Source organism: Ziziphus jujuba, chromosome 6 (genome assembly GCF_031755915.1).
Source record: "Ziziphus jujuba cultivar Dongzao chromosome 6, ASM3175591v1".
NCBI classification, from domain to species: domain Eukaryota; kingdom Viridiplantae; phylum Streptophyta; class Magnoliopsida; order Rosales; family Rhamnaceae; genus Ziziphus; species Ziziphus jujuba.
This window is the reverse complement of record NC_083384.1, coordinates 5,742,478-5,805,000: the sequence shown is the minus strand read 5'-3', so window position 1 is coordinate 5,805,000 and position 62,523 is coordinate 5,742,478. Positions and strand designations below refer to the sequence as shown.

Genomic DNA, 62,523 nt, shown 5'->3' with positions numbered 1-62,523 from the left:
GCTTCTTCTTCTTCTTCGTCTTCGCCTTTGCTCTGACTCTGGGGTGTTTGAATTTTGAAACCATAGAAAACCACTAACAATGAGGGAATTGAGAGAGAAAGTCCATATTATGGTTTGCCTTTGGCGTGTATGATGGGAACTGAGAAAATCGGGAGAGAGAGAGAGAGATCTGATTATTTGGGGTATCTATTACAATCCAACGGTCAGCAAAAAAAGGCATATTTTGGGTCTGTTTTTAACCCATCCGGATGTCCGCATTTTAGCCCCTCTATATATAACTATTTGAAATGTCGAACAAACTAACTAATTGATTAATATTACCAAAGCTAAATAAATTATACGTAATTAGATAAAAAATAAAATAAAATACAACTATATTACTAAATAGTACTTAATTAAATATATAGATTAAGGGCATCTCTAATGATAAATTGCATTTTGATATTGACATTTTCAATGTTTGGAATTGATCTATCTTCTTCAATAGTAAATGTCAATACCAATATCCATATGGTAAAAAATAATATTGGCAAATATATATTTTCTTTAATTATATTATTTTTTAGCTCGGTTTTACTTCTTTTTAATTTGAACAAGTAAAAAAAATTAAAAATTAAAATTATATTATCTAATAGTAAAAGTGTAACAGCCCAATCCACCCGCCTGATGGACTCCGTCCATACGGTTTTAAAATGCCTCTCAGTGGTTAGGGGTCTCACCTGCCAGTCCCACTGGCTCGGGCCTCCCAGGCCCAACCGATATATTGTCTGCTTTGGCTTACCACCTCACGGCTTTGCTTCCTCATAGGAGGGCCTCTAAAGGGAAAGGTATCCATAGCGCCTAATAAGGTATGCTTCGTTCCCTTTTCCAACTGATGTGGGATCTCACAATCCACCCTTTTGGGGCAAAGTGTCCTCGTTGGCACACCAATCCAGGTACTGCACCCCTCTTGGGGCCCAGTGTCCTCGTTGGTACACCAATTTAAGTACTGGCTCTGATATCAACTGTAACAACCCAGTCCACCCGTATGAGATATTGTCCATTTTGGGACCCGCTCGCACGGTTTTAAAAGGCCTCTCAGTGGTTAGGGGTTCCATCCCTTCACCTGCCAGTCCCACTGGCCTGGGCCTCCCAGGCCCAACCGAGATATTGTCCACTTTGGCTCATCACCTCACGGCTTTGCTTCCTCACAGAAAGGCCTCTCAAGGGAAAAATATCCACAGCCCCTTATAAGACATGTTTTGTTCTCCTTTCCAACCGATATGGGATCTCACAATAAGTCCCATAAATTATATTACAATGAGGTCTACTATAACATTTTTTGCAACGTGCTGTTGAAGAGAATATACACCACAATTAGATTATTTTTGACATTTCAATGAAAAAATATAATACCATTACAGATGCTTTAAAATAAGATAATTAGAATATGATATTATTTTATTCAAACAATAATTGACAATAAATGAAAGTTAATGAAAATAACATAATATATAAGAACTACTTCACATTTTTTTTTTCACCTTATGGATATATTCCTAGATCTAGTGTTGCCGGCCTCTTTGAAAACTGGAAAATATATAACATTTACCGCTTAGCACAGTCGAAGTTTTAAATGTTTAATTATTATTCAAGAAATATAAACTTATATATATGATATGGACATTATCGATACAAGATCTTAAATATTTCATGATATATAGAAAATTTAACTTTAGAATAACAAGTTATTTTGTATGACGATGTATTCAATTAAACCAAAGTAGTTAAATGTACATATTAAGATGAAATAATCAGTCTCCCATGAATATAACATTTTATTTAAACAATAAATGAAAGACAAAATGACACAAAAAATAAAAGATTCTATTTCAGTCATGGTTTCTATAAAATCTTATTCCTTAAAATACATATATAATTTTTTTTTTAATAAAAGAAAGAAAAGGAAACACATTATTCACTCATTTTCCAGAATTCATACTTTTTAAAATACAAGTGCTACCACACATAAACTGCGATCCCATTTAAGTAGCATTATTTTCATTATTTAATGTTTCATTGCATCCAAGCATTTTTAAGAGTCATTATTCCCTCAAATATAGGACAAATCCTATTGGCCGTGTTCACATCTATAACATCAGAGTAGCCGGTAATCACACTTGAATAGCATCCGTTCCACGTTTCGTTGCTATATTGGTCAAACTTGCTTAACTTATTATCATAAATACTGCTCCAATCAATTCCCTTGCAGTGATCAGCTACACGAATCTCAGTACATACCTACAAAATTATCCAAAGGATCGATCATGGTATACGATTATATATAGTCCTGCTATGAGTATATAATTTTTCCACGGAAAATTTGATTTACATAAAATAAAAAAATTATCTTGTATAAAATAAAAATTCCTAATAATTGTCACATCTTCTCAAAAAACAAAAAAAAAGCGCTACTTACACGGTTGTGGTCGAGCGCTCTATCCCATGGATTGTACCAAGCCAACATCCAGTCAGAAGCATCTCCATTCTCATCCTGGCCACGATATATGGTGGCTCCAATGGATCCAGTAAATGATGGAATACTCTGGACATGAAGAAATGCACCCGATTGACCATTTTCGAGCACCAATGGGTATGGAGAATCCCCAATATGCCCTTGCCAATCATGGGACCCAACATATGTTAATCTGTTTCCTGTTGCGTTGTAAATCAAGCAAGCCGTGGTGACTACTACAACACTATATTTTGGCTTCAAGCTCTCAACGAATTTCCCGGCGTTCACATCTTTGTCGTCTGCATTTTTCATTAGCAGAGCTTCATAAGCTCTGTCTGTTGCCGTTATCTCCTTCCCTTGATATTTCAGCATCGCCTCTAATGTTTGGTTCGTGATGGGGATGCCAAACACGTTGGAAGCCATTTCAGCTTTTTGAGGCTTTGACACTCTCAAAACTTTGACAAAAGCTTTGAAGTTGGAATGCTTTATAAGACAATATTGGAGATCGTTTGTTTATATATGCGAAGAACCACAAAGGCAGGGTGATCTAACGTCTGTTTACACAATTACAATACAAAAAGTCAATTATTATTTAGTCTTTCTTTTATTATGAAATAATGTTCTAGTTTTTCAAATTTATATAGCGTCACTTCACAATAAGTGTTTCAAGAGAACAAACCATTCGCATCTAAATATCATACATATATACATATACACAGAAGATTGATCACTTAAAATCACTGAGACATCTCAAAATAAAATAAAATCCATAAACAGTACTCCTTAATTTCCGATACCAGCCCAAAGCCACACCTACCAAATCCAACAAAATCATTCTCATAAGCCAGACTAGTGTATTCAAATTATCACTTGTAAGATAAAACTTTAAAACATGCTTAATCAATATATATTCATGAAATTTAAAATGACAATTCCATAAAAACATGATTATATGCCCTTAATTTCAAAAGTATATAAATCTACTAAATGTATAGACGTAAAAGCATGTATATATAAATATATAAATATATAATCATTTAGAAGTCTAGGGAATAGATATATATATACATTCACGGAACGTATATACATGTATAGCAACATAAACTTCTACAAACAGTCATAAAGAATGCCAAAATACAATTAAATACTTATACATATAAACCACTCACAAAACTTGCTACTTCTACATTGAACACAGGTGCTCCTCAAGGACCCTTACGTAGCATTCCTTCATTGTATAACACCCTCAAGATGGAGAGTGGATGTTGTTATTGGCTAAATTGCTCCCATGACTCAACAATTTCATTTACCAAAATCAACCTTGACAAGCCATTTCCTTTCCCTAAATTACTTTAAATTTGGCCTAGACAACTCCATATGGCCAGCACATAACTCATTTATGAAGCTAACTTACTACCACTTTAAATTCACATACCAAAAGCATTCATAATAAATTATCAACATTACCTAAACATTAAAACTCTATGCCTCAATTAGATACTAATTCACTACCACCACAAAACTCAAATCCCATATTCATTACTCATAAACTTCAGTAACTGACCTTACAAAAAGTTCAATCTTCATGAAACCATTGCATAAAAACACAACAAAGATGCTACCCATTATTAACAAATTTTACAGTAATCTAGCTCCGACAATGGAAAAATCTTGAATATCCAACAATCATAGGCAATCTATATATCCACATAAAGCCTGAGAGTAGAATAACAAGTTTGCAAGCTTACTTGCTCAACGGTGGCTGCTAGTGACCTAAATCTCCGCCTGAAAGTTGCTATGAATGTGGATCCCTTCGTTCTTCGCAGCCTAGCAAGCTTTGAGCCAATCTAAGCTTGCACTCAAGATCAGCAGGTCCCTTAACGGTGGAAAGGGTCGGCCCCTAGGCCTAGAACCCATTGCTTTCCGACAAGGGGACCAAAACACTGCCCGCCGGAGTTCAGCTCTTTCCCGGCGCGTTAGGTGGTCTTTCGGAGTGATCTCGCCATGGGTGGGTCACCGGTCAACTGCGCTTGGTGGCTATGGTGGTAGTGGGATGAAATGACGTCGCGATTGGCGCGATTTTCCGGTGAAAGTCCGGCCCCCGTGGGTTTAGTAAAGTGAGGGCCGAAGAAGAAAGAAAAGAAAGAAGAAGAAAAAGAAAAGAAAAAGAAAAGGAAAAAGAGACGAGAGACCCGCGTCCCCTTCTCCTGTTGGGTGGCTCCTCTTTTCCGTCCTCTCCCTCCAATTAAAATAAAATACATATATATATATATATATATATATATATCGAAAGGGGCTATAATGCGTACGTTCGGATGCGATAAAAAGGGACCAAAAACATGCATTTTTTTGCTGACCGTTGGATTGTAATAGATACCCCAAATAATCAGATCTCTCTTTCTCTCTCTCTATTTTCTCAATTCCCATCATCCATGCCAAAGGCAAACCATAATATAGACTTTCTCTCTCAATTCCCTCATTGTCAGTGGTTTTCTATGGTTTCCAAATTCAAACACCCCAGAGTCGGAGCAAAGGCAAAGACGAAGAAGAAGAAGAAGACGAAGCAAATGTCGGTTTCGACCATATCAATCACAGCAAACCTGACGACTCAATGGAGACCAATCTCGGCCTTCGAGAAGAAATCAAACATTGAGTTGGTGGTTGCCGAACCACCCCAACCTAAGTCTACCGATGATAAAACCGCCACCGATAATGGTAGAGATCCGAGCAATCTCTCGCCACCGATAATAGCAGAGATCTGAGCAATCTCTCCATAAGAGGCGAATCATTCCTCGAACGCTTTTCCAGAGAAGCAGTACAACTCAAGAAATCTGCACCCAATTCAGCCGTCACGCTGCCCATGGTCCGGTGTTCTAGTAAACCCATCCCTACCCGCCCTCGTTGGCTCACCGTCCTCAGCGTCTTCACCAAGAATTTTGTTCGTCTCCTTGTACTTGTGAGAGGGGAAAAAAAAAAAATTATAATCTGGACCATCTATTACAATCCAACGGTCAACGAAAAATGGCATATTTTTTATCCGTTTTTAATCCATCCAGACGTCCGCATTATAGCCCCTCTCTCTCTCTCTATATATATATATATATATATATAGAATCCGTCTATGGTACGGACGGTCCTTATGCGGACCACAGTATTGGTGATGGTTTTTCATGGTATTGGTGACGATTTTCTAAAAAACCATCGTTTATACTATGAAAAATCGTCACTAAGACTACGGTCCTCATGCGGACCATCCTCACCATAGAATTTCCATATATATATATACATAAACTTACATAAATTTGAAGGAGAAAAAAAAAACAATATAATTAAAAAAAACAATATAATTTCTAAGTGTGTTCACTTTTGATGTTCACATTTTTTCCCCTTGTTAACTCTATGGTTTCACTAAGAAATATATAATAAACTATAGTTATCTCTAATTAACAAAAATTATGCACAATTAAAGAAAAAAAAGACTTTTATTTTTAGTATTATTATTTTTTAAAGTTAGTGGAAGTGGGAACAGAGAGTACATAGCTAGTTTTTATTTTTATTTTTTATTTATTAATATTTTTTATTAAACGCGTGCACAGGCTATTTTTATGCTATACTAGCAACCAAACAGTACCCATAACAAGAGTGAAAAAAACCCAAAAGAAGAACAGTAGAGGATGACGGCAGAGAGATCGTGGAGAGAGAGAGAGAGAGAGTGAGTGAAAGAAAGAGAGAGTAAAAGGCAAAAATGGGGGGAGGAATGGAGGTGAACAAGAACAGGTTCATATAAGAGTGGGGATCAGCAAGAGAGAACCTTGAATACAACTTTCGCTGGACTCGCTGAAACTTTTTCTACGTGGGCTTCTTCGGCATCGCTAATCCCGTCTTGGTCTAAAAGGGCATCGTCAGCGAATTCGTATCTTCTTTATTCCCCCCCTTCCTCCTTTCCATTTATCTATCTATAATCTAATTTTTTTTTTTCCTTGCTCTTTTGCTGAATGCTCGAAATTTCAGACCGATTGCAATCTTCGTTTACAATTTGGGGCTTTTTTTTTTTTTTAAATTAATTTTGTTTTTGGGCATTTAAATTTTGGAGCCTTGCTTATGGAATTGGATGATTCTCGTCTGGGATTTGTCTCTGAAACTTTTAGAGCTTGTTTATAGGAACACTTATGAAAATTTTGTGAGTTTGGGTAGGCCAAGATGGCTGAGATCTATGTCCATTGGGAAGCATTATACCCAATTTTCCTCTAAAGGATCCTATTCGTCTAAAAATCGTAACTTTTATTTATTTTTTTATTTTTTACAATTTCCTTGTGTTTTTGTAGTATTATCTCATTTTTATCCTTCAAAAATCTCCATGAGAAGATTCATTCTTTTTTTTTTTTTTTTTTTTTTTTTAAATTTTTTTATTTTTTTTATTTTTATGGCCTCCCATTAGCCAACTTGGAGAGTCTAGGAGAGTGATAAAAGAAAGAAGCATCATTTCACCATGAATCCTTCCCCAAATCGAGCCAAAAGCTAATCTAGTATGAGAAATTAGACTAAGATATATTTTAGAAATCGCTTCACGAAATGGTGGATTTTGAATTGTATGAGCTTAACCCGTATTCTTTAGTTATTTCCTTATCTAATTTTAAAGATTTTTGTTATTCCAAACTATTATTTCTCCTACCTTGCCTCTTCACCACCTACGTTGTCGAAACTCTGGCCAGCATCTGATTTCACACTAGCCTTGTGACCTTGCTCTTTTAGTATCTGAATCCATCCTGAATTTGTTGAACTTTGGTCAACATTTTTGCCATTTTTTTGGGCTAAAAAATGAAGTAAAATTGATAGGAATAATGAATATTCTATATTTGTTGGTAACATTCAATATAAGAAATGACTTCTCTCTCTCTCTCTCTCTCTGTGTGTATGCCTTAGACATATATATACTTGTTTTGCTGTTTTACGGACTTTATCTCAAACACCATATCCCCTTACATAGCCTTTGAAAGTTTAAAGTTGTTTTGTCCAACTTTCCAACAAGCATATCTCATATTCTTATTTACAACTTGCATAGTGAAAATTTAATCTTTATATCTCTGTAAATTGTTTAAGAAATCTTAACTTTCATTCTCAGCAACAACCCCAAGCCTTCAAGACACAGGATTTCCGTCCGTAAATCCCACAATAGTAGTTGATGTGGAATCCTGTCTTAGCTTGTCCTCTGTCAGTAATGAGATTGCAGAATTGCAATGTTTTTTCTGTCATTTCATTTTTTATGATGATATCCTGATGACTGCGGCTGTATTTGGTTTGCAATTAGATAGCAGTTTTCATTGAATTCTAAAAGTATGAAATTAAAGTTAGAAAAAAAAAAAAAAAACAAGACCTTTGGTATGTTTTTGGTTTTTACTATGGGGTTGGAATTTGGTTGAACTGCAGATGATGATTTAAGGGATATTGTAGACCAAGTTCCAGAAGGTTGCCGTGTCACAATTGTATTGGATTCATGTCACAGCCATTGTCTGATTGATGGAGCTAAAGAGCAGATAGGCGAGACAAATCATCAACATGGTTATGGCTATGGTGGACTGAAAAATTGATCCTGTATAAAATTGAAGTATTGTGGAATTCATTTTCCCTCCAAGATGTGTCACTGTAACAGTTGGGGAGAACAGGAGGAAGAGAAATTAGATGATAAAGAGATTAATGGGTACCGAAGGCATGGCCATGCTAAGAATCTGAATAGTAGATCCTTAAGACTCTCAAGTCTCAAAGAGTTGCTGAATGAAAAAACTGAAAAACCTGACATATGTTGGAAATCTGAGGCCGACACTGTTCGAAATCTTTAGAGACGAAGGCAGTCCTAAGGTCAAGAAGTTCATGAAGGAGTACAAAGACAAATCCAGCAACAGTGGAGGCGGCAGCAGCAGCTAATTTGCAGGAGCGTACATGGGGATGGTGGGGAGTAAAGCTCAAGAGTTTCTGAAACTGAGATGGAGCTTGAGAAAGCTGATCTGTATAATCCAAAACATGCATTAACAGCGCAAATAGTGGAAAAGTGTTCACTACTTGCTAAAGGTGGGATTCTGATCAGTTGCTGCCAGACACACACAATTTCTGGAGATGTGGTTCTTTCGGGAAAAGATGATGTTCCTTGTGGAGCTTTTTAGCAATGCAATCCAGAACATAATTGCTGAATCAGACGGTCATCTTATCAACAGGAAACTTGTTTTCAAGGCTAGGAAATTTCTCAAGACTAAAGGATTAGATCAGCAACCTGGTATCTACTGCAATGACGATCTTGTCAATGCCCTTTTGCTGTGCTGATGATCCCATCATCATCTCCAATTATGTACCATGCTTGTTGATTAATTTTCATGTTTTATTTTGTGTGATATTTATCTTCCTTTCTTTTGTTTCACATCTCATAATTATATGTAAACTGCATCTTTCCTAAAATTATATGCCTTCAATATGTTAACTAATAATTAATTAAGGCCTAGATATGTCTTTGTTTTTGTTGCAAAATCTTGTTTTGGAGAGCACTTAATTGGAAATCGGGATGTACAATTTTAATTATACGCTACTCGTTATTGTGGCATGCTTTTCTATGCCTTTTTTTTTTTTTTTTTTTTTTTTTTTTTTGAGGCTGAAATTATATTTCAAAACATGTCTAATTGAATTTATTGGTTTCTTTTTTTTTTCTTTTTTTTTTTTTTTTTTGGGATGTTGTTGTTGATAAATGGTTTGATATGATCCATTAGATTGACAGTCAATTATTAGAATTAAAAGTCAAGCATGCATTAGAATTAAAAGTATCAATGATTAAAATTAAAAGTCATGCATGCATTAGCAAACCCAGCATCCTAATTCTATCAGCAGAGTGGGCTGAGAAATTAAAATATAGTTTTTTTTTTTTTTCTTTTATTAGTTACAATAATTTTTTTATCTTTGATATTTTAAATCCACAATTTTTTTAGGTGTATAATTCATATCAACTAAGTCAAACTGAAGTGATGTTAACAAATATAATTGAATCTTCCAATGTTCAATTCATAATATGCGGCTGTAGTCTAGCGCGTTACCCACTGTATTGCCGATGGGTTGTTTTACCCACTATAGTGCCGGTGGTTTGTCAGATAGGGATCGACGGTTACCACGAGCAGTGGATTTATTGCTGATATGAAATAATTAATTGGCTCCATTTAATTTAATTTAATTATTATTATTTTTTTTGAATTTTGACCATTATGAATGTGAGTCTCTCTAAACCCACGTTTGGTATAGTTTTGTTTTTTTGGTCAAAAGGTTCCACTCAAGATTCAAAAGTTTTCTTTTTTTTTCAAAGCAAAATATTCGATTACACTAAATAAGTACTTATTGCTAAAAGAAAATAATTTTTTTAAATTTTTTTAAAGAATTCAGATTTTAAGCTTTTTCTAAAAAGCTCTAAGTGAGTTATCATTTTAATGAAACTTTTATTACCTACCATGGTTGCTAAAAAAATTTTATTACTTACCATTTTTTCCTGTTATTTAATTTTTAAATAACAACTTTAAGTCGTTATCTCCTTCATTATCCTCGGAAAACTTTCCAAGGTAACATTTTTCATGTAGCCTTGGAACTTTTCGAAACTCTCCGTTTTGGTGCTTTTTTTTTTTTTTTAATAACACAAAAGCTTAAAAATAAAGGAGAAGAGAGAGATAAGAAATACTTTTATTGGAAAAGCAAGCAGAAGAAGGAACTACAACAAACAGCCATGGCTGTAAAAAGAGGAACACATGAGCACCAGAACAGACAAATATCACAACAATGTTGCAGGACTTGAAAGTAAACTTGAAAAGACACAAATAAAACAAAAACCACACTTGTAAGCTTGTCCTGTGGCATCATACGCATAGCCACAGTAATGGAGATTACCACCTTTATTGTAGACTTGTAGAATGTCTACTGCTTTTGATCACGAAAAGCAGGAATTATTCAGTGGGCCACAATACTGACGAGCAGCACATGTAGATAGGCACATGTAGATTCTACATGTATTTGTCATATGAGAGTACAGTAGACAGTGCCTACCTCTTAATAATGACTGTTTGTCTAGATATTGGCCTATGGAATATACCATGAGTAGTAGTAATTTTAATACGTCGCCGAGATTGACCATGATTATTAACAACCGTTCCAATATTACAATGGTTGAAAGTATGCCTCGGCTGGATGACAGTGTCGCTAGATGCGGCAGCGGCCGAGCTGTTGTTGCAACGGTAGCTGATGTCTTCAAAACTTGGCCACACTTGAAGCATTTCATGGTGTTTGGGATATTTGCAACTGTGGCTGGGATATTAATGTGGCAAGAGTGCCCAAATTCCTTAACCACCTCCTTGTAGCACTCTGTGAATGCAACTTCGAATTTCTTCTCATGAAATTTATTTTCCTCCTGGCTTTGCAATTTCGTATCCAGCTTCTTTAAGGCCTTGGAGATTTTGGAACCCTGATCAGCCAGTATCATAGTTGAACCTTTTACAAGAACAGCCCACTCACTCTCTGCTTGAATGGAAATCAGCTCTAGGAGTACTCCTAGTGTCTCATCATCTTTTCTTGACCTCCTCCTGAGCCTTGATGGAGTACAACTTTTCTATAATGGTCCAGAAGCCCATCTCACTCTCTACAACTTTCACCGACTCTATGGCTTTGTTTCCCTCTCCTCCATCATCGTTGGAAAATTTTCCAAGGTCGACTTTTTTTATGTAGGCTGGGAACTTTTTGATTCAATGCTGGTTAGTACCCCCGTAAAAGAAAATGTACTTTTCCTCTTTTATCTGCGCTTGACCAAAACATGTATTCAATATATATATATATAAAGTGATAATGATTATCATATATTAAGCGTGTATGACTTCATATACGTGTATATTAAATTACCATCGTAAAAGGAAATGTATTTATTATTATTTTTTTTATTTATGCAGTGATAAATTTTTAAAATTCAATACGAAATTAAATTATTAAGACGTAAATTTATTATGTATATCAAATTTGTAAACGATTTTACTATGTTATTAAATTTATATTTGAGTATTTTTTAAATTTTATATCCTAGGTTTTCATATGATTTAATTATCATCAAAAGTTGTTTTAAGTTTAATAAAATAAAATGTATATATATATATATATATGTATAATTTTCATCTAACTAGTGAGAAAATTTCTGATTTTATTAAACGAGAGATACTCATGTACCCAAATGGATGCTAATCGATTGAGATTGGAATGCTGCACGCATGGATGTACATACCCAGGATTGCATGCTTGGATGATTTTTTTTCTCCGCTACAGGATGAATCCAACTGTACAAATTTGGTGTGGGATGATTTTCAGGCATGACCCGAGTGAAGGGAAAGGCTTTCATTCCCGGTAGGCGAATCGAGGGGAGTGCATTGGGTTTTCGACCTTTCCTTGCTGGTTCAGCAACAAGACCATGGGTATGCCACTCCTCCTTGATGAATTTGATGCCTGCAACGGGTGATGAAAACATTTGGACAACATACCATGGCATTTGATTCCGCAGTTCGATAAACAAATCGAGTAGTTCGGACGTCCACTGCTCCACAATTGGGATCCATACTATATATCTTATAGTCATTCTTGTCTTTTACTCCTTCAGAAATCATTTTAAGACTCTGAATATCCTCCTTTGAAATGTGTAAGGTCGAAATTAACAAGAGCACATTTTTCCTTGAGAGGACATCGATATTTGCGTCCTTATTCAATGATTAGAAAATCAATTCATCGATATTGATCGTAAAACTAATTAATTTATAGGTAAAAAATCCTACAATAATTTTTTAACAACATATATTATTTATATATAACATACTACTGCTAGGGTGGAACCGTCGTTGATATGGAGTAGTTGTTCATCATTCTCGGTAGAAATCAGCAGCTTCAAAATGTTCACTACACTATAGTGAGATTGATCATATGGATCTTTCAATTTGCTAAGGAGACTCCAGCAGACCTCCACCTTCACTGTGCATACAAATAGACAAAGATGAGCAGATTTCTTTAATTCCCTCAGCTCATCATGCTACCTAATAGTCAATAGTTGGATTATATACATTAATTAATTGAATGCCTTTGAAAACAATTAATAATTAATTACTTTGATGCTCGAAACTTTCTCTATCCTTTTCAAGATCTTCATAGACGGACGTGATGTATTTAGTCCATTGCGGTAGATCCTGTCTCTGGCCGCTGAAAATCAAAACCATATTGCATAATTGTATATATGTTAATGTTTTACACTTTAATATTAATGAGATAATTCTTGTTTTTCTCCAAATTTCAATTTCTAGATTATAAAAAAAAAAAAAAATTAAAAAAAAAAAAAAATCTTACTCATAGCTTTTGAGAAATGTAATCTGAGCTGCACAAGCCACGATCGTTTTTATGGTTCCATCAACATACTTTTCGATATTTGTTGACGATCCTTGTACACCTGCACGTATACACTGCCTGAGCAGCTTGTCCAACTCAAAGATGGATTTGGTAACTTCCAATATCAGCATGATGAGATTGTTAAGCTCATCAACGTCTGCAGCCGTTTTCTGCTGCTGCTTTTTGGGGTCGATGTTGCCACATTCGAACTTCAAGATTTCCAGTGAAGGACAGAAGTAAGTTATGTCCCTCCTGAGTCGCCAGTATTCCCCAAACTCCATAGCTAAAGCCGCAAGGCTCAATGCTACTTTTTCATCCGGTGAATGGCCTGATAACAGGTTGAGTATTGCCTCCGTGGTCGTCGATTTCTCAACATTGTTTACTTGATCACCTTGGTCCATCTGCTGCCATTGTAATTAATTAATTATACCTTAATTTATATATGATATTTATTTACTTTGTCATTTATATATCAATTTACTAGCATAAACCTTCTATTTTATTATTTTCTGGATACTGATAAGAGGATTTATATACATATAAATGAGTTGCTATTTGTCACGAATGCTGATGATCAGTAATGAGATTCATGCTGAGATGGCAAGGATTGACGTTTATCGCACTAATTCTCATTACCAAATAGATTGTCTCCTTAATTAGGAAAAGTCAACCTATTTAGGCTAGTACTGGCATATGGTATGAGTCCCAATGTCAACGAATTGCCAATATTAACAAATAATATTTCCTACATAAATACATGGTGATCATTTTAATGCAAAATTAAAATTAAAAACTGAAGTGGCAATCCATTATATGTACCACTTTACCATGTTTTCATATGACTTAGAAGTTAGAACATAATTCCCTGAAAAATAAAACTATATATGCATATATATATATATATATATATATATATATTTATATTGATTTTTATAAATGTAGGTACCTTTGTATGTATTTAAAGGTTTAATTTGTCACAATCAGTTCGGAGGAAATCTTCTTGAGTGTACTTGACGGCCACGAAAAAGCGGAATCGGGATGCGTGAATTTCATTTTTCGCTCAGGTACGTCGCGCTGCAGTAACTCGTCATATAAATAATTAATTAATAATTAGTAACGAGTAAAGTAATTAGATATTCAACTTAATCATTCAATAAACCAAAATATATGCTTAGGCTATATATCTAATTATATATATACAGTCCGTCTATAGTGCGGTCGGTCCTCATGCGGACTACAGTATTGGTGACGGTTTTTTATAGTATTGGTGACGATTTTCTAAGAAACCGTCATTAATACTATGAAAAACCGTCACTAATACTGCGGTCCTCATGCATACCGTCCTCACCATAGAATTTCCGTATATATATATATATACCTGGATATCAATGGCAGTAAGTAGGATGTCTTCCATTAGATCCAGAAGATACTCGACATCCAACTTTTTCTCACTGTTGGTAGGCCTTGATGAACGTGGCACATTCATGATTGTGCAACAAAGAAAACTAATTAAAATGTGTTTCGAACAAAATATAAAACAATAATACTAACTGATTAGATCGATGAGGGGTTTCATTTTGAGGCTCAAATATTTATAGCCAGCTAAACATTAATTGTCAACTATAAGTTTTGCAAGTCCTTTTTTTTCCCCTCTCTCTCTTTTTTTTTTTTTTTTATCACTATGCGAAAATTAAAATCTTGCGACACCCACTTAGAGCGATGCTACGAAATAAATACGTTTAAAAAAATAAAACCACGATTCTGAGATTAATGCATTAGTAAAAATGCAATAAATAGACGACGTATCCCAAAAATTGTTGACGTCAAGAAGTCGCTAGAAACAACAACACACGACGCATTCGTTAAGAGTCGCTGAATATTCAGCCAAACAGAATTGCCTTTAATAGAGTACGTATATTTTATATGAATTGTATTGTTTAAATGCTATACTAATGAAAAATGTTAATCAATCTGATTTCTTTCAATTTTTAAAACCAGTGAAATTATTTAAGAAAAATAACAGAGCTGAATTTTTATTTTTTTTTTCATTCCCACATTATTGATATCTGGCGACGCATAACAAACTCTATGTGTCGCCTGTTAACTTATTAATTTTTGTTTTGGTTTTTTGTAAATATTAATCAGTTGATTTTCTTTCAACTTTAAATAACAAGTAAAAATATTTAAGTAGCATAACAGAGCTTTTTTTTTTTTTTTTTTAAATATATTCATCAGGCAACATATAGGCATATTATGCATCGCCTGATGCCCTTATATTTCTTTATTTTCATTTTTCATAAAATATTAATCAATCTGATTTTCTTTCAACTTTAAAAACCAATGAAAATATTTAAGAAAAATAACAGAGCTGGATTTTTATTTTTTTGGAACCACATTATTGATATCAGGTGACACATAACAAACTCTATGCGTCACCTGTTAACTTATTAATTTTTTATTTTTTGGTTTTTTGTAAATATTAATTAGTTGATTTTCTTTTAACTTTAAATAACAAGTGAAAATATTTAAACAGTATCATAGAGCTTTTTTTTTTTTTTTCAAAAATATTAGTATCAGGCGACACATAGGCATATTGTAGGTCACCTGATGCCCTTATATTTATTTATTTTATTTTTCATAAAATATTAATCAATCTGATTTTCTTTCAACTTTAAAAAACCAGTAAAAATATTTAAAAAAAACAACAGAGCTGGATTTTTATTTTTTTGGTGCCCATATTATTGATATCCGGCGATACATAATCAACACTATGCGTTGCCTGTTAACTTATTAATTTTTTACTTTTTGGTTTTTTGTAAATATTAATCAATTGATTTTCTTTCAACTTTAAATAACAAGTGAAAATATTTAATCAGCATCATAGAGCTTGTTTAAGTTTTTTATTTCAAAAATATTAGTATCAGGCAACGCATAGGCATATTGTGCGTTGCCTGATGCCCTTATATTTATTTATTTTCTTTTTCATAAAATATTAATTAATCTGATTTTCTTTCAACTTTGAAAACCGGTGAAAATATTTAAGAAAAACAACAGAGCTAGATTTTTTTTTTTGGTCCCCATATTATTGATATCCAGCGACGCATAATCAACACTATGCGTCACCTGTAACTTATTAATTTTTTATTTTTTGGTTTTTTGTAAATATTAATCAGTTGATTTTTTTTCAACTTTAAATAACAAGTGAAAATATTTAATCAGCATCACAGAGCTTGTTTTGGTTTTTTATTTCAAAAATATTAGTATCAGGTGACGCATAGGCATATTGTGCATCGCCTGATGCCCTCATATTTATTTATTTCTTTTTTCATAAAATATTAATCAATGTGATTTTCTTTCAACTTTAAAAATCAGTAAAAATATTTAAAATAACAGAGCTGGATTTTTATTTTTTTGGAACACACATTATTGATATCAGGGGACGCATAATCAACATTATGTATCGCCTTAACTTATTAATTTTTTTTTTGGTTTTTTGTAAATATTAATCAGTTGATTTTCTTTCAACTTTAAATAACAAGTAAAAATATTTAAGTAGCATCACAGAGCTTTTTTTTTTTTCCAAAAAATATTTGTATTAGGCGACGCATAGGTATATTGTGAGTCGCCTGATGCCATTATATTTATTTATTTTCCTTTTTCATAAAATATTAATCAATCTGATTTTTTTTCAACTTTAAAAACCAGTGAAAATATTTAAGAAAAATAACAGAGCTGGATTGTTATTTTTTTTGTCCCATATTATTGATATCAGTCGACGCATAAACAACTCTATGCGTTGCTTGTTAACATATATATATATATATTTTGGTAAATATTAATCAATTGATTTTCTTTCAACTTTAAATAAAAAAAGAAAATATTTATGCAGCTTCACAAAGCTTGTTTTTGTTTTTTTTTTTCAAAAATATTTGTATCAGGCGACGCATATGCATATTGTGCGTCGCCTGTTCACTTTAAATTTATTTATTTTTATTTTTCATAAAATATTAATCAATCTGATTTTCTTTCAAGTTTAAAAACCAATGAAAATATTTAAGAAAAATAACAAAGCTGGATTGTTAATTTTTTTGTCCACATATTATTGATATCAGGGGATGAATAACCAATTATATGCGTCGCCTGTTAACATATATATATATATATATATATATTTATTTATTTTTGTAAATATTAATCAATTGATTTTCTTTCAGCTTTAAATAAAAAGAGAAAATATTTAAGTAGCTTCACAAAGCTTGTTTTTGTTTTTTTTTTTTTCAAAAATATTTTTATCAGGCGACGCATATGCATATTGTGCATCGCCTGTTCACTATAAATTTATTTATTTTTCTTTTTCATAAAATATTAATCAATCTGATTTTCTTTCAACTTTAAATAACAAATGAAAATATTTAAGCAGCATCAGAGAGCTTGATTTTTTTTTTTTTGGGTACAAAATATTTGTATCAGGCGACGCACAATCACGTTACCTTTTTACTTTACTGTATTTTTTTTTTTTTGGTTTTCTTAAAATATTAATCAATCTGTTTTACTTTCAACTTCAAATAACTAGTAAAAATATTTAAGAAGCATAACTGTGTTGGTTTTTTTTTTTTTTGTTTTATTTGTATTATTTGTATAAGGTGATGCACAATAATATTGTGCGTTGCCTGTTACAATTTTATTTTATTTTATTTTATTTTTTTGGTTTTCTAAAAATATTAATCAATCTGTTTTACTTTCAACTTCACATAATGAGTTAAAATATTTAAGAAGCATAGCTGTTCTAGTTTTTGTTTTCTTTGCATTATTTGTATCAAGCGACGTATAAGTGTGCGTTGCCTGTTAACCTTTTATTTTTATTTTTTTTTTGGTTTTCTAAAAGTATTAATCAATCTGTTTTACTTTCAACTTCAAATAACCAGTTAAAATATTTAAGCACATAACTGTGATGTTTTTTTTTTTTTTTTTTTTTTTTTTTGCATTATTTGTATCAAGTGACACTCAAGCATATTGTGCCTGACCTGTTCACCTTTTATTTTATTCTTATTTTATTTTTTGTTTTCTAAAAATATTAATCAATCAGTTTCACTTTCTACTTCAAATAACCATTTAAAATTTTTAAGCAGCATAATTATGCTCCTTTTTTTTTTTTTAATTTGTTTTGCAATATCAGGCGATGCACAAGAATCTTGTCCATTTTATGTTTCAACTCTTTTAATTATTTTTAATATTGTTTGAATTTTTGTACAATTGGTATGTTTAAAAACAAAGTTCATGCAAAACAAATATTACCTTATGAGTGATTTTTACAAATTGGTCTACGATATTTTATATGTACAAACAAAAGCTATTAACAAAAGCTAGCTATTTCACTACCATGCATAGATATTCATTGGTTTTAGATACTTGTGATCATCACTGTTGCCCATTCATCTCTAAATTCGTTGACATTTTCAGCTTATAACCAAGTGACACCTTCATACTGAACATGAGAAACTTATGTTAATACATATACAAATAATCATAAATATTAATTATTACATAATAGAAATATGATGAAATCATTAAATTAATAATAATTTACCATTCCTCTTAAGTCCTGAGGAGGAACTTTGCGCCTAATGATATCTCGCATTATCATCATAATATAGTAACAGCATTCCGTACTCCTGGGCTGCATTGGTGTCTAAATTTGCAAACAATAAATTATGTGTAATATTAGATACAAATATATACAAGTATTTAAATTAACTAACAACTAATAATGCTAAGTTTATATATAATAATTACCTTAGTATTTTGCCACCAAAGTTTCTTTTCAAATGTCTTTCCTTGGTTCCATGCAACGAAGGAACTATATAGAAATATAAATATTGTATAAGATTATATTGTAGCTTCAAAAGTACAAATCCAATATAAGAACAATTAATTAAAAAAATTAGAGTTATTAACTTACTCGTCGATCAAAGTTTTTAGATCCTTATCAATTATATTCTTATGAGTCTTCAAAGAATCAAAAAACCATGCTACTGCTTTGTATAAATCAATAACAAATAGTATCCAATGATTCCTAAAAACACCAATAAATATTTTAGTTAATATGATGTTTTTTGAAATTAATATTTTCACAACATAATTCAATTAAAACTAACACAATATTACCTTGCACAGTAGGGAAAGAGCCATAGTTGATTATTTCTTGCATCTTGCCATCTACTCAATATATTTATCATCTGTTCACGAGGGTTTGGATGAACAACCGAAGCAATAATATCCGGATGAACAAAGTAATAATTCCCTTCAAAGGAGCCCGTCAATCCCTTACATAAATGCCTACATAATCCGATTACAAGTAATTATAGTGTTTATAATTAATTAAATTAAAGAATTAGTTATAAACACATCCAAATTTTGTTTACCTTATGTAAAACAAGATGCATTCGGAAGATAATTCCTGCACGTAACAAAAATCGTTTATATCGCTCCTCGCTATGCCCAACTGTTGTTCTTTCCCAAAGATCTCTTTTTTCATACTAAAAAACCATAAATGATCGCTATTGACATCCTTGATCCTATGTAGCAACTCTCGCATCGTTGGGATAACAACTAAGGGATCAACATTATCATCTTGATCATTCTCAACATTTGACCTGTTCGAGCTTCCCTACAAATATCAACAAACAACATTTAAAGTAGAACAAAAACGAAATTATTTTAAACTTCATTATTATATACAAAAACGAAATTATTTTAAACTTCATTATTATATACAAAAATGAAATTGTTTTGAACTTCATTATTATATATAGCTACATCGAACAATACCTCTTCAAATGGCAAGATAACAAGATCTCTTGGCTATGCAACAAATGCACCTTTAGCATCACCAACACGTATGATGTCAAATGACGGAATAGGCAAAGGTGCAAATCCATCAATAACGTCATCAACAGTGACCTTATAATTTACTATACCTAGCTTCACATCATGGCACATATCCGTTGGCAGTGAAGGTACCAAAGTGCCACGTGCTACTATATGGCCAACATTGCTTTGTGCAAGATTGCATTTTACACCCTGCAAAGTTAAAAAAAATAAAATAAATGAATATACGTTCACATGACAATATTCCTTCAACTTAAAGACTCGATCCCATGACCTTATGGCGGTAGGTAGGGCTCTTCAACCATGGGAGCTATATAGATAATAATAACCCACTTAAACATATATATATATATATATATAATGAAATAATTACCTTAGGATAGATCAGAGGAGCATTAACCCTAGATATAGATTGGGTCCCATGAGCAGCAACATCATTGACTTGGATCCCAGGAGCATCAACATCATGGGCTGGGGGGGGGGGGGGGTCCCTTGAGCAGCAACATCATCGACTTGGATTCCAGGAGCAGCAACATCATCGGCTGGATGAGTGAGTGACGGAATGTCAATAGCACATGCCGATATGAGCGCGTCAACTTGGGTAGCACTGCTGCTGCTTGAATTTCTAACGATCGCCACCAGACCTCTGAGCAGCATCTCATAGACTGCATTGTTGCCACTTCCCTCCGACTTAGTCTTTTTTTATGAACTCGGCTTAGGAGTATGGAAAAAGTTGTTGAAGTGTGGCAATTTTGCCACTTGATGGTGCATGTCACCGGCTAGCATGCACACCTTGGTATCAAATCCTTTCCTTTTATGAGTTTATATTTCTTTGTATGTTTTTAATTGATGCAAGGTATATTTTGATAATGTTTTGTGCCTAAGTTATGTATGCAAAATTATAGGCAAAATTATGCACAAAAGAGTAGGAATGTTATGCTTGAAATGCCTATGGTGCTGGATTCATAATTTCCAGCAATGACATGGTTCAACTTTCAGGTCAAAATGACATGGGAAAGTCCATTTTCTATTCCAAACAGATTGCTGTATCTGATGGGCCCAGTATGCAGAGTATGGGCCATTTTTGGAGCTGTTTGGCCCATGATCCGGTTCCAGAACTTTCCTAGCTCTTGGAACAATATTTATTGATGACCAAGGATGCTTCAAACCAAGTTTCATAAGCAGATACAAAGGGAAACTAAGTAGGTGAAGCTAGTTTGGTTGTTTACCCAAACTAGTTAAACAATAGGAACTTAGTTCAAACCATGTGCCACTTTTTACTATATTTGGAATAGACATATTGCAGCTGGTTTTTGACTCTTTTGTGTATGAAAAGTTAGGTGTTGACCATTTTACTTTTTAAATTTTAAATACTTTACTCATTTTGTAAGCTCACATGCTTGGCATGTGTGAACTAGTTGTAATTTCAAGCTTATATTGAAAAATGAATGAAATGGCTAGACATCCAAGCCTCATTTTCAAAACCCAACGTGGTCCCCTTCTTCTCATCTCTTCTTCAACACCTTAGAACACTTTAGGAACCCTAAAAACCAGAAAACACCATAACCAAAACCTAAAAACACAACTCACACACAACCATTCCCAAGAGCATCACCGAAAGCTTGCTTGTTGCTAACACTTCAAGCTAGCTTGCTCTTGGTCATAACCTTCTCACCCCAACAAAGTGGTATCAGAGCAAGGCATATTTTTTGTGAGATTTGTGAGGTTTTTGGGCTGGTTCGTTCCTTGAGAGTGAAGAGATACTTGAAATCACGAATATATTTTCATATTCCTTCATACTAGAAAGCAACATTCACATGGCTTCTTCAAGTTTTTCAACTCCTTCTCCTCCTATCTTCAATGGGGAGAACTACAACATTTGGAGTATCAAGATGCAAGCCTACTTGAAGGCTTATGGTCTTTGGGAGGTCACCATAAATCCCCAAGAACCCGAGCCTTTGAGACAAGGGGCAACGGTCAACCAAATCAAGCACCATGAGGAGGAATCGGCTAAAGGTTTCAAGGCTCTCACCGCCATTCATTCTTGTATTAGTGATACCATTTTCACAAGGATAATGGCATGTGAGAGTGCCAAAGAAGCTTGGGATAAACTTCAAGATGAGTTCCAAGGGAGTGCAAGGACAAGGCAAATGCAAATCCTTAACCTAAGAAAAGAGTGGAGACAAGCCATGCAAGATGAAATCGATGTGATAAACAAGAATGACACTTGGAGCTTGGTAACAAAACCGAAGGGAAAGAATGCTATTGGGGTGAAGTGGATCTTTAGGACCAAGTACAATCCGAATGGGTCCATAAATAAGCACAAGGCAAGGCTTGTTGTCAAAGGATATGCACAACAAGCCGGTGTGGATTATGGAGAGACTTTTGCACCGGTTGCAAGGATGGAAACCATAAGACTTCTCCTTGCAATTTCGGCACAAAAGTCTTGGAAAGTATATCACCTTGATGTGAAGTCAGCCTTCTTGAATGGAATATTGAAGGAGGAGGTCTATGTTATGCAACCCGAAGGTTTTGTGAAGAAAGGAAGTGAAGAGAAGGTATACAAGCTACACAAGGCCTTGTATGGCCTTAAACAAGCTCCTAGGGCATGGTATGCCAAGATAGATGGTTTTTTGACAAAGCATGGATTTAGGAGGAGTCCTAATGAGCCTACATGGTATATTAGGACTCATGGTTGCATGGTGTTGGTTTCTCTTTATGTTGATGACCTCCTAGTGACCGGTGGTAATGAGAAAGAAGTGAGTAATTTCAAAAGTGAGCTAGAATTGAACTTTGAGATGTCTAGCCTTGGAGAGATGAAATACTTTCTTGGAATTGAAGTTGTCCAATCATCCAAGGGCATCTTCATATCTCAAGAAAGCTATGTGAAGGAGCTGCTCAAGAAGTTTGACATGGAAGATTGTAATAGCGTTGCCACACCTATGAATGAAGGCACCAAGTTGGTGAAGGATGATGATTCTCCAAAGGTAAATCCTTCCATCTATAGAAGTTTAATTGGTAGCCTTTTATATGTATGCTCTACTAGACCGGATATCATGTTTAGTGTGGCTGTTTTGTCAAGATTTATGCATAGTCCATCACAAAATCATCTTAGTTGTGCAAAAAGAATCCTAAGGTATTTGAAAGGTACTAGTGATTTTGGTATATGGTACAAGGATGGCATGAATGAAGCTTTGCTTGGTTATAGTGATAGTGATTGGGCCGGTTCTTTGGATGATAGCAAGAGCACATCGGGCTACATTTACACTCTTGGAAATGGTCCTTTCTCATGGAATTCCAAGAAGCAACAAACCGTTGCACAAAGCACTGCGGAAGCCGAGTATATTGCTTGCTCAAATTGTGCTAATCAAGGTGTTTGGCTTAGGAAATTATTGGAGGACTTGAGCTTGAAGCAAGAGGAAGCCACGGTAATATTGTGTGACAATACTTCAGCAATAGCAATTGCACAAAATCCAGTCCAACATGGGAGGACCAAGCACATACCGATCAAGTATCATTCCTTAAGGGAATTTGAAGCAAGTGGTGAAGTGAAGTTGGAGTATGTGACTTCCGAGGAGAACTTGGTGGATATCTTCACCAAGCCATTGGGAAAGAAGAGATTTGAGATATTGAGAGGACTTCTCAATGTCTCATACAAAATTGCCAAGGAGGAGTGTTGAAGTGTGGCAATTTTGCCACTTGATGGTGCATGTCACCGGCTAGCATGCACACCTTGGTATCAAATCCTTTCCTTTTATGAGTTTATATTTCTTTGTATGTTTTTAATTGATGCAAGGTATATTTTGATAATGTTTTGTGCCTAAGTTATGTATGCAAAATTATAGGCAAAATTATGAACAAAAGAGTAGGAATGTTATGCTTGAAATGCCTATGGTGCTGGATTCATAATTTCCAGCAACATAGCTCCACTATTTATCTTATATCTCAGGCTGCAAATGGATTTTTGGGCTGAAATTTTGAGGGATGTCTAAAGACATATATAGAAGACTATGGTTCAACTTTCAGGTCAAAATGACATGGGAAAGTCCATTTTCTATTCCAAACAGATTGCTGTATCTGATGGGCCCAGTATGCAGAGTATGGGCCAGTTTTGGAGCTGTTTGGCCCATGATCCGGTTCCAGAACTTTCCTAGCTCTTGGAACAATATTTATTGATGACCAAGGATGCTTCAAACCAAGTTTCATAAGCAGATACAAAGGGAAACTAAGTAGGTGAAGCTAGTTTGGTTGTTTACCCAAACTAGTTAAACAATAGGAACTTAGTTCAAACCATGTGCCACTTTTTACTATATTTGGAATAGACATATTGCAGCTGGTTTTTGACTCTTTTGTGTATGAAAAGTTAGGTGTTGACCATTTTACTTTTTAAATTTTAAATACTTTACTCATTTTGTAATCACACATGCTTGGCATGTGTGAACTAGTTGTAATTTCAAGCTTATATTGAAAAATGAAAGAAATGGCTAGACATCCAAGCCTCATTTTCAAAACCCAACGTGGTCCCCTTCTTCTCATCTCTTCTTCAACACCTTAGAACACTTTAGGAACCCTAAAAACCAGAAAACACCATAACCAAAACCTAAAAACACAACTCACACACAACCATTCCCAAGAGCATCACCAAAAGCTTGCTTGTTGCTAACACTTCAAGCTAGCTTGCTCTTGGTCATAACCTTCTCACCCCAACAAAAGTTAGTCACCGTGTATCCTTTGCCTCGACCCCTAAGCCTACCTCCATACTCCTCTTTTCCCAAAGCTTGTGTGAGGATATCCATCGAAGGTGAAGGCTGAATTTCTCCTTCTGTTGCCTTCTTCTTTAAGTCATTCTACAATATATTTTTTAAATGATTAAATATATCGATTTATATAATAATGAACTAAATAATAAGATAGGCAACAAATATTCATAAAAAATACAATACTGACAATTTTTTCCCCTACATGTTCAGTTTCTTCATTTGCATATTTTCCATCCTTCCCCATACATGCCCGTATCCATAGGTCATCTCGGTCTACATAATCTTCGGTGCCTCTTTCAAGTTGCTTCAAAAGTTACAAATAAATTAATTTTAATAATGCAAGTGAGTAACAATGACAAAATTAATATGGTTAAATGTAAATAAAAATAAATTGCATACAATGGCTCTTTCTAATCTCGCATAGCCCATTGCACCCATCCTATGCAGATACTTGTTTAATTGCTGTTTTTCCGAATATTTTTGACTTAATGCCTACAAAAGTTATAAACATACATATTAGAAAACCCAAATAATTTAAGTCACCATAACAAATTTTAATTTTTATATAAATAATGACAGCGCAATTTAATACAACATTAACGTGCATTAAATAAAACTATACTGGAATTTATCTGACAACCTTTGTTGTACAACAACATCCCACACCTTTTGGCTTATGAATTCATACATTGAGGGTCGATGCTTCAAATTTTCGGGTGTGTCAATATATGGTCGAACAAAATATCTATATAAGTCATTCTTGAATTTTCTCCATTTGTCACAACAATCTTTTAAAGTTACCTTCCTAAAACTATCATCTTTACCCGTATATTGCTGCAAAATTAAAATATATATATTTAGTAACATTGATTGACAAGTAAATTCAGTACGTTAGAAATGCAAGTAAAATGCATACAAGCTACAAATGCAAAAAAGGAATTACAAAATCTTCATCAATTAAATATGATTCATAATAAAGAATATTTAACAATAATGCACTCCATACGTTTATTGATGCCCATAGGTTATCTTTTAACCTATCTGACACATCTCTCCAATTAGGTATATTAATTGGTATTGTGCTCCTAGCCAACGAGCCCTCCAAATTGTTCAGTCGAACGGCCTCAGAGTTAATAGCAACTCCAACCTCATTATATTGAGGTTCCAAGCTTTTGTTTCCCGCCAAATACTTCCTAAGGCCTTTCATCGTTGTAGCCCTTTGTTTTCTACGCCTTGGGGATGACGTATTCGGTCTTTCCATATCACTGGATGGTGATCCAGCGCCATCCCCATCCGAGAGGACATGTTCATTAAAAGGATCCATAATCTACATGCAAAAAACATAAACACAAATTAATATTACTAACAATATGAACATAGGGTGTAGTATAATTAATAAACCATTAATAACAATAATAAACGATAAATTCATGTAATTTATTTACCAAATGATGCAGTAATAGTATCTTCTCTTAACATCTATCCCCTTTAACAGTCATTAACATTTTCAAACACAAAAGGCAACTAAATCACTAATGGATTCTGAGCCGTACAAATGACATCGTTTTAAGACCCACAACAGAGAACCATCTGTGATACTGTTGACATTTCCCACGCAATTTATAATGGCTATATCTTGAATTTAAACATATAAAGACATAATACAAATATTAGCATATCATTTTGCTTTACATACAATCGAACCCCACTCAATAAATATAGCTACTTTTTCAAAAAAAAATTTAGCCAACCCATTGTCGATGACAAGACATGATTTTGACAACATAATACCCCACCAAAATAACAGTAATAAACAAAAATTAAAAAAAAAAAAAAAACCAGTAAGCAGAATATTTTTTTAAGCAACACATACACCACCGAACCCCAAAACGGATGAAAAACAGCACATCCTTACAAATCAAGCAATCAAGAGGAACTTCAAGCCACCACAGCAGCCGACGGTGATACCCAGGAACCCAATCCCGGGGACGAGATGGAAAAAAATCCCAACCACCCAACCCCACGATGACGATGGCGACGGCCACGGAAAAAGGGTGAAGTGCTTCCAACCCAACCACCAACAAGAAGAAGAAGTAGAGGAAGAAGGAACTTTGAAATTTGGGAAAGAAACCTACAAAATCCTTCAAACCCTTGAAAGAAACACGAATGCCTAATGAGCGAGTGATCCTTCAAAATCTTCTCATACTTCCTAGATTGCTTCCAACACTCAAGTATCCGTACTTAGGGTTAATTGTTGAAAAGAAAGCCCATCGAAGAATGTGCCATTTTATTTTTAATATTTCATGAATATTGGGGAATAAAAAATGGTTATTAAGAACATTTTAGGGGCAAATACAAATATTTAAAGACACAAACAAAAGAAAAAATTGAAATACAAAAAAAAAAAAAAAAAGAAATTAGGACAGGCGACTCATAAAGAAGAAACTACATCGCCTATCAAAAATTAAAAAGCATAAATTAAAAAGCATATCAATTTTAAGTGTTTTGAAAGTTTAAATAGAAAATAAACTATACTTGAAAGAAAATCAGATTGATTAAAAAAATAAAAAATAAAAAACTCATTTATGTTGTTTAAATATTTTCACTGGTGATTTGATGCTGAAAGAAAATTAGATTGATTGGAAAAAAAAAAAACAAAAATTTGCTAATAGGCAGCACAGAAATATGATTATGCGTCGCCCATAAAAATATGTAAAAACAAAGAAAAATAATTTTTGTTGTTTAAATATTTTCACTAGTGATTTGGTGCTGAAAGAATATCAGATTGATTAATCAAAAAGAGCATGCCAAAAAAAAAAAAATTGCTATCAAGCAACGTGTAACTATGGTTATACGTCACTTGTTACCATGCTTTTGTACAAAAACAAAAAAAAAAAGTTCAGTTAATATTGCTAAAATATTTTCACTGGATATTTGATGTTGAAAAGAAAATCAAATTGATTTTAAAAAAAATAAAAAAAATATATATTTGCTAACAGGCGACATGGAAATATTATTATGCGTCACCTATTACCAATAATTTTATGAAAAAAAAAAACACTCATTTATGTTGTTTAAATATTTTTACTGGTGATTTGATGCTGAAAGAAAATCAGATTGATTAAACAAAAAGAACACAAAAAATGTTCAGTTAATAAGTTGCTTAAATATTTTCACTGGATATTTGATGTTGAAAGAAAATCAGATTGATTGAAAAAGAAAAAAAACCAAAAAACAAAAAATTGCTAACAGGCGACGTGGAAATATGATTATGCGTCGCCTATTAAAAATATGTTAAAAAAAATTTATTTTTTTTGTTTAAATATTTTCATTGGTGATTTGATGCTGAAAGAAGATCAGATTGATTAATTAAAAAGAGTACCAAAAATAAAAAACAAAATAAATTGCTAACAAGCTATGGTTATGCGTCGCTTGTTACCATGCTTTTGTTAAAAAAAAAAAATGTTCAGTAAATAAGTTGCTTAAATATTTTTATAGGATATTTGATGTTGTAAAGAAAATCAGATTAATTAAAAAAAAAACAAAATATATATATATATATATATTTGCTAACAGATGATGCGGAAACATTATTATACATCGCCTATTACCGATAATTTAAAAAAAACAACACTTATTTATGTTCTTTAAATATTTTCACTGGTGATTTGATGCTGAAAGAAAATCAAATTGATTAAACAGAAAGAGCACACACCAAAAAAAGAAAGATTTGCTAACAAGCAACGCATAACTATGATTATGCATCACCTGTTACCATAATTTTTTTTTTTGAAAAAAATATGTTCAATTAATAAGTTGCTTAAATATTTTCATTGGATATTTGATGTTGAAAGAAATCAGATTGATTTAAAAAAAAAAAAAATGCTAATAGGCGATGCGAAAATACGATTATGCGTCGCCTATTAAAAATATGTAAAAAAATAATAATAATTTTTGTTGTTTAAATATTTTCACTAGTGATTTGATGCTGAAAGAAATCAAATTGATTAATCAAAAAGAGCACAAAAAAAAGGAAAATAAATTGCTAACAAGCGACGCATAGCTATGGTTATGCATCACTTGTTACCATGCTTTTGTTAAAAAAAAAAAAATGTTCAGTAAATAAGTTGCTTAAATATTTTCACAAGATATTTGATATTGTAAAGAAAATCAGATTGATTAAAAAAAAAATTATATATTTGCTAATAGGCGACACGGAAACATTATTATACGTCACCTATTATCGATAATTTTTTTTTTAAAAAAAAGCACTTATTTATGTTGTTTAAATATTTTCACTGGTGATTTGAATCTGAAAGAAAATCAGATTAATTAAACAAAAAAATAGTACACACCTAAAAAAGAAAGATTTGCTAACAAGTGACGCATAACTATGATTATGCGTCGCCTGTTACAATGATTTAAAAAAAAATGTTCAATTAATAAGTTGCTTAAATATTTTCACGGGATATTTGATGTTGAAAGAAAATAAGATTGATTGAAAAAAAAAACCAAAAAAAAAATAATGCTAACAGGTGACGCGGAAATATGATTATGCGTCTCCTATTAAAAATATGTAAAAAAAAATAATACTTTTTGTTGTTTAAATATTTTTACTGGTGATTTGATGCTGAAAGAAAATCAGATTGATTAATCAAAAAGAGCATAAAAAAAAAATAATAAATTGCTAACAAGCGACGAATAACTATGGTTATGCGTCGCTTGTTACCATGCTCTTGTTAAAAAAAAAAAAATGTTCAATAAATAAATTGCTTAAATATTTTCACAGGATATTTGATGTTGTAAAGAAAATCAGATTGATTGAAAAAGTATATATATATATATATATATTTGCTAACAGGCGACGCGGAAACATTATTATACGTCGCCTATTACCGATAATTAAAAAAAAAACACTCATTTATGTTGTTTAAATATTTTTACTGGTGATTTGATGCTGAAAGAAAATTAGATTGATTAAAAAGAAAGAGCACCCACCAAGAAAAAAAAAAAAAAGATTTGCTAACAAGCGACGCATAAGATTATGCGTCGCCTGTTACCATGCTTTTTTTTAAAAAAAAAAATGCTCAATTAATAAGTTGCTTAAATATTTTCACTGGATATTTGATGTTGAAAGAAAATTAGATTGATTGAAAAAAAAAAAACCAAAAAAAAAAATATTTGCTAACAGGCGACACGGAAATATTATTATACATCTCCTATTGTCCTTTCGAAAGGGTTGCCTTAAATTATCTGGCGACCCATGTGTCATTTAATGCGTCACTTGTTATTTCAAAAGAAGAAACAAATGTAATCTATTATTTTATTTGAGTTCAAATAAACTATCATTGATAGCCAAAAACATGGAAGTTCAACTCGTTGAACATACTTACGTCAAGCAATTGGACTATGGGTCCTTGCTTTAGATCAATTTACAATTATTATATCCTATCTTAAATTATGTCGTGAGATGTGTTTTTGTGTTTGTGTATACACGTATATGTGAATAATTGAAAAGAGCATTGATAAAACTGTTTTCTATTTTTAGATCAATTGAATTAATGTTCATTGGAATGCTACGTGAAAATATTTGTAGATGTAATTTAAAAAAATAACTAAAATTAAAAAATAAATTTTAAATACTATTGGATAAGGCGACCCTTTTATATGTAACTGCATCGCCTATTTATTTCAATGAGTCGCTAGTTCATCTAGTTTTTTAAACGAAAAATTACAATTTTAGAGTTATTGCCAAAAGTTTAAGAAGGAAATAAACAGTACTTGGAGAAACTTTTTTTTTTAAGGAATTAAAAAAAAAAGGGCGTCTATGAAACTGTTTATCCCTTAGCGACATAGTTTATTTCAATACGTCGCCTGTTTATCCATTTTTTTTAAATTTTTGGTGTGTTTTAAAATTTTAGATGGGATTTTGAATACCATTTCTTTTCACAAAATCTGTGTTAGTACATTTCATAATAGGTGTTAGAATCGGAAGCAATCTAAAAGAGACTTGAAGAGTGGGATATTTCATGTTTAAGTTTCCATTTGCCTGCGTTGCTATCTGGAAGTTGGATTTCTCTGTGTTGCCCTCGTGGTTAGCTTGGCTTCTTCTTTCTTCATCTCCATGGTTTTGGTGAGTTTCTTTTCTCTTTATCATTGGCGGTGACATGTGGTGGATTGGGTTATTTTTTTATTTTTATTTTTTTTCATTATAACCAAAGGTTAGGTTTGCTAGGTTTTCTTAATCTTGCTTTTGTCAAGGTTCGCCGGGTTTTCTTAATTTTGCTTTTGTCGATAATTTGTTTGCGATGAGTTTTCTTAATCTTGCTTTTGTCGATAATTTTTTTTGTGATATTGTTTGACATTGTTCTACTTAGATTGGTAGGGAAATGGATAAATCGTGGATAACAAAGGATAGAACCTCAAGCGATTTTGATAAGGGGGTGAATGAATTTTTGAAATTTAGCATCGAGAATGCCAATGATTGTAATGCCATACGGTGTCCTTGCATGCAATTTGGGAATATGAAAATCCATACTATTAGGGATATTAAAGGCCATATATATTGGAATGGGTTTTATGTCAACTATCAGCGATGGATTTGGCATGGTGAGTCATGTGCTGATGGTATTGGACCATCTTCTCATTTTGGGAATATTAATGTAGAATATAATGAAAATGATTGTGGTAGTAAGGAAGACTTGGCTTTCAATAGCTTAGAAATGACCCGTGTTGTATTAGAAACTTTTGATAATGATCCTAATGAATTTGCTACCTTATTGGAGGATGCGGAGAAACCTTTGTACCCAGGTTGTACCAAATTTACCAAGTTGTCGGCCTTGGTTAAATTGTACATCTTAAAGATAAGATATGAATATTTTGATAAAAGCTTTGATGTACTGTTGCAATTGTTATCTGAGATGTTGCCAAATGACAATGTGTTGCCAACATCCATGTACAATGTTAAGAAGACTTTGAGTGCTTTGGGAATGGAGTACATCAAGATTCATGCATGTCCTAAAAGTTGTATTTTGTTTAGGAAGGAATATGTGGACCTTAATGAATGTCCTAAATGTGGATCTGCTAGATGGAAAATTGATAAGGATGGAGTTGTTAGCAATATTCCAAATAAAGTTTTATGGTACTTTCCTATTATTCCGCATTTTAAACGAATGTTTTGTAGTGTTGAAACGACTAAGAATTTGACATGGCATGCTAGTGGGAGAAAGGTTAAGACAGGGGAAATGCAACACCCTGCAGATTCTCCATCTTGGAAGTTGGTTGATCTTTTATGGCCAAACTTTGCATCCGAATATAGGAATTTGAGACTTGGGACCACAGCCGACGGAGTTAATCCACATAATATGTTGAGTAGTAGGTATAGTTGTTGGCCTGTGATGACGATTGTGTATAATCTTCCTCCTTGGATGTGTATGAAGCGCAAATTTATTATGTTAAGTCTTCTAATTTCTGGACCGAAGCAACTTGGAAATCAAATTGATGTATACATGGAGCCATTAGTTGAAGACCTGCAGCGGTTGTGGAATGAGGGTGTTACGGTCTTCGATGCTTACCGTCAAAAGAAATTCACTTTGAAGGCAGTATTGCTATGGACAATAAATGATTTCCCAGCTTATGGTAACTTGTCCAATCATGCGGTGAAGGGATATTATGCTTGTCCAATTTGCAGTGAAAATACTTTTACAACAAGGCTAAAGCATGGAAAAAAAACGAGTTTTACCGGGCATAGAAGATTTCTTCCTCCAAATCATCACTATAGAAGGCAAAAGAAGGCTTTCAATAGATTTCAAGAATTTGGAGTGCCTCCAAAACCATTGATTGGAGAAGAAATCTTAGATAAGCTTAATGCAATGAGTTTTGATAACTCAAACTAGAGGAAAAGAACTGTTGATTCTGAAGAATGTTGAAAAAGGAAGTCCATTTTTTTTTAATTGGAATATTGGAAATTTCCCCATGTGCGACATAATTTAGATGTCATGCATATTGAGAAAAATGTTTGTGAGAGCATATATGATACATTGCTCAATATTCTTGGTAAGACGAAGGACAGAGTTAATGCTCGGTTAGATTTACAAGAAATGGGTTTGCGGAAAGACATGGCCCCTAAGACGCAAGGAAATCGAACTTTCCTACCACTGACCTGCTATACATTATCAAAGCATGAGAAGAAATTGTTTTGTAAGTGTTTAGCGGACTTAAAAGTTCTAGATGGTTATTCTTCAAACTTTAGAAATCTTGTTTCAATGGAGGACTTAAAGATGGTAGGATTGAAATCTCATGATTGTCATACATTGATGCAACAACTCTTGCCTCTTGCAATTCGTGCAATCCTTCCTAAACATGTGAGACATGCAATTGCAAGACTTTGTTTTTTCTTCAATGCAATTTGCAAGAAGTCTATCATTGTTACTAAATTGGACAAAATTCAAAATGATTTTGTTACAACTTTGTGCCTTCTAGAGAAATTCTTTCCACCATTGTTTTTTGATGTAATGGTTCATCTAACTGTACATTTGGTTCGAGAGGTAAGATTATGTGGACCAATACATTTCAGGTGGATGTACCCATTTGAGAGGTGAATGAAAGTATTGAAAAGTTATGTTCGAAATAAAAATCGCCCAAAAGTTGTATTGCCGAGGGTTACATATGTGAAGAAGTGATTGATTTTTGTAGTGAATTTCAGAGAGGGTTAGATGCAGTTGGAAACCCAATTGGTAGATATTAAAAGCTAAATGATAAGGATGATGTTGATGCCCCCATTAAAGGTGGAAAAAATCAATCAATTGATCAACAACTTTGGGAGCAAGTCCATAGATGCGTACTTTCGAATACACCAGAAGTGGAACCGTATGTTAGGTGCGTATATACATGTTAATGTATAAATTAGTTGATATTTTTAATATATATATATATATATCAACATGTATAATTTAGTTGATATTTTGAATATATTAATATGCATCAATAAGTTGATATGTTGGATATTTTTATTAATTACAACAACTTTTATTTGTTTTAGTATTCATTTTGAAGTCTTGAAGTCAAGCAAAAAAAATTGAGGAAAAAAAGAAAAATGGTTTCAAGATGAACACAAACGTACATTTATGTACTGGTTACGTGATAAGGTATGGGAAAGTTAAATATTCAATATAAAATATCATTGTTTTAGCTTTAATTTTTCATATTTTTTTTCAATTGACTAGATTGCACAGGAGCGAAGTCAACCTAATCACACAGTTTCTGAAACATTAAGATGGTTAGCCCATGGTCCGCAATGGGTGGTAACAAGACATGAAGAATATGTCATTAGAGGGGTTAGATTCAATACTATAAATATGGATAATAAGAGGGTCACCCAGAATAGTGATGTCAAAGTTATTGCCAAAAGTGAGCATTTTGCTAGTGCTAAGGATAATAACCCAATTTTAGCTGAGATAGCATGCTATAGGATTATAAGAGAGATTTGGGACATCGATTACACTATGTTTCGAATTCCAGTGTTCAAGTGTGATTGGGTTGACAGCAGTGGTGTGAAAGTTGATGAGATGGGGTTTACATGTGTTAACTTTAGTAAAATTGGATATAAATCTGACCCATTCATCATGGTTCACAAGTTCAACAAATATTTTATGTTGAAGATCAACTTGATTCGAGATGGTCTGTTGTTTTAACTCCACCACGACATTGTACTTTTGTTGAAGAAGAATTGGTTGAAGAAGATGTTCTTGGCGATACTACAATGGCTCACAATCCATTTGCCATAAAATTGCCAAGTATTGATGAAAATGATCATGAGGATGAATGTGAGAGTGGCTATGTTCGTAATGACTATGAGGAAATATGGATAAACAATATTTTCTAAATAAATTGGTACGTATATTTATTAACTTATGTTTTAAATAATATTTATTGATTCATTAATTATTTTTTTCTTATGTGTTTTCCACTTTTAATTAGGAGAAATGTGCCACACCAAATCTTAAGAAGGTAATATTCATTAAATTTTCATTTATCAAATTACAAATTTATTAATGATTAAGTTTTTATTAATTTATTTTGCATAAGTGTTAATAAATTTTTTTATTTTTCCATATGTAGTATGAGGGTGTAATATCATCAACACGAGGATGTCAACTTCCATTTCAATGAGTATGCATATGTAAAAATATGTCAATGAGATGATATTTAATTATATTGATAATTGTTTTGTCATGAACAAGCATTTATTTTAAATTTTTGTATTCTAATTATTTTGGACGAAGCTAGTTTGGGTTTTTTTGTATTTTAATTACTTTTATATTTTAAATATTTTAATAAATTTTTAAAAATTTAAAAAAAACTAAATTAAAAAAAAAAAAAGAAAAGAAATGGCAACGCATTAAAATACTAAACTAGGTTTCGCGATTCTACACAAAATGTCGCTAAAAGAAATTTTTTCCATTTTAGCGACATAAATATCTAATGACTCTTAACGAAAACGTCGCTAATAAATTTTACGACTTTTTCATAAAGTGTCGCTAAATGAATGAGTCGCTTTAAGTTAATTGTTGAATGTGTCGCTAAATGAGAAACTGCATCACTAAAAACACATAAATATGCGACTCTTATAATTTGTCGCGAAACCATGGATGCGTCGCTAATTGGGAGACACTAAAAAAGAGTTGCTACAAATATGGGTCGCTAACAAGGAGACTCACATAATTCGTCGCTAAAACATAATGCGTCACTAAATGGGCGACAAAACAATGTGTCGCTAAAAATACATGAGTCGCTATTCTAAATCAATGTTTAGTGACATAAATATTTAGCGACTTTTTATGAACAAGTTGCTAAAACATTTTTAGCGACAATTTATTAAAGCGTCGCTATGTTACGCATCGCTATAAGTTCATTGTTATATGCGTCATTAAAAATTAACTTTGCGTTGCTAACATGTGTGAATAGGCAACTATTATGATATGTCGTCCGTTGTCTTAGGTATTTAACGACAGGATATTTAGCGACTTCATCGAATGCATCGCTGTTTATTTAGTGCGACGCAGTACTTGTGTCGTGTATCAGCTTTATTCTAGTAGTGTATTTTAATATTTATTTGTAGCTAGTATATGAAACCGATCCCAAGTTTTGCGATTTCATGCAAATTCTCAGCTGGTTGATTAGGAGATATTATCGGTGATCTAATCAGGTTATTTCTCATGTGAACAAATGTTATTGAAATCCAAAAGCTGTACTTTAACTACATAATCAATATCTAATTATGAAATGTGGGTGTGTAGTGGTGGTTATATTTGTTTAGATTTCAATTATAGTATTGTTAATGTGACACCCCGTCCCAAATCACATCGGAATTCGTGCACGTTGACGGAGGTTGACCGTTGACCGAAGGATCAGAGTTGACTTTTTAACTCGGATGGAATTCTAGGTTGACTGAGGTACCGTTACGAAGTACACATTGGCACGAGTTCGTAGACTAGTAGCACGTTGAAAACGGAGCTACAGTTTGAAAGTTATGAGCAAAACAAGTTGAGGTCCAAACTGTCCAAGGGGTTCCGGAGTTGACTTTTTATTCATGCAAGGTTGAGCTTTCACTCATGCATGGTTGTGAAGTATTCGTCAATACGAGTCCGTAGACTAGCAGTACGTCTGATTTGGACATGTGGTTTGAAATTTATGAACCTGTAGAGTTTTTCAAATACTGTATTATTTTAATATTATTTTTAAACGTGTAACGATTTGCCACGTGTGACTTAATAAATGTGACAATGTGTCACCATGTTGAGATGCCACATGTCAACCGTGTTTAATATCATATTATTTTATTATTATTTTAAATAATATTATTATTATTAATATTATTTAATTAATTTTATTTTATTTCTTTTTATTTCTTTTTCTTTCTTTTTCTTTTCTTTTCTTTTTCTTTTTTTTTTCTTTCTTCTTTTCCCCCACGTGGGAAAAAAGGGCACGGGCCCTTCTCCTTCTTCTTCCTCTTCTTCTTCTTCTTCCCCCTTCTTCTTCCTTTCCCTTCCTTTCTCCCTCTCGGGTCTTGCCGTATTTTTTATTTCCGGCCACCCTTCTCCCTCTATTTTGGGTCCTCTGAGTTCAAATATGGCCTCCAATTTCCAAAATTCGAAGCAGTTTGCGAGATACGAGGAGATCAAAACCGGCCAAAGCTTTCCGGCCAAATTCCGACCACCACCGGCGGAATTGGGGTCAATGGGGACCGGTAATGCGATCCTCGTTCCACAAGCTTCGATTCGGTATATTATTCGACAATTTTGGTTAACGTTTGTGTTTACCCCCCCGAGTACCGGGTATTATTTACCCAAATAAAATATTAATTTATTTGACTGTGTGTGAATTGTGTTCTAGGAGCACGGGTGAGTCGTGGAATTGATCCAATGGTGGATCTTGGATTAATTGCATGCTCCAGGTGAGTAACCCACCTTCAAATTAATTTCGGGAATTAAATTTGTGAATATTATGTGTGATTTGAATATTTGGAATTTATATTCTATGTGCCAAATATTTAATTGATTTATTGTGGAAATTATTGGTGAATTTATTTTGATTAAAGAAATATGCATTATATAAATTTATGCCCAGTGAAAATTATTTTATGGTATTGAGAATTGTGGAATTTAATTATATATGAAATTCTTGTGGTTTTAACATTATTTTGGGCATGATTTGATTTTCAAATATTTCAAAGAAAATATTTGTTTATGTTGGTAACTTCAATTTTTATAAGTATGCCCATGGAATATATTGTGATTTAAATTATTATATTTCAAAAATAATTATGCTATTGGAAGAATTTGAATATTTAAATTGGTGGATTTGGGAGTTGGTGGATTTGAAAATCATGGAATTTATGATGTTGATTATAAAGGAATTGTGGAGAATTTCCGGGTTTAATTGGATGGAATAAACCCGGTATATTTATGGAAAATTTGAAGTTTTGAGATGTATTGATTTATGATTTTTAGATGCACCGTACACGTACTGGTGTTCTGTTTATATGTGATATGGTTAGTGTGCACACGGATGTGATTAGTGCGCGGGTGGGTGTGAGTAGTGCGCAGGTAATTTTATGGGGTTGTCCTGTGGTTGCCATCGGATGAGGGTAGGCCGCCCCTCCATGGCCGGGACACCTGTTAGCAGCGGCGCGGTGGGACGCCACGCAACCGTATGCCGGTTTCTCTCTATAACCTCCTGTCTAGCGGTACCTTGGGACGCTGGGTACTGTTGGCGCCCCTGGTATATAGTGGGTACATCAAGTGATTTTCAGAACTGGAATTTTAAAATAAATATTTTGAAATTGTATTGGAATTAAGAATATAATTAATACTGTGTTTATTATTTATTTGAGTGAGGATTTTAAATTGGTTTAATTTTCCCTTTACTTAATTATTCAATAAATTAATTTCTTTTTAATTATAAATTTGGAATGCTTGATTATTATTATTTTATTTGATATTTAGTTGAATAAATTGATTTCTTGGTTTTCGGAGATTATGAATAACAGGTTTTGTGAAAAGGTTTTAAAAGGGGAACTTTTCCAACCGAAAGAATCGTAAGGGTTTTGAGAGAAATTATTATTTTTAATTAATTATTATTTATCTACCTAATTATCGTGGTATTATAATTGTACAGTAGATAAGGTCACTCACTGAGATGATTAGCATCTCACGTTTTTTAAATTCCATTCCCCTAGGTCCAGGTTGGGTGACGTCGATCATCCGGGATGAGCCCGACGTCTCAGTTCATTGCCGAAAGTCCAAGGAGCATCTCCTTTCCTTTTTCCTCTCCATCCTGTATTACTTCCTTGTCGGTCATTGTATTAATTTCATATTTATTTGTATAATGCTCTGTATATTGTATTGGACACTTGTGTATTAATTATGCACTGAGTTACTGTTATTTATTTTGAAGTGCTGAAATTTGTGGAATCAATGTGTAGTATTGTGAGAGGAATAAGGGGATTAATATAGAATTGTGTTTTCAGTGCAGGTAATTTTTGGTAAGTCCTACCCTTAGGGGAGGTGCTGCCGAATTTTCCGTTGGAAGGTTCGGTGGTATTTCCCTGGGATCAGGGCTTGTCTAGGGTTCCGGAGAGAAATTATAGACGGGTCCTGACAGTTAAACTATCATCTATCCCAAATGATTCTAAATTTCAAAACTTTGACATAACCTCAAATACATACACATTAAACTCATTTATTAACATATTAAACTTTTGAGATTAATAATAATTTAGTATGATATTAAAATATAAAATTTTAAACATGCACCTAGATTAAATCACACTACTATTCATGAGGGGGAAATGTTGACATAATTTGAAATACATATTAAACTCACTTTTTTAGCTAATAGCTTAAGCTATTAGAATTAATGGTAATTTAACAACCTTAATATTAATTTTTTTTTTTTTTTTTTGGTATTCTCTAGAACTTCTCTCCTCCATGGTACAATTGGCACTGCCAACAATTACATTTACAAATCATCATTTAGATCTCATCTATTAGTTTTTTTATCATTAATTTTAATAGTCAAAGTTTATAATTGTATTTTTAGAGTATTGTTCCATCATAAAATGCCGATTTTCAATCTTTTTGTGGCTTTTAATTATAAAAATTAATTAAAAAACTAATAAATGGATCTATTTTGATAAATATAAAAAACTAAAAGGAGAACAATAATGATTTCCTAAAAGTTTGGGACTGAAATGTAATTATAACAAAACTTAAACGGATGAAATGAAATTAAGCCATCTCACGTTTTTAATATATATATATATATATATATATGTTATTTCAAAAGATTGCCCACTGCCGAGAAAAGTCTACTGGACGGCATAAAGAAGCTGTATGTGTATCTCCAGGAACCAACTCCAGTTAACAGTCCTGCCGTCGTAAGGTCCTTTTTTCAATAAAACAAAAGAACAAAAAATGTTTTTAAATTTTTTTTCATTTTTTTAGAAAATAAAATCCAGCGCCAGCCATGTAGTGGATCCCATGTATATATATGGTAGTGGATCCCATGTATTGGATCAACTGCCATGTAGAATGGTGACAGTCTACTGGTGACATATAGCAATACTCATTAATTATTGTTTAATATTAAAGTCATGTTAAGACCCATACATAAAATTATACAAAATATTTAAAATTTAAAATTTTAGGCTAATTGCTTTATTTTTATTTTTATTTATTTATTTATTTTTTTGAAAACATTAGAGTTTCGTGAAATTAGCGAGCAAATGGTTAAGGGATTAATTGCACTTTGGCACATAGTGTCTTGATTGTATGAAATCATCAATGTATTTTAGGCTCTTTATTTTTAAAAATTGCATTTTGGACTATTTATCACAATATAGAAAATAGAAGATTTGGTAATGGGGTTAATATGTGAAAGGTTAAATTAATTAAATTCCTTGGCTTCAAGTTTTTTTTTTTTATATACATTTTTTGTTTTTTTAAAAACTTGAACATACTGCTGTTATATATATAATTCCAATTTTCTTTCACAGTTTCTTTGTCTTGGTCAAACTTTAAAAGTTGATGGTCAACAAGATTGAATTTTTGTTAATGACAAAAATACTAAAAATGTAAAATATCAAAGTAAAAAATATAAGAGGGAGCTTGTGCAATTTTCCTTTAATATAACATACACAAATATACATATTTTAATTAAAAATAAAAAAATTTAAATACTATTTTTGTCAAGTGATGGATTTTATAGTTCATTTTTATTTTTTGACAAATAAACTTATCTATAAAATAACTTCTAAAGAGATCTACTAATTATGTTTTAGTTTTAGTACTATTTCACATTGAAGGTATTTTCTTAGTTATAAAATATTAAGCCATGTTGACTACTATATTTCAAAATTTGATTAGGAAAACAAAATTATTTGAAAGAAAATTGAAATTACAAATAGAGCAGTGCAATTTAAAAATTAAAAAAAATGGAGAATATATATAAAAAATAGTTAATTTTATCTATCTCTTTTAAAATTTAACTTAAATACAATTTAATCTCTTTAATTTTAAAAATATTATCAATCTCATTTCAAATTTTAAATAATTATCATTTTTTTCTATTATCTTATTTACATTATCAAAACTTAAAAAATTAAATTGAAATTAATGAAAGTTTTGAAAGGCCTAAATTGAATATTCCCTGTCAAAAAAAAAACAAAAAAAAAATCTTGAATCCTAAAGAGGTGTTTTGTAAACTACTCTATTCTCAAACCTTGTGAAAGTCCAATCCGAATTTCCACACATGCTTGTCAACCGTCAGCACAAGCCAGCACAAACGAAGTCTTATCATTATTATTATTATTATTATTATTATTAGAGCGTGGGGATCGAGGAAGATCAATCCTAATTTTTAGGCATATCAACAGCTATAAAACCAGCACAAAGTCCGCTTGTTATTTTTTTTATTTTTTATTTATTTTATATTGGAGTGCGGAATTGAGGCAGTCCAATATATACAAATTTTAACACATGTCTAAAAATTATAGGCATGAGCCAGCACATTGTTTCTTATCTATTAATTAGGGCCGACCTTCAAAAACGTGATTTTATATTCACCCTTAGATTAAAATTTAAGGGCTCAGATTACGGTAGTTTGGAATCCTCGGTATCCATTGGAATTGTGTATCTTCTCTGTGTATTATCTTCCAAAAGTCCTTCCACTCTCTCTATTCACTCCTCACTCCATCTCTCTTTAAGCTCATCTTTTATTCTTTATTTTTTTCCTGGGATTGTCTCGGAGAAAAAATAAAAGAAAGAAAGGCATAACCGATAAAAGAGTCAACTAGAGATCATTCTGAACATTTTGGAAAATTTCTTTTTTCTCATTTACAATTATAATTTTTTATATTTATAATAATTTTTTTTCTATTTCTATATTTTAAATTTATGTTTTTTCAAAAATATAGATGGTTTACCTTATTTGAGTTCACTTTGTTTAATTACCTTATTTAATGTGAATGGAGGAAGTTTAAATCCAAATTTTCACAAATCACACATGTCTAACAATCATAAGCAAGCACAAAAGTCTGCTATGTATGTGGTACAGAACTAGTTTCAAGAATTTAATGTCCATGCCCCATAAAAGTCCACCTAGTTTGATAATCGTATTAAAATTTTAATTTCCAATGGTTTTGTCCAATACATAATTAATTAATGATATATCTATTAATTTATTTATTTTACTTTTTAAAAAAATATATGTTGGATTATACTATTTAGCAGATCTTTTAGAAATAATCATTTACTTTGATAATACGTATTTTTTTTTTTTTAGGATATTGACATCAATACATCATAAATTGTACCTTCTTTTTTTTTTTTTTTTTGCATTATGCATTTTAAACTTCAATTTTTTTGCACCGTTGTACTCTCTTAATTTTTTCTGTTAATTTTTATGCATAATTGTCACACGATTAGCACGTGCAATTAAAAATAAGAGTGCAAAGTTTACTTTTATATAGTTTAAGGTGTAAAGTGCAAAAATTTCAAAATAAAAACTTAATGAAAAATCAATAAACTTTTTTTTTCTTAAAGAGAATTATTATTCTTTTGATAAATTAATAAAATTTTAAAGGGATGAAAATGTAATTTTTTAAAAATTAATAATAATAATATGTATGTATTATAGAGATTTAAAAAAAATAAATATCTATAAGAAATAAACAGGTATTTATAAAATCAAAAAGAAAACTTTGAAATATTATTTTTATAAATATGTTATTTTATTTATTACATTTACTGTTTTTTATATTTATATTTAGTATTTTTAAAAAATACTTCCGAGATTTTCTAATATGTATTTTTTTTTTTTTGTAAAAAATTTTTTTCTAAAAAATTCTTTTTCATTTAATGATTGTTCAAATTGTTTTATTGGTCTTTATGTTTGTTTTAGGATATCTATTTGATTTTTATGAAATCTAAATAATAATTTGCACATATTATAAAAGATTTTAAATAAAAAGCATAAAATCCCTTAAAAAACATATAACGTACTTATAAAATCTTAAAAAAATTGGAAAACTATTATTATAAAATATATTAATTTATTTATTACATTTTTTTTTGGTATTTATATTTATTCTTTTGGAAAAAAGATACTAGATTTTCTAATATGAACTTTTTTAATAAAATGTTTACTTTTCCAAAAATGTTTTTTAATGCATGTTCAAATTTTTTTATTAGTCTTTATTTATTTATTGAGATCTTTATTATATGTAAAGATTTTTATTTTTATTTTTGAAATGTTACATTTGTAATTTCTTTTTGGTTCTTTTCTAATTTATTTTTAAAACATAAGTAGTATTATTTAATAATTTTTTTGTATTTTGATTAACTGTTTTTATGCAACTATACATAATTGTAGCTTGCTACTCACTTTTTACGCCATATACTAGTTATGTTGCAACTCTATTAAAAAGTTAACAGAAAAAAAAGAGGATGCAATGGTGCCCCCAAAAAAAAAAAAAAATTCAGGATAAAAGTGCAAAAAAATGTGAAGTTCAAGACGCATGGTATCCAAAAAAAAAAAAAAAAAGTATAAATTGTTAAATTGTATATAGTTAGAATGTATCGGTGCCAATATATATCTATCTATATATGTATATTTTTGTATTAATCAATTTAATTGTAACACCCCGTCCCATAGTACACCGGAAATTTCTCAAATTTGACTAAAGCTGACCGGGTTGACTGTCGTTGACCGAGAAGGGGTTAAATGTTGACTTTTTGCTCCTGATAAAATTTCATATTTACCAAGGTACAGTTAAAAAGTACACATTGTCACGAGTTCATACACTAGTAGCACGTTGAAAACGGAGCTACGGTTTGAAAATTATGAGCAAAACAAGTTGAAGTCCAAACTATACAAGGGATGTCGGAGTTGACTTTTTGTTCATACAAAGTTGAGCTTTGACTCATGCATGGTTGTAAAGTACTCGTCGATACGAGTTCATAGACTAGCGGCACGCTTAAATTGGACATCTAGTTAAAAAGTTATAGACCTGCAAAATTTTCAAATACAGCATTATTTTAATATTATTTTTGAATATGTGAACAATGTGCCACGTGTTATTTAATAAAAGGTGCCATGTATCACAACGGTGAGATGCCACATTTCAACCATGATTAAATACCATATTATTTTATTATTATTCTATACAATAATATTATTTTATATAATTGTTTATTATTTTCTTTTTCTTTTCTTCTCCCCACGTGGGGAAAAAAGGGGGAAAAACACGGGGGACTTTCTTCTTCTTCTTCCTCCTGATGGGTCCCTCTCTCTTGGTCTGCATCTTTTCTTCCAGCCATCGGACTGCCACACGCGCCAGGCGACAGGACGGCCCACGGCCAGGCGAGCACAGCCGTCAATTCTCTGACCGGTTGGCCGACGAACGCGCCGGGATTGGCACCCAACATCGGCGGCCGGCGTCCTCCCTGTTGACCAGTTTTTCGGTCGCTACCGGTGGCGTGACTGGTCCTTTCCCATGAATTTGGGCCCCTTGAATCTATTTCCAAGCTTGGATTGGCTCAAATCTGGCTCATTCGTGAGATATGACAAGAGACCCGTTTAGGCAGCAACCTCACGGCAAGATTTCGATGACCTCCAGCGGCGGTTGGACCAATTGAAGGTATCTTTTTGATGCTCTCATCATAAGCTTTAAATTGGCAGCTAGAATGTGAATTATAATTGAGTATTTAGGAAGTTGCCATTGATGGGGCTAGGTTGTGTTTATGTTGAAATTGGATAGAGATTAGATAAGTCCTTAGCCAATTGCCATTACATTTGGGTTCTTAATGATTGTTAAAGGCTAAAGGAATGGTTAATTTGAATTAATTGTCAAGATATTGAAAAATCCCAAATTTGCAGTTTAGGTCATACGGGTTCATCTGATTTTCTATCAAATTAGAGTGGACAATGTTGATAACATTAAGCAGAAGGTGTAAAAGGATTGTTATAGATTTTGTGAGTTTACTTGTTATGTTGATTGGAATTATTATACAAAAATTATAGTTAGCATGTGTATAGATTGATATATATATATATATATATACACATGTACGGTAAACATAGGATGCAAATATGTATGTATATGTATGTATATATATATATATATTTATATGTATTGTTAATGGGCATATATATATATATATATATGGAGATGTGTGATGTTATATGAAAATACATAATTATATATATGTGGATATATATGTGTGTGTGTGAATATATATATCTATGTACTTGTGTGCATCAAGACATTTATACATATGTATTTTATATCATTCAAATTTTTGAAGTATATCATATATGTTTTAAATTTTAAGAGATATTGTTATTTGATTTTAATGTGTTATTTTAATGTGATTTAAATATATTCGTTATATAGAATTTATTAGATCATATGTGTTTAATATTTAAGAAACTGCTATTTAAATTTGTGATGCTAAGTTCTGTTGATTTAGTATATATATTGCCTCATATTTATATTTTGGGTTGTTAAATTAAGTATATTTTGTGTTAATTAAATATTTGAAGAATGAATTTTATGTGTTGGATATTTAACTAAGTTATTATTTATATTGAAAATGCCAAATTGTGTTGAATTGAATTGTTGTGGAAGAGACTAATTTTATGAAATTATGATTTAAATTTTATTATGTTTATTGATGCTAAATGGAAATTTAGTTTATTAAGGAATTCTTGATTTTTATTATTGTGATTTAATTGTATTCATTACGTATGAGCAAGATGTTTTCATTTAATTAAGTGTATTTGGATTTTAATAGTATTTTTGGGCATGATTTGGCTTTAAATATTTCGAGGAAAATATTGGTTAAGTTTGGTGGTTTCAAATTATATAATTATGCCCTTGGAATATTATTTAATTGATTTTATGATTTGGGAAAAAATTATTTGTATATTATTATCGGTGGATTTATGCTGGTGTTATTTACGAAAAATGTGGGATGGTGAAATTGAAAAATGGTATAACTTCCACGGTGAATTTTGAAAAATTTGCGTATTTTAATAATAAATATGGTTATTTATTTTAGATACACCCATACACATACCGGTGTTCTGTACTGTATATGTGATTATGATAAGTGCGCAAGTTGTAATGTCTCCCGTGAGTTGCCATCGGACCGAAGGCAGGCAAGTTTGATATTGGCCATAAGCCGCCCCCCTCCATGGCCGGGATGACGGTTTAAGCAGCGGCGCTGTCGGGACGCCGAAGCGACCGTATGCAAGTTTCTCTCTTTAACCCCCCGTCAGTGAGTGCTCGGGACGCTGGGTACCTTCGGGCACCACTGGTATAGAGTATGGTGCATCAAGTATTTTTTTATGTTCGTACATATATTTGTATGTTATCTTGTTTGATATTATACTGCATATACCGCACCATACGGAGGCGGCGAACCAATGTGGTCCATGTAGAGCTAGCCCCATAATCATGTTGCCTATGAGTCCAGGGGATCGGACAGCCAATATAGGCAACCACCCTGGTTTGTATTGGTAGTAAAGTGCCGGCGACAGCTGGAATCATGGATCACGTAGCATATCAGAAGGTATCGTATGTATCTCCATTACGAGCGTGCATATTTCATTTCATGCTATGGATTTTAAGATATGATTTTATGTATTTATGTTATGTTATCTAATTGTGATTTAATTTTTTACCAATATTCTTAATCGATGTTATTATATTATTATTACTACCATATGATACCTTTGGATAAGTATAACAGCTTACGGGCAATAAAGATAGCCATCGGGCAAGTATAATAGTCCTCGGACAAGTGGTAGCCTTTGGGTAGGTGAGATAGCCCTTGGGCAGGTGTGGTTATGTGATAGCCTTCGGACAAGTTACATTAATGCATGTATGGGAATACCATAGCCCTAAGGCAAGTTACATTAATACCATTATCATTAAAACGTTGTTATGGTTTTTATTTTGTTGTTAATGTGATGTTGTTTTACCTTTCTTTCTATGTTACGCATTGGCATATTTGTAACACGATATTTGAAGTGTAATTGACATGTGCAGCACTAAGTGGGTGGTGTGGGCGGACGAGAATCTCTGATGATATATCTTAATTGGTTATTTACTAAATTAATTCCATTATATGCCTTCACTACGCGAAAAATAAGCTCTAGCGACACATTATTAGCGACGCTACGAGAAAAATGCGTCTAAAAAAATAATACCGCGACTCTGAGGTTAATACGTCAGTAAAAATTCGACCAATCGACGACGCATAAAAAAAAAGGTGTCGTCGAGAAGTCGCGAGAAACAAACACACACGACGCATAATATTTAGAGTCGCTGAATAAACATAGTTATGCGTCGCCTATTAGTGTAACATTGTTTTTTTCTTTTTTTTTTTGTTTTGCGTTTTTTTAAGTATGTAATAGTTGATGTTCTTTCAAATTTAAATAACAAGTGAAAATGTTTAAATATTTGGGAAAATATTTTATTGATATAAGGCGACGTATACACTATTATGCGTCGCCCATTAGGGAAAAAATTTATATTTTTTGTTGTTTTTTCTAAGTATTAAACAGTTGATATTCTTTTAACTTTAAATAACAAGTGAAAATGTTTAAGCAGCATGACATTTTTTTTTTTGAAAAAAATATTTTAAAAGATTTATTAATGATATCAGGAGACAAGAAGAATTGCGGGTCCCCTATTAGTCTATTATCATAAATTTTTTTTGAAATTTTTAGTAAGTATTAAACAGTTGATTTCTTTCAACTTTAAATAACAAGTGAAAATGTTATAGCTGCTTCACAGTGATTTTTTTTTTTTTTTTTTTCTCAAATACATTTTTAGCAAATATGTTATTGATATATGGCGACGCATAAATACCATTATGCGTCGCCTATTATGGTGAAATTTTTTTTTTTTTTGGTGTTTTTCTGATTTCTTTCAACTTTAAATAACAAGTGAAAATGTTATAGCTGCTTCACAGTGCTGTTTTTTTGTTTTTTCAAATAAATTTATAGAAAATATGTTATTGATTTATGGCGACGCATAAATACCATTATGCGTCGCCTATTATTGTGAAATTTTTTTTTTTTTTTGTGTCTTTTTGATTTGTTTCAACTTTAAATAAAAAGTGAAAATGTTATAGCTGCTTCACAGTGATTTTTTTTTTGTTTTGTCAAATAAATTTTTAGCAAATATTTTATTTATATATGGCGACGCATAAATACCATTATGCGTCGCCTAATATTGTGAAAAACTTTTTTTTTGGTGTTTTTCTGATTTGTTTCCACTTTAAATAAAAAGTGAAAATGTTATAGCTGCTTCACAGTGATTTAATTTTTTTGATTTTTTTAATAAATTTTTACCAAAAAGTTTCTTGATATATGGCGACGTCTAGTATTGTGAAACAGGAAGATTTTAAAAAAAAACACCTTCTCTAACTAGTTTAAATCTTTTAACTGGTTATTTGATGCAGGGATAAAATCAGATTGATTAAAAAAATAAAAAAATAAAACTCATTTATGTTGTTTAAATATTTTCACTGCTTATTTGATGATGTAAGAAAATCAAATTGTTAAAAACCGTGGTTTTTTTGAAAGAAAAAAAAAAAGAGTATTAGGCGACGCATAATACTGCTTATGCGTCGCCTAAACCCTAAATTTAAAAAAAAAAAAAAAAAAAAAACCTCTCTTTATATTATTTCAATATCTTCACTAGTTATTTCATGCTCAGCTAAAATCCAATTGTTAAAAATGAAGGTTTAAAAAATATATATATATAGGGTATTAGGCGACGCATAATCATGGTTATGCGTCGCCTATTACTAAAATTCAAAAAAAAAAAAAACAAACTCTGTTTATCATCTTTAAATATTTTCACTGGTCATTTGATGCTGGAAGAAAATCAAATTGTTAAACAGGAAGATTTTAAAAAAAACACCTTCTCTAACTAGTTTAAATCTTTTAACTCGTTATTTGATGCAGGGATAAAATCAGATTGATTAAAAAAATAAAAAAAACAAAACTCATTTATGTTGTTTAAATATTTTCACTGCTTATTTGATGATGGAAGAAAATCAAATTGTTAAAAACCATGGTTTTTTTGAAAGAAGAAAAAAAAAAAAAAAAGGTATTAGGCGACGCATAATACTGCTTATGCGTCGCCTAAACCCTAAATTTAAAAAAAAAAAAAAAAAAAAAAAAAAAAAACCTCTCTTTATATTGTTTCAATATCTTCACTGGTTATTTCATGCTCAGCTAAAATCCAATTGTTAAAAATGAAGGTTTAAAAAATATATATATATAGGGTATTAGGCGACGCATAATCATGGTTATGCGTCGCCTATTACTAAAATTCAAAAAAAAAAAAACAAACTCTGTTTATCATCTTTAAATATTTTCACTGGTCATTTGATGCTGGAAGAAAATCAAATTGTTAAACAGGAAGATTTTAAAAAAAACACCTTCTCTAACTAGTTTAAATCTTTTAACTGGTTATTTGATGCAGGGATAAAATCAGATTGATTAAAAAAATAAAAAAACAAAACTCATTTATGTTGTTTAAATATTTTCACTGCTTATTTGATGATGGAAGAAAATCAAATTGTTAAAAACCATGGTTTTTTTGAAAGAAGAAAAAAAAATGGGGTATTAGGCGACGCATAATACTGCTTATGCGTCGCCTAAACCCTAAATTTATAAAAAAAAAAAAAAAAAAAAAAAAAAAACCTCTCTTTATATTGTTTCAATATCTTCACTGATTATTTCATGCTCAATTAAAATCCAATTGTTAAAAATGAAGGTTTAAAAAAAATATATATAGATAGGGTATTAGGCGACGCATAATCATGATTATGCGTCGCCTATTACTAAAATACAAAAAAAAAAAAAAACTCTCTTTATCTTGTTTAAATATCTTCACTGGTTATTTGATGCTCCAACAAAATCAAATTGTTAAAAATGAAGGTTTAAAAAAAATATATATAGGGTATTAGGCGACGCATAAGAATGGTTATGCGTCGCCTATTACTAAAATTCAAAAAAAAAAAACAAACTCTGTTTATCATCTTTAAATATTTTCACTGGTCATTTGATGCTGGAAGAAAATCAAATTGCTAAACAGGAAGATTTAAAAAAAAACACATTTTCTAACTAGTTTAAATCTTTTAACTGGTTATTTGATGCAGGGATAAAATCAGATTGATTAAAAAAATAAAAAAACAAAGCTCATTTATGTTGTTTAAATATTTTCACTGCTTATTTGATGATGGAAGAAAATCAAATTGTTAAAAACCATGGTTTTTTTGAAAGAAGAAAAAAAAAATGGGGTATTAGGCGACGCATAATACTGATTATGCGTCGCCTAAACCCTAAATTAAAAAAAAAAAACCTCTCTTTATATTGTTTCAATATATTCACTGGTTATTTCATGCTCAACTAAAATCCAATTGTTAAAAATGAAGGTTTAAAAAAATATATATATAGATAGGGTATTAGGCGACGCATAATCATGATTATGCGTCGCCTATTACTAAAATTCAAAAAAAAAAAAACTCTCTTTATCTTGTTTAAATATCTTCACTGGTTATTTGATGCTCCAACAAAATCAAATTGTTAAAAATGAAGGTTTAAAAAAAATATATATAGGGTATTAGGCGACGCATAAGCATGGTTATACGTCGCCTATTACTAAAATTCAAACAAAAAACAAAAACTCTCTTGATCTTGTTTAAATATCTTCACTGGTTATTTGATGCTCAACTAAAATCCAACTGTTAAAAATGAAGGTTTAAAAAAAAAATAGGGTATTAGGCGACGCATAATCATGCTTATGCGTCGCCTATTACTAAAATAACAAGTGAAAATGTTATAGCTGCTTCACAGTGCTGTTTTTTTGTTTTTTCAAATAAAGTTTTAGAAAATATGTTATAGATTTATGGCGACGCATAAATACCATTATGCGTCGCCTATTATTGTGAAAATTTTGTTTTTGTGTTTTTTCTGATTTATTTCAACTTTAAATAAAAAGTGAAAATGTTATAGCTGCTTCACAGTGATTTTATTTTTTTGTTTTTTTAAATAAATTTTTAGCAAAATTTTTTTTGAATTATGGCAACGCATAAATACCATTATGCGTCGCCTATTATTGTGAATATTTTTTTTCCTTTGGTTTTGTGAAAATATTTATCAATCTGTTTTACTTTTGGCATCATATAATCTGTTAAAATATTGAAGCACATAACTGTGATGGTTTTTTTTTTTTTTTTCTGCATTATTTGTATCAGGCGACTCTGAAGCATATTGTGCGTCGCCTGTTCATCGTTTATTTTAATTATTTTTAATATTGTTTGAAATTTTGTAAAATTGGTATGTTTGAAACCAAAGTTCATGCAAAACAAATACTACCTTATGAGCGATTTTCACAAATTTGTCTACGATATTTTATATGTACAAACAAAAGCTATTAACAAAATCTAGCTATTTCACTACCATGCATATATATATATTCATTGGTTTGAGATACTTGTGATCATCGCTGTTGCCCATTCATCTCTAAATTCGTTGACATTTTCAGCTTGTAACCAAGTGACACCTTCGTACTGAACATGAGAAACTTATGTTAATACATATAAAAATAATCATAAATATTAATTATTACATAATAGAAATATGATGAAATCATTAAATTAATAATAATTTACCATTCCTCTTAAGTCCCGGGGAGGAACTTTGCGCCTAATGATATCTCGCATTATCATCATCATATAGTAACCGCATTCCGTATTCCCGGGCTGCATCGGTGTCTAAATTTGCAAACAGTAAATTATGTGTAATATTAGATACGAATATATACAAGTATTTAAATTAACTAACAACTAATAATGCTAAGTTTTTATATATAATAATTACCTTAGTATTTTGCCACCGAAGTTTCTTTTCAAATGTCTTTCCTTGGTTCCATGCAACGAAGGAACTATATAGAAATATAAATATTGTATACGATTATACAATAGCTTCAAAAGTACAAATCCAATATATATAAGAACAATTAAGTAAAAATATTAGAGTTATTAATTAACTTACTCGTCGATCAAAGATTTTAGATCCTTATCAATTATATTCTTATGAGTCTTCAAAGAATCAAAAAACCATGCTACTGCTTTGTATAAATCAACAACACATAGCATCCAATGATTCCTAAAAACACCAATAAATATTTTAGTTAATATGATGTTTCTCGAAATGAATATTTTCATAACATAATTCAATAAAACTAACACAATATTACCTTGCACAGTAGGGAAATAACCATAGTTGATTATTTCTTGCATCTTGCCATCTACTCAATATATTTGATATCCGTTCATGAGGGTTTTGATGACCAACCGAAGCAATAATATCCGGATGAACAAAGCAATATTTCCCTTCGAAGGAGCCCGTCAATCCCTCACATAAATGCCTACATAATCCAATTACCAATAATTATAGTGTTTAATTAATTAAATTAAAGAATTAGTTATAAAGACATCCAAATTTAGTTTACCTTATGTAGAATGAGATGCATTCGGACGATAATTCTTGCATGTAACAAAAATCGTTTATATCGCTACTCGCTATGGCCAACTGTTGTTCTTCCCCAAAGATCTCTTTTTTCATATTAAAAAACCATAAATGATCGCTATCGACGTCCTTGATCCGACGTAGCAACTCTCGGATCGTTGGGGTAACGATTAAGGGATCAACATTATCATCTTCATCATTCTCAACATTTGACCTGTTCGAGCTTCCCTACAAAATATCAACAAACAACATTTAAAATAGAACAAAAATGAAATTATTTTAAACTTCATTAATATATATAGCTGCATCGAACAATACCTCCTCAGATGGCAAGATAACAAGATCTCTTGGCCATGCAACAAATGCACCTTCAGCATCACCGACACGTATGATGTCAAATGACGGAATAGGCAAAGGTGCAAATCCATCAATAACATCATCAACAGTTACCTTATAATTTGCTGCACCTAGCTTCACACCATGGCACATATCCGTTGGCAGCGAAGGTACCAAAGTGCCACGTGCTACTATATGGCCAACATTGCCTTGTGCAAGATTGCATTTTACACCCTGCAAAGTTAAAAAAAAAAAAATAATAATATATATATGTTCACATGACAATATTCCTTCAACTTAAAGACTCGATCCCATGACCTCATGGCGGTAGGTAAGACCCTTCAACCATGGGAGCTATATAGATAGTAATAACCTAGTTAAACATGCATACATAAATATATATAAATAAATAAATAAATAAATAAATCAATCAATAATCACCTCAGGATAGATCCGAGGAGCATCAATCCAAGATGTAGATTGGGTCCGATGAGCAGCAACATCATCGAATTGGGTGCCCGGAGCATCAACATCATCGGCTGGGGGGGTCCCATGAGCAGCAACATCATCGACTTGGGTCCCACGAGCATTAACATCATCGGCTGGAGGGGTCCCTAGACCAGCAACATCATCGACTTGGGTCCCAGGAGCAGCAACAGTATCGGCTAGATGAGCGAGTGATGGAATCTGAATACCACATGCCGATATGAGCGCATCAACTTGGGCAGCGCTGCTGCTGCTTGAATTTCTGACGATCGCCATTAGACCTTTGAGCAGCGTCTCATACATTGAATTGTTTCCACTTCCCTCCGACTTGGTCTTTTTTTGTGAACTCGGCTTAGGAGTATGGAAAAAGTTATTCACCGTGTATCCTTTGCCTCGACCCCTAAGCCTACCTCCATACTCCTCTTTTCCCAAAGCTTGTGTTAGGATATCCACAGGAGGTGAAGGCCCAATTTCTCCTTCTGTTGCCTTCTTCTTTAAGTCATTCTACAATATATTGTTGAAATGATTGAATATATCAGTTTATATAATAATGAACTAAATAATAATATATGCAACAAATATTCATATAAAATACAATACTCACAATTTTTTCCGCTACATGTTCAGTTTCTTCATTTGCATATTTTCCATCCTTCCCCATACGTGCCCGTATCCACAGGTCATCTCGGTCTACATAATCTTCAGTGCCTCTTTCAAGTTGCTTCAAAATTACAAATAAATTAATTTTAATAATGCATGCAACTGATCAAGTAACAATGACAAAATTATTATGGTTAAATGTAAATAAAAATAAATTGCATACAATGGCTCTTTCTAATCTCGCGTAGCCCATTGCACCCATCCTATGCGGATACTTGTTTAATTGCCGTTTTTCCGAATATTTTTGACTTAATGCCTACAAAAGTTATAAACAAACATATTAGAAAACCCAAATAACATAAGTCACCATAACAAATTTTAATTTTTATATAAATAATGCCAGCGCAATTTAATACAACAGTACCGTGCGTTAAATAAACTATACTTGGAATTTATCCGACAACCTTTGTTGTACAAAATCATCCCACACCTCTTGGCTTATGAATTCATAAATTGAGGGTCGATGCTTCAACTTTTCGGGTGTGTCAATATATGGTCGAACAAAAGATCTATACAAGTAATTCTTGAATTTTCTCCATTTGTCACAACAATCTTTTAAAGTTGCCTTCCTAAAACTATCATCCTTACCCGTATATTGCTGCAAAATTAAAATATATATATATATATATATATATATATATATTTAGTAACATTGATTGACAAGTAAATGCGGTAAGTTAGAAATGCAAGTAAAATGCATATATACAAGCTGCAAATGCAAAAAAAGAATTATAAAATCTCCATCAATTAAATATTATTTATAATAAACAATATCTAACAATAATGCACTCCGTACCTTTATTGATGCCCATAGGTTATCTTTTAACCTATCGGACACATCTCTCCAATTAGGTATATTAATTGGTATTGTGCTCCTAGCCAACGAGCCCTCCAAATTGTTTAGTCGAACGGCCTCAGAGTTAATAGCAACTCCAACCTCATTATATTGAGGTTCCAAGCTTTTGTTTCCCGCCAAATGCTTCCTAAGGCCTTTCATTGTTGTGGCCCCTCGTTTTCTACGCCTTGGGGATGATGTATTCGGCCTTTCCATATCACTAGATGGTGATCCAGCGCCATCCCCATCCGAGAGGACATGTTCATTAAAAGAATCCATAATTCTACATACAAAAAACATAAACACAAATTAATATTACTAACAATATAGGGTGTAGTATAATGAATAAACCAATAATAACAATAATAAACGATAAATTCATGTAATTTATTTACCAAGTGATGCAGTAATAGTATCTTCTCTTAACATCTATCCTCTTTAACAGTCATTAACATTTTCAAACTTTGCAACCGGCGACTAAATCACTATGGATTTTGAGTCGCACAAACGACGTCGTTTTAAGACCCAAAACAGAGCACCTCTGACATTTCCCACGCAAATTTAACCATATAAACACATAATACAAATAATAGCATATAATTTTGCTTTACATACAATCGAACCCCACTTAATAAATATAGCTATTTTTCCAAACAAAATTTAGCTAACCCATTGTCGACAACAAGCCATGATTTTGACAACATAAAACCCCACCAAAATTACAGTAACGAACAAATATTTAAAAAAAAAAAACAAAAACACCAGCAAACATAATTTTCTTTCCAGCAAACACATACACAACCGAACCCCAAAAGGGATGAAAAACAGCACACAAAAACAGCACACATACACCACCGAACCCCAAAAGGGATGAAAAACAGCACACAAAAACAGCACACCTTTACAAATCCAGCAATCAAGAGGAAGTTCAAGCCACCACAGCAGCGACGGCGACGGCACGGCAGCAACCCAGCAACCAAATCCCGGCGACGAGACGGCAAAAACCCCAGCCACCCAGTGCCACGGCGACGGCGACGGCGACGGAGAGAAGGTGAAGTTCTTGCAACCCAACCACCGGCAAGAAGGAAGAAGAAGGAACTTTGGGTATTTAGGAAAGAAACCCACAAAATCCTTCAAACCCTTGAAAGAAACAAGAATGCATAATGAGAGTGATCCTTCAAAATCTTCTCATACCCTCTAGATTGCTTCCAACTCTCTAGTTCCCGTACTAATGGTTAATGGTTGAAAAGAAAGCCCATAGATTAACGTGCCATTTTATTTATAATATTTCATTAATATTGGGGAATAAAAAAAATGTTATTAAAAATATTTTAGGGGCAAAAAAAATATTTAAAGACACTTACAAAGGAAAAAATGGAAATACAAAAAAAATAAATAAATAAAAATAAATCAGACAAAGCGACGTATAAAGAATAAAATACGTCGCCTATAATAATTAAAAATAATATAAATTTTAAGAGTTTTGAAAATCAAATTAAAAATAATATAAATATTTTCACTGCTTATTTGATGATGGAAGAAAATCAAATTGTTAAAAACCATGATTTTTTTGAGAGAAAAAAAAAAATGGGGTATTAGGCGACGCATAATACTGCTTATGCATCGCCTAAACCCTAAATTTAAAAAAAAAAAAAAAAAAACACTCTTTATATTGTTTCAATATCTTCACTGGTTATTTCATGCTCAACTAAAATCCAATTGTTAAAAACGAAGGTTTAAAAAAAATATATATAGATAGGGTATTAGGCGACGCATAATCATGATTATGCGTCGCCTATTACTAAAATTCAAAAAAAAAAAAAAACTCTCTTTATCTTGTTTAAATATCTTCACTGGTTATTTAATGCTCCAACAAAATCAAATTGTTAAAAATGAAGGTTTAAAAAATATATATATAGGGTATTAGGCGACGCATAATCATGGTTATGCGTCGCCTATTACTAAAATTCAAAAAAAAAAAAACAAACTCTGTTTATCATCTTTAAACATTTTCACTGGTCATTTGATGCTGGAAGAAAATCAAATTGTTAAACAGGAAGATTTTAAGAAAAACACCTTCTCTAACTAGTTTAAATCTTTTAACTCGTTATTTGATGCAGAGATAACATCAGATTGATTAAAAAAATAAAAAAACAAAACTCATTTATGTTGTTTAAATATTTTCACTGCTTATTTGATGATGGAAGAAAATCAAATTGTTAAAAACCATGGTTTTTTTCAAAGAAGAAAAATAAAAAAAAAAAGGTATTAGGCGACGCATAATACTGATTATGCGTCGCCTAAACCCTAAATTTAAAAAAAAAAAAAAAAAAAAAAAAACCTCTCTTTATATTGTTTCAATATCTTCACTGGTTATTTCATGCTCAGCTAAAATCCAATTCTTAAAAACGAAGGTTTAAAAAATATATATATAGGGTATTAGGCGACGCATAATCATGGTTATGCGTCGCCTATTACTAAAATTCAAAAAAAAAAAAAACAAACTCTGTTTATCATCTTTAAATATTTTCACTGGTTTTGATGCTGGAAGAAAATCAAATTGTTAAACAGGAAGATTTTAAGAAAACCAGCTTCTCTAACTAGTTTAAATCTTTTAACTGGTTATTTGATGCAGAGATAACATCAGATTGATTAAAAAAATAAAAAAACAAAACTCATTTATGTTGTTTAAATATTTTCACTGCTTATTTGATGATGGAAGAAAATCAAATTGTTAAAAATCATGGTTTTTTTGAAAGAAGAAAAAAAAAAAAAGGGTATTAGGCGACGCATAATACTGATTATTCGTCGCCTAAAACCTAAATTTAAAAAAAAAAAAAAAAAAAAAAAAAAACCTCTCTTTATATTGTTTCAATATCTTCACTGGTTATTTCATGCTCAGCTAAAATCCAATTGTTAAAAATGAAGGTTTAAAAAATATATATATAGGGTATTAGGCGACGCATAATCATGGTTATGCGTCGCCTATTACTAAAATTCAAAAAAAAAAAAACAAAATCTGTTTATCATCTTTAAATATTTTCACTGGTCATTTGATGCTGGAAGAAAATCAAATTGTTAAACAGGAAGATTTTAAAAAAAACACCTTCTCTAACTAGTTTAAATCTTTTAACTGGTTATTTGACGCAGGGATAAAATCAGATTGATTAAAAAAATAAAAAAACAAAACTCATTTATGTTGTTTAAATATTTTCACTGCTTATTTAATGATGGAAGAAAATCAAATTGTTAAAAACCATGGTTTTTTTGAAAGAAGAAAAAAAAAAAAGGGGTATTAGGCGACGCATAATACTGATTATGCGTCGCCTAAACCCTAAATTAAAAAAAAAAAAAAAAAAAAAAACCTCTCTTTATATTGTTTCAATATCTTCACTGGTTATTTCATGCTCAGCTAAAATCCAATTGTTAAAAATGAAGGTTTAAAAAATATATATATAGGGTATTAGGCAACGCATAATCATGGTTATGCGTCGCCTATTACTAAAATTCAAAAAAAAAAAAAAACTCTCTTGATCTTGTTTAAATATCTTCACTGGTTATTTGATGCTGGAAGAAAATCAAATTGTTAAACAGGAAGATTTTAAGAAAAACACCTTCTCTAACTAGTTTAAATCTTTTAACTGGTTATTTGATGCAGGGATAAAATCAGATTGATTAAAAAAATAAAAAAACAAAACTCATTTATGTTGTTTAAATATTTTCACTGCTTATTTGATGATGGAAGAAAATCAAATTGTTAAAAACCATGGTTTTTTTGAAAGAAGAAAAAAAAAAAAAGGGGTATTAGGCGACGCATAATACTGATTATGCGTCGCCTAAACCCTAAATTAAAAAAAAAAAAACTAAAAAAAAAAAAAACCTCTCTTTATATTGTTTCAATATCTTCACTAGTTATTTCATGCTCAGCTAAAATCCAATTGTTAAAAATGAAGGTTTAAAAAACATATATATAGGGTATTAGGCGACGCATAATCATGGTTATGCGTCGCCTATTACTAAAATTCAAAAAAAAAAAAAACAAACTCTGTTTATCATCTTTAAATATTTTCACTGGTCATTTGATGCTGGAAGAAAATCAAATTGTTAAACAGGAAGATTTTAAAAAAAACACCTTCTCTAACTAGTTTAAATCTTTTAACTGGTTATTTGATGCAGGGATAAAATCAGATTGATTAAAAAAATAAAAAAATAAAACTCATTTATGTTGTTTAAATATTTTCACTGCTTATTTGATGATGTAAGAAAATCAAATTGTTAAAAACCGTGGTTTTTTTGAAAGAAAAAAAAAAAAGAGTATTAGGCGACGCATAATACTGCTTATGCGTCGCCTAAACCCTAAATTAAAAAAAAAAAAAACTAAAAAAAAAAAAACCTCTCTTTATATTGTTTCAATATCTTCACTAGTTATTTCATGCTCAGCTAAAATCCAATTGTTAAAAATGAAGGTTTAAAAAACATATATATAGGGTATTAGGCGACGCATAATCATGGTTATGCGTTGCCTATTACTAAAATTCAAAAAAAAAAAAAACAAACTCTGTTTATCATCTTTAAATATTTTCACTGGTCATTTGATGCTGGAAGAAAATCAAATTGTTAAACAGGAAGATTTTAAAAAAAACACCTTCTCTAACTAGTTTAAATCTTTTAACTGGTTATTTGATGCAGGGATAAAATCAGATTGATTAAAAAAATAAAAAAACAAAACTCATTTATGTTGTTTAAATATTTTCACTGCTTATTTGATGATGGAAGAAAATCAAATTGTTAAAAACCATGGTTTTTTTGAAAGAAGAAAAAAAAAAAAAAGGTATTTAGGCGACGCATAATACTGCTTATGCATCGCCTAAACCCTAAATTTAAAAAAAAAAAAAAACCTCTCTTTATATTGTTTCAATATCTTCACTGGTTATTTCATGCTCAACTAAAATCCAATTGTTAAAAATGAAGGTTTAAAAAAAAAATATATATATATATATATATAGGGTATTAGGCGACGCATAATCATGATTATGCGTCGCCTATTACTAAAATTCAAAAAAAAATAAAAATTCTCTTTATCTTGTTTAAATATCTTCACTGGTTATTTGATGCTCCAACAAAATCAAATTGTTAAAAATGAAGGTTTAAAAAAAATATATATAGGGTATTAGGCGACGCATAAGCATGGTTATGCGTCGCCTATTACTAAAATTCAAACAAAAAAAAAAAACTCTCTTGATCTTGTTTAAATATCTTCACTGGTTATTTGATGCTCAACTAAAATCCAATTGTTAAAAATGAAGGTTTAAAAAAAAAATAGGGTATGAGGCGACGCATAAGCATGATTATGCGTCGCCTATTACTAAAATTCAAAAAAAAAAAAAACTCTCTTTATCTTGTTTAAATATCTTCACTGGTTATTTGATGCTCCAACAAAATCAAATTGTTAAAAATGAAGGTTTAAAAAATATATATATAGGGTATTAGGCGACGCATAAGCATCGTTATGCGTCGCCTATTACTAAAATTCAAACGAAAAAAAAAAACTCTCTTGATCTTGTTTAAATATCTTCACTGGTTATTTGATGCTCAACTAAAATCCAATTGTTAAAAAAAAAATAGGGTATTAGGCGACGCATAAGCATGATTATGCGTCGCCTATTACTAAAATTAGAAAAAAAAACTCTTTTTATCTTGTTTAAATATCTTCACTGGTTATTTGATGCTCCAACAAAATCAAATTGTTAAAAATGAAGGTTTGAAAAAAATATATGAAAAAAAAAAAGAGATATAAGGCGACGCATAATACTGCTTATGTGTCGCCTATTACTAAAATTAAAAGTTAGATCAATGAGTCGCTAGATCATATGCCTTTTTAAATGTAAAATTACCATTTTAGAATTATTGCCAAAAGTTTAAGAAGTAAATAAACAGTACTTGGAGAAACTTATTTGTTTTAAACGAATTAAAAAAAGAGCGTCTATGAAACTGTTTATCCTTTAGCGACACAGTTTATCTGAATATGTCGCCTGTTTATCCAATTTCTTAAAATTTTTGGCGCGCTTTCAAAATTTACGCGGGATTTTGAATACCATTTCTTTTCACAAAATATGGGTTAGTACACTTCATAATAGGTGTTAGAATTGGAAGCAATCTAAAAAAGACTTGAAGAGTGGGATATTTCGTGTTTAATTTTCCATTTGCTTGCATTGCTATCTGGAAGTTGGATTTCTTTCTTCGTGGATTCTTCTTTCTTCGTCAACCTCGTGGTTAGCTTGGATTCTTCTTTCTTCGTCTCCCTCGTGGTTAGCTTGGATTATTCTTTCTTCGTCTCCATGGTTTCGGTGAGTTTCTTTTCGCTTTATGATTGGCGGTGACATGTGGTGGATTGGGTTATTTTTTATTTATTTATTCATTATACCCAAAGGTTCGGTTCGTTGGGTTTTCTTAATCTTGTTTTTGTGGATAATTTGTTTTCGATGGGTTTTCTTAATTTTGCTTTTGTCAATAATTTGTTTGCGATGAGTTTTCTTAATCTCGCTTTTGTGGATAATTTGTTTGCGATGGGTTTTTTTAATCTTGCTTCAATGGGTTTCTTAATCTTGCTTTTGTCGATAATTTGTTTGAGATGGGTTTTCTTAATCTTGCTTTTGTCGATAATTTGTTTGCAATGGGTTTTCTTAATCTTGCTTCGATGGGTTTCTTAATCTTGCTTTTGTCGATAATTTGTTTGCGATGGGTTTTCTTAATCTTGTTTTGTCTCAATTGTTTTTTATGATATTGTTTGATATTGTTCTGTTTAATTAGATTGGTAGGGAAATGGATAAATCGTGGATAACGAAGGATAGAACCTCAAGCGATTTTGCTAAGGGGTTGAGTGAATTTTTGAAATTTAGCATGGAGAATGCCAATGATTGTAATGCCATACGGTGTCCTTGCATGCAATGCGGGAATATGAAAATCCATACTATTAGGGATATTAAAGGCCATATATATTGGAATGGGTTTGATGTCAACTATCGGCGATGGATTTGGCATGGTGAGTCATGTGCTGATGGTATTAGACCATCTTCTCATTTTGGGAATATTAATGTAGAATATAATGAAAATGATAGTAGTAGTAAGGAAGACGTGGCTTTCAATAGCTTAGACATGACCCGTGCTGCATTAGAAACTTTTGATAATGATCCTAATGAATTTGCTACCTTATTGGAGGATGCGGAGAAACCTTTGTACCTAGGTTGTACCAAATTTACCAAGTTGTCTGCTTTGGTTAAATTATACAACTTAAAGGTAAGATATGGATATTCTGATAAGAGCTTTGATGTACTGTTGCAATTGTTATCCCAGATGTTGCCAAATGACAATGTGTTGCCAACCTCCATGTACAATGTTAAGAAGACTTTGAGTGCTTTGGGAATGGAGTACATCAAGATTCATGCATGTCCTAAAAGTTGTATTCTGTTTAGGAAGGAATATGTGGACCTTAATGAATGTCCTAAATGTGGATCTGCTAGATGGAAAATTGATAAGAATGGAGTTGCTAGCAATATTCCAAATAAAGTTTTATGGTACTTTCCTATTATTCCGCGTTTTAAACGAATGTTTCGTAGTGTTGAAACAGCTAAGAATTTGACATGGCATGCCAATGGGAGAAAGGTTAAGACAGGGAAAATGCAACACCCTGCGGATTCTCCATCTTGGAAGTTGGTTGATCGTTTATGGCCAAACTTTGCATCCGAAGATAGGAATTTGAGACTTGGGATCGCGGCCGATGGAGTTAATCCACATAATATGTTGAGTAGTAGGTATAGTTGTTGGCCTGTGATGACGGTTGTGTATAATCTTCCTCCTTGGTTGTGTATGAAGCGGAAATTTATGATGTTAAGTCTTCTAATTTCTGGACCGAAGCAACCAGGAAATCAAATTGATGTATACATGGAGCCGTTAGTTGAAGACCTGCAGCGGTTGTGGAATGAGGGTGTTACGGTCTTCGATGCTTACCGTCAGGAGAAATT

At 31.8% G+C, this 62,523-nt stretch overlaps 1 protein-coding gene and 1 long non-coding RNA gene across 2 annotated transcripts; one reads left to right on the top strand and one right to left on the bottom strand.

The window, feature by feature from the left end:
- Positions 1-2,055: 2,055 nt before the first annotated feature.
- On the bottom strand, positions 2,056-2,866 carry LOC107431300 (23 kDa jasmonate-induced protein). The gene is made up of 2 exons (XM_060818328.1): positions 2,459-2,866; positions 2,056-2,280 (listed from the first exon to the last, which is right to left on the bottom strand). The coding sequence occupies exons 1-2, from the start codon at positions 2,864-2,866 to the stop codon at positions 2,056-2,058; spliced, it is 633 nt and encodes a 210-aa protein (XP_060674311.1).
- Positions 2,867-6,088: 3,222 nt separating this feature from the next.
- LOC107431299 (uncharacterized) lies at positions 6,089-8,984 on the top strand. The gene is made up of 2 exons (XR_007238149.2): positions 6,089-6,407; positions 7,922-8,984. It is a non-coding gene; the product is annotated as an uncharacterized LOC107431299 (long non-coding RNA).
- Positions 8,985-62,523: the final 53,539 nt, after the last annotated feature.

Coding starts and splice junctions, on each gene's coding strand:
- LOC107431300 (XM_060818328.1), bottom strand. CDS start 2,866: ATGCTGAAATATCAAGGGAAGGAGATAACGGCAACAGACAGAGCTTAT. Junction 2,281..2,458: donor GAGCGCTCGACCACAACCGT/GTAAGTAGCGCT, acceptor ATAATTTTGTAG/GTATGTACTGAGATTCGTGT.